The sequence below is a fragment of the Rhineura floridana genome, chromosome 1 (genome assembly GCF_030035675.1).
Source record: "Rhineura floridana isolate rRhiFlo1 chromosome 1, rRhiFlo1.hap2, whole genome shotgun sequence".
Classification (NCBI taxonomy): Eukaryota; Metazoa; Chordata; class Lepidosauria; order Squamata; family Rhineuridae; genus Rhineura; species Rhineura floridana.
Window position 1 is genome coordinate 238,802,517 of NC_084480.1, and position 72,089 is coordinate 238,874,605.

A 72,089-nucleotide genomic window follows, 5' to 3' on the forward strand; every position below is an offset into this window, starting at 1 on the left:
TTTCACCACCAGGGGAGAATAGGTTTTGAGACATTTCCCTTTGAGTCACTGTAAGACAATTCACTATCAAAAAATGTAAACAATTGAGCCTCCCTGCACCTGCATGCAGAAGCCTTGGTAGGGGAGGGCCCCCAATTTATTTATATAAAGAGTTTTTATCACCCTCTTCAGCCAAAAAGGCTTACAGTATCTAAAATTACATGATACAAAAGGCAAATAAGATTGGGAGGAAGCAATAGATAAGTTCAGGCACAAGTTCTCAGTTAAGAATTAAGGAAGCCTCTAGCATGTTTCTAAAAGGTTCAAATTCATTCCTAGCCCTATAGGAAGGGGGGACTAGATACCTCCAAAGTATGTCCATCTCTTTGCTCATGTATGGTTTTTTAGATGGGCCTAGGAGGATTAGTCATGAGTAAGTTGGGGGGATCCCTTTTTAAAACACAAGTCACCTTTCCTCAGGAGGAAGACTATATATATACACCTCTGGGGAAACTTGAAATGGGAACTGCAGGGAGGCCTGACAGTTCCAAAGAACTACTTGTCCATGTGGGCTTCTACTGGGAGGAAGGTTGGGATATAAATGAATAAATGAATGAGAAGGGTCAGAAGTTACTCTGAGGGTCCCTTTTTGCTTATCTTTCATTCTTTTCTGAAAAGTATAGAAGAGGCCTTAAGTGATAGTCTAGGAAAAAATAGCTGTAAAGCAACTTGCTGCTGAAGCAGAGAACAATCAAGAGACTGCAAGAACAGAGTACTCCATGGCAGTGGCTGCTCTTGTGCTGAGCAGTTTGCAGCTGTTTGGATCTAGATCTACAGCAGGGCTGGGGAACCTGTGGTCCTTCAGATGCTGTAGGACTCCAACTTCTATCCACCCCAGTCACCATGGCCAATGTGCAAGGATGATACGAGCAGTAATCCAGCAATATTTGGAGTATCATATGTTCCCTGGCCCTGATCTAGAAAGAGAGTGAATGTAGGCATCACATTTCTACCTCTCAATATGTGATTAACTCATAGGCATTACTGTAAACATGTGGATTTATGGCTGGGGGCCAAAGAAACGAGTAATCTGGTGGTTTTTGCAGTTAAACAAATAAAGCCATTTGCAGGTGGCTGTTGAATTTATTTACTTGATTAACATGGTCTTGACAAAATAGAAGTTAACCGATAGCAAGATATTTGCTTGATAAACATTGATTATATAAAAAGTTTGACAATTTAATAGAAATTAGTGTGAATTTAAACAAAAAAATACTGCCAGAAAATATAAAATGTATGTAACAGGCCAAGGATAATGCTTTATGCACACACAACTGTCATCTGACTAGTCCCCATAAATTCTTTTCTTCAAGATTTAAAAAAATATGCTGTTCTCTGTAACATCTCTCAAAGCATTATTTGTACAAAATCAAATCACAGCCAATGATTCACAACAGTGCAATAGGCAAAGAAAACCACATATAAAATAAATATGCAGACTAGAAACTAAATAAGTGACAAGCACCCTGTGGAATTCTGTTCAACATTATTGAGATGACCAATTCAATTAAACTGTGTTTAAAAATGGGTACCATAGAAAGACAAAAGTTACCCAAACAATTCATTGCTGAATATAGAAAATAATATGGAAAGTAATCAACTGGAACCCTGGTCTCCATTGGGATTTCTTCAGCCAACTCTTTGAGAACACCTGAATAGCACGAACGTCTGTATACAGAGATGTGCATCACCTGATAAGGATAGACATTCTGTCCATAAGCAAGCCACATGGACCACTCTCTTCAATCACCCAGAAGTTCACAAATATGTTCGCCATAGCTAGTGCTCCACTGCCTTCTGGAACGCATGACAAGCCACATTCATCCTCCTGAGCTTGGAGTTTAGGACTTGGCTCAGTAGTTGCACTGTACTTCAGAGAAGCTTAGAGTACCTCTAAAGCACTGAGCAGCTCTGAGGATGGTTGACCATTCCCTTCCTAGCCTCAAGCCCAAGAGGAGAGTGGGTTCCTATACTGTACTTCCTAGGGATTCCAAGTGTGTCAGAAGTGCATTGGCTGGAGCAACTCTGGAGAGCTCTCTGAAACTGCATGGTACAATGCCAGGGATTATTTCCCACCACGCTCCCAGCTCCAGATGGAGGCTAGAGTTCTTTTGTGTTAAGCTGTACTTGGAAGGACTCTTAGCACCTCAAAAGAACAATACAACAAAAATGAGCTCCAGTTCCTTTCCAAGCTTGGACTCTCTGTCTATAGGGGGTGGTCAGACAGGATCTTGGCAATCACAAATTTTGGGCTGGCTATTCAGTCAAAATATGTGGGTCCTTGTTAATTACCAGCACCTTATTCACAAATGTAGTAACAACCTTTTTTAAAAAAATTAACAAAACAAAATGAGTTTGCATTAAGAGGCTATTGGCTATACACTTATATGGTGCTTGTATTCTCACTACTAAGGAACAGACATGCCCTAGTTAATTAATGCTATAATTAAGTGCACTGCCAATATTTAACAGCTCTTAGTGGACAGCTTTCATTTACGGGGATATGCTCATCAATCTTTGCATCTTAATTTTACGTATACTTTCATACACCTTTAACAATGTCAGATGAGAAGGAGAACATGCGGAGTAATACTAACATTTTGCACTTGAAGGCCTTCCTCAGGACAAATCTATTTTGTAAAGCTCCTCTGTTTATAATCTGTACCAAATACACAAGCAAGATTGAATAAAAATACAGAAATTACAATGAAGGAGAGCAAAGGAATTCACAATGTAAGTAAATGTATGGTTATGGGTTGGATCTCCTGATTCTCACCCAAGAGTCACTTCACACATTTTCTTTCATCTACACTGTGGGAAAGCATGAACACCATTACGATGATAGTTGCAGACATATCTATTTTGTTGCTGCCAAATGGGGTTTCCCAGCAAAATATCTGCATGTGACACATACATAAGACATGTGCAGCCTTGTAAATAACCCCACAAAAATTATTAGCAAGCTAGTAAAAAAAAAAAATCCAGGCTAAGACGCTAGTAGCTTGCATTTTCATGCTGGCTGTAGGGAAAAGGAAACCCCATTCTCTATAGACAACCCTAAAATAAATGCCTTCTTTCAAGTGGACTGGAGGAGGGATGCAGCAATCTATTCCTCTTCCATCTGCCTGTACACTCACCTGCATGGAATTCCTGTTGCCAATGGCTACCAGGTGAGTTGTCAAATACAAGGCTGGGTATGTGGTATTTTCTTTTCTACCCCTGTGTAGTGAAATGATACATGTGAAGTAGCCCTTAGGGAAAAATGCACAAGAGAATTTCCAAGACTGCTCCAGACCCAATTGTTTTAAAATAAAACCTCCACTGAGTCATTTATTGTCACCTGATGCCAGTATTAGACATGGCAAAATAACCGCTGTGCTGCAACCTCTTGCCCCATCTCAAATTGCTTTATCCTTCCAAGTAACCTGAGCCACAGGTAGGAAGGAGACAAAATGTCTCCAGGGTGTAAAAGACAAAATATTTACAGGATATACAAGCTTCAGATTTACAGTAAGATGCACAGTCCAGGCATTGCCCAGGTGATATCCGGAATACCATAGGAATCCAATTAAATAGGAGTTTCCTTTCTGTCTTTGCTTGGTGATGGCTTCACTGGCTCCTTGATTGCCTTTGGCTGCTCTTTTGCTGCTTTTGTCTCCAGGACAGTCTCTTTTGGTGGCAGCGGCTGCTGCTGCAATGTGCCTCCCCGCTTCTCAAGCTCTTCTTCTTCCTGCACCTGCTGCTCTGTTTTTGCTCGCTGCATCTGCAAGAGCCGAAGCTGCACTCGCAATTCAATGATGGCCTCTCGCTCCTCATGAATTGCTTGGTTCAGATGGTTGTTCTTAATCTTTATCCAGCAAAAGAGGGGGAGAAAAGGGTCACTTCAGCTACAAACAGCTACTTATGTGACTAATGAATCATTAATAGGGTGTCATTCAATGTAACTTGTCCTTGGATGGGACACAAGTTCATGTGAGAATAAAAGATTAGAAATGAAGCACATGGAAAATACTGCTTAGGAGAAACTGAAAATTGATGACAACAGAAGATTCAACACTGGGTGGTATTCAGCCCTAGTCATACCCAGAGTAGACCTATTGAAGTGAGTAAACATGACTACGGTTCATTAATTTCAATGGGTCTACTCTGAGTAGGACTCAGCTGAATACAGCCCAATGCTAACTCCCGCTCCCCAAAAAGAGGGTCTTGCAACAATTAAACATTGTAGATCTCCTTTTTTAAAAAAAAGCACTGGGAAATTGTTTGGACATTTCTAAAAATTTTATACAGTTTACATTTATTCAGAACCTCTATGCCTCCATAAAATATTACAAAAGCTAAGGTAACTTGGTGGCTATGAGTGTCAGGCACAAATCCATGGTTCAGATCTCACTAGCAGCACAATCTTATATGTGTCTACTCTGAAGTAAGTCCACTAAGTTCAGTGGGGCTTGCTCCCAGGAATGTCACTATAGGATTGACTTAGTCAAGCCACTCTCTCTCAGCCTCACTCTTCCATCACCAATATTGGGGCAATAATGTTGACCTATCTTTGAGATTGTCACAGAGATTACAGAGATAATATTATGAACCACTTCGAGCATTGTAAAGAGCTGTATCAATGTTAAACCTTTTTATTTTCCAACCCCAACTTCAAGGAGTGAAATGCCTCAAATGTTATTTTTGGTCAACTCTTCAAGTGGGCCAGGTTATCTGTGAATGTTAATTACTGCACTGATACACCATAATCAGGTATGGAGATTTCTGCTCAAATGGTTGGAAAGGAGGGTGGAGGCAGATTAGCTCATATTGGTAGAGAAACTGTCTTTCATTCACGTGATTAGGTCTTGTAAATGTACTACACTAAGAGACGGTCTTGTGCCATTTTCTAAATTGGGGGTTTGCTTTTTTCTGTTGAAGGTTAGTAACTTTATTTAAAAGGTTTAGTTATATATTGGTGGAAACGGAAATGGACTGCCTTCAAGTCAAGTCCGACTTATGGCTACCCTATGAATAGGGTTTTCATGGTAAGCAGTATTCAGAGGGGGTTTACCATTGCCTCCCACTGAGGCTAGTCCTCCCCAGCTGGCTAGGGCCTGCTCAGCTTGCCAGAGCTGCACAAGAAAGCCCCTTCCTTGTCCACAACTGCCAGCTGGGGGGCAACTGGGCTCCTTGGGACTATGCAGCTTACCCACGGCTGCACAGGTGGCAGGGCATGTAACCCATGAGCCACTCACTGTTGGGGTGATCTTTAGCTGGCCCTTTACACCCAGGGGACACGAGCGGGGATTTGAACTCGCAGACTCTGGACTCCCAGCCAGGCTCTCCTCCCCACTGTGCTATATTGGTAGCTATCATATTTACAAAATTATCTCATATTACAGCTTCTAGGGAACAAAGCCCATTTAGAAAGTTCTGCTGGTTAAGTTATTTTGGATGATTTACATCAGGTATCTGATTCATATTGGTAATTTTATTGTTCAATTTATTTAATTAAATTGTTTGTATCCATATTTTCCATAAGACAACACATTTTGGAAGAGATACACAGGAGGCCTGAGGGTTATTCTCAGCTACCAACCATGAAAAATTCCTATTTCTAAATTGCTTTTGATGAAGTAATGAAATGAGATATAATCTGGAGGTCTTGTCAACAGCTCTACAATACTCTCATCTAAGGTTCAGCTTCGCAGGCAAAATGTGTATTTTTCTTTTCATTTAGCATTTTTTTGGCTACAGACTCACATGTGTTTTTATGTACCATTTTTGTAATTTATTTCACGTGTTCTGACATATGTTACTATATACTGTAACAAACATACATAAAAACTGTATTGCTATTTCCATAAATAAGATCCACTATTTCTCATATTGTTTATGGGTCCCAATGACTTTGTGGTTTGTGTATATTTGGGGGCCTTCTCCTTTGTGTTTGTGCTATACTAAGAGACAACATAAATGCTCTACTATATGTCCTTTCTCATTCAGGCAGCTGCCTGGGACCCAGATGGATATTTGCAGAGACCAGAGCTAAGCTCCAGATCTGGTGCAATCTTCTCCCCTTATATTCTCCAGGCACTTGGGAGACAAGCAGGAAAGCTGGATTAAGGACTGAAGAAATAATGCATGTTTTCATTGGAACAGGAAATGTCTGCTGGGATTCAAACCTGTATTCTATCCAATCAGCCTCTCCCTACCCCTGACTCCATGAGATCATGTAACTCACGTAACTTCCTTTCCAGCAGTTGGAAAACCAGCAGGGAAAATGTATGCAAGATTGCAAAAGCGACACGGAGTGCTTTCACTGTGGGAAGGGCAAGTGTCTTAATTTGCAATATAAATGTAGCAATAATATTATATAATCTAATCTTATCTTTTAGGCTCCAACCCAGATTTGTTATTTCTCATTTTACTATTTTATTAAGTTATACAAGATATTCCAGTTTATAATGCAGTACCAAGTTTGTTTGTTTTTCTGTTTCCGAAGCAAAATATATGGAAACTATCAAAAAGACAGTTAACCAATTATCTATCCCCCCCAAAAAACTGCCAGTGTTGTAGGGTACCTTTACAATACCACATATATTCAAGGCATTTTCAATTAAAATAAACTTATACCTGCCCAAAGCAGAAGCTGTGATTCAAAACAAGAGGCATATGCTGTGTGAGTGGGCTAGGACATTTCTTCTGCTCCTCTCCCTGTGCACCCCCCCTATATCTGCTCCGGAGTAGATTTTGAGTGTGCTTGGGGAGGGGGGCTGCAGGGGAGAGGGGTCTTGTTGTGTGAGCGGAAGACTGTTCTCTTCACACAACATCAGTGCAGGACCCAGTATCTTCTTTGACAGTTACACTTCTTGTTCTAAAATACCTCCATCCTTAAAACAGAAAGATTTTAACATCTCAAATGGCATTTGAGGAGGGAAGGAGGCCCATCGGAGGCTGTGTTGCCAGACCACGTACACAGACCCACCACACTGTAGATAATCTCATCCTTCTCCTTCTTAAGCCTCTCTGAAAGTGCAATGAATACATTTTTACAAGAATGCGGTCTCACCTCCAGTTCTTCATTCTGCCTCTGCAAATCTTCCAAGATTATCTGTAGCTCTTCCTCATCTTCACTCTCACTCTCACTCTCAGAAGAATATTCTTCCGTTTCACTTCGACCATGCTGGCGACTAATATGGATAAGCAGAGATTTCTTAGCATTCTGTTGGCCTGGACTCAGCCCTGTAGCTAAGATAGGGCAAATGGGTGCACCGACCCCTCTCAAGCTGTGCTTCGTGACCCCCTACAATTTCTGAGGGGGGGGAATTGTATCTTTAATTTATTATATGACAGACAGTGACAACCTCCAGTTAAAGAATGACAGCTCATTTTAAGAACAGGAACAATTTAAGAATAGGTACCTCTGAAAAATTATTATTATTATTATTATTATTATTTAATTAATTTGTATCCCGCCCTTCCTCCCAACAGGAGCCCAGGGCGGCAAACAAGGCACTAAAAACACTTTAAAACATCATAAAAACAAATCTTAAAATACATTAAGACAAAACAGCATTGAAAACATTTTAAAAACTTTTTAAAAAGAGTTAAGAACATTATTAAAAAACATATTAAGCAATTCTGACACAGACACAGACTGGGATAGCTCTCAACTTAAAAGGCTTGTTGAAAAAGAAAAGTCTTCAAAAGGCACCGAAAAGATAGCAGAGATGGCACCTGCCTAATATTTAAGGGGAGGGAGTTCCACAGGGTAGGTGCTGCCACACTAAAGGTCCGTTTCCTATATTGTGCAGAACGATCTTCCTGATAAGATGGTATTTGCAGGAGGCCTTCACCTGCAGAGCACAGTGATCGACTGAGTATATAAGGGAAAAGATGGTCTTCCAGGTATCCTGGTCCCAAGCTGTCTAGGGCTTTGTACACCAAAACTAGAACCTTGAACTTGGCCCGGTAGCAAATGGGCAGCCAGTGCAATTCTTTCAGTAGCGGGGTGACATGTTGGCGAAACCCTGCCCCAGTGAGCAGTCTCGCCACTGCATTTTGCACCAGCTGCAGCTTCCGGACCAACCTCAAGGGCAGCCCCACATAGAGCGCATTACAGTAATCCAGCCTGGAGGTTACCAGTGCATGGACAACAGTGGTCAGGCTATCCCAGTCCGGAAACGGAAGCAGCTGTCTTACCAGCTGAAGCTGGTAAAAGGCACTCCTAGCCATGGAGGTCACCTGGGCCTCTAGCAACAAAGATGGATCCAGGCACACCTCCAGGCTACAGACCTGCTCTTTCAGAGGGAGTATGACCCCATCCAAAGCAGGCAACTGACCAATTATCCGAACTCGGGAACCACCAACCCACAGTGCCTGTCTTGCTAGGATTCAGACTCAGTTTATTGGCCCTCATCCAGCCCACCACCGAGTCCAGGCAGTGGTCCAGGGCTTGCACGGCCTCTCCTGATTCAGATGTTACAGAGAAATAGAACTAGGTATCATCAGCATACTGCTGACACCTCGCCCCAAAGCTCCTGATGACTGCTCCCAAGGGCTTCATATAGATGTTAAACAGCATGGGGGACAAGATGGTACCCTGCAGCACCCAACAGCACAGCTGCCAGGGAGCTGAAAGACAGTCACCCAATGCTATTCTCTGAGAACGACCCTGGAGATAGGATCGGAATCATTTTAAAACAGTGCCTCCAATACCCATCTCACCAAGTTGGCCCAGAAGAATACCATGGTCAATGGTATCAAAAGTCACTGAGAGATCAGGTAAGAATAACAGGGTCGCACTCCCCCTGTCCTTCTCCCGATAAAGGTCATCCATCAGGGCAACCAAGGCCGATTCAGTCCCATAACCAGGCCTGAACCCAGACTGGGATGGGTCAAGATAATCAGTAAAAATTCAGTGAATAAGGCAGGGTGAGTGCACAACAAAAGCCTCATCTGGAAGAGCCCATAGAAGTCTGCTTACTCAAGACTTTCCCTGACTGAGGGTGGATTTTTCATACTCACAATCACCCTATAATTACTTAAGTGATGCTGGGGGACAAAAGTCTGTATAGTAACATAACCCTTGAAGACTTAAATGTTATTAGAACTCTGTATTATGGGCTAGAGTTAGACTCCACCCCTTGGATTTTCCTTTGCTCTGCTTTTCAGTTTCAGTTTCAGTTGTGCTCTACCCAGCCAGCAATAAGGAAATGCTTGTTTGCCTGCTATAAGAAATAAACGTTTGTTCATTCTGCAGTTATTATGATTAGAGCAAATCTGGGTGCTTATTGTTAAAGGGTGAAATAAAGAGGTATAACTTAATGTGCTCTGGAAAAAATGTTTATCCTAAGTTGCCCTCTACTCTTTTAAAACGCTCACTACACTCACAATCATAGTGGCTATTTTTCCTTCTTTTTCTTGAGTACATGATGGCAAAGGATGAAAATGGTCCCAGATGAATAAAAATACTGCTGTGCACATCTAAGCTGTAACTCAGACCTAACTTTTGATTTTCCCAGTGTGCAATTCAGCATGAAACCTTTTCAGGGTTTCTGGGTAGAAAAATCAACCCAGCAACCAGTAAAAAAAAATCCAACTGCTTTCCACAATTAGCTTCCAATCATTTAGTTGGTCCTTTATTTTGTCACCAGTTAAAAAGTTCCCCCTTGATTGTCCAACAGTAAGGAAAACCTGCAGGTCAGGAACAAAAACAGAAGGAGAGACCCTCAACGAGTAGTTAACAAAGGATTTATTTTCTCTCTGCCCTTCCGTAAACTTGTAGTAAGGACATGTTGTTTTTCAGGTAGAATCTAAAACTAAGATACCCAATCCAGCATGAAAGCCAAGCTCAGGAGGTCACTGTCATTACCAAAAGAGTTCAGTTCATGAAGAATCAGAACAGAAACAGACCACAGGTGTAACAGGACTGTAGCTGCAGGCAAAGTCAAACTTTTGAGTCTTGTATTCCTGGGGATCTCTCAAAACAGGGTGAGACAATTCAAGAGATTAAACTTCATTCTTGTAAATTAGCACACATAGAGGGGGAGTGAGGGGGAAGGTCACTGCCTTTCCTTTCACCTAGACTGGTTCTTATGCACCTCCCCCTCAAAAATGCCCCACCAAGAAATGTGGGTGCTCACCTAACAAGAAAGGCTGGCTACAGGGCGTCGTTGTACTGCTAAACAACATTCATAAAGAACCACATGCTGGAGACAGTCTGGAACACATTTATACGCCTTTAACTGTATATTAAGAAGCGTGACTAAACTGTAAACATACACTTTCAAATATTACAGTTAGAATAGAAAGCAGCCTTCTTTTCAAGAAGGTACTTACAGAACTAGTTAAACATAGAATAGCTTCTGTTAATAGGGAAAAAAATCAAATGACAATTAAGACTACTGGGTTTTACCAAAATCCAAGCCAAAGTGTAGCTAGTTAGGATGATGTAGAAAATATCCAAAGGCTGCAATGTAATTATTCTTCCACCATATGTCAGTGGAACTAAAATTTGAACCATTGTTTTAAAAATGTTATTTCAGAATTCAGAAACTTTGATCATAGAGAGGTTGTGTTACCTTTGAGTTTCTGCTATTTCTGCTCGGAGGCGATCTATTTCCTCCTTCTCAGAGGCAATTTGTCGGCGCAAAAACTGCTCCATTGCCAGCAGCTCTTCTTGTTCTGTCAAAATCTCATTCTCCTGCAAAAGATTAGATTTCTTTAAAGCCAATCTTGATTTATGGACAGGGGATATTGCAAAGCAATCATTACTCTTATCTACAGCTTCTTTTTAAAAAATGATTAAACACATAAAATATAGCTTGTAATGCAGTTGAGTAGAAGGGGAAGGGATGGAGAGGGGAAGGGATGGTTAGGATACTGACTGGGGTAAAAAGTATAACACACACACACACACGTGCAAAGACATCTCCCCATGTATTTTTCTAGACCAAGGCATTTCTCTCACCAATCACACATCCTTATAGGAGGAAGCTCATTACACTGACTGTTCTTTAATGTACCAAGCCAAAGTAATGCAGCTACACTGTTTATGCATTTATATTTCCCCTCCTGAGTCCTAACCACTTCAATGCTCTCAGCTCCAATGGAAAACTGAAGCACTACATTCCATAGAACCAGAATAAGCAAATGTGGAACAGACTGGGTAGAGTCTGGAGTGCACTGTATGGTTTAGCTTGACTTATTATGGTTCCAGTATTTGGGTAACCTTGCAGTAGACCTTTTATACATATATATATAAAGAGAACAACAGGGACAAAGGAAGACTACAACAGTGATAATAAATGGGGAGGTGAGTATTGCTGGGGCCCCTAAGGTACTGCATTGGGGTAGGTGACTGCAAATAATAAATGATAATAAACAATGGGCTTGGATTTCCTACATGCAGCTGAGGAACAAGTGGCATTAGTAAAGCTGCATTGTAGCGGCAGAAATAGTAGGGTCTTCTGGAAGGCAGCTGTTCATTCAAGTCATCCAATTAGCCTTGTTATCCTGAATTAACAATATTTCTGTACCAACTTCGAGAACTCACAAGCCAGTGTTTTCCCCCTCCACTCCCAAACATCAGGGATCCTAGAGGCCTGAGTGAAGAAGACTCCATTTGGAATAAGCAAGCAGTTCCACAAGAGCCTTGTCAAGCGCTTAGGCCCACCGGAACCAAAATGATGACAACACCATCTGGGACTAACCATGACATCTTTCTAACCACCCCCCATCCTACCTCAAGAAGCTTAACTAGAATGCAGCCATACATTAAAGGTTTATTAAACTTAAAGTTAGCAAATAAGGATGTCTTTCAAATATGAATGTCAGTTTCTCTCCAAGTCATTTTGGCAACACTCAAAGGCTACCTTAATGAACAGTACCTCTTCATACAGGTCATAGTTAAACTATGGAATTTGCTCCCACAAGAGGCAGTGATGGGCACCAACTTGGTTGGCTTCAAAAGAGAATTAGACAGATTCATGGAGAATGCTATCAATGGCTATTAGCCATAATGGCTGTGCTCTGCTTCCATAGTCGGAGGCAGTACGCTTCGAATACCAGTTGCTGGAGGCTGCAGGAGGGGAGAATGCTTTTGCGCTCAGATTCTGCTTGCGGGCTTCCCACAGGGATCTGGCTGGCCACTGTGAGAACAGGATGCTGGACTAGATGGGTTACTGGCTTGACCCAGCAGTCTCTTCTTATGGGAAAAAGAGAAGCAGAAGAGGAAGAAGCATTTTTAAAAAAATAGTAAATTTAACAACAGGAACTACCTGCGCAAGCAGAATGTTAATAACTTCTTCATTCTCATTCATTTCCTCTTTGGAAACATCTTCCTTTGAAAGACTGGCAATCTCTCGTGCAATCTTTGTTTCACACTCCTGCATTGAGAAAAACTTGATTAATGGCTGCTGCCATACAGAATCATGTGCTAAATGCAACAGTATTGATTTAACAGCTCACAGAGGTTTCTGTGCCCATAGCCATATGGAGAAAAGATTGGAAGTTTTTCAAATGTCCTGAAGCAGCATTAGTGGGTCAGGTTAATCACTTGTTTTCCTTTCTTGGACAGATGATGGCTAAATTTGTGCAACAGTTTTTTAATTTCCATGAACAAGCAGACAGTGGATTCTCACTAGCAGACAGAGCAGTTGATTTATGCACAGCGACAATCTGAGATGTTTTCACATACCTGAAGGCATATTTATTAAGCACACAAAAGTATCTGCCTAATAAAACACAAGGTAATTGTAACAAAAGTCTGAAAGGTAACCAGGACAAAAGGTCAAACATCAAACTGTGAAACTGAAAGCCAGAAACCCAAAGCCTCTATGAGAGAAGATCAGTCATCTAGCACAACATGTCTATGCTACTACCTTTCCAACAAACACTAAACAAGCTTCAGTAGTAAGATACCTATCACTATTTTATCATAGCTGACACAATCCAGGCACGCTAGGCCATTCATTATACAGAGCAGGGTACCTTGGTCCCCAATAATGAGATCCTGGAATTCAAACAATGACAGTGTGCAACAGTGCTCAATGCTGATTCAACTCAATTCGCTCCCTCTGACACAGTGTTCTGTACTGCAAAGGTGAAGGGGAGTCTCTTATTTACGGGTGGAGGGAAAGAAGCAACTATAAAGATCCCCATAATCCTGCACTAGACTCAGGCAAAAGTTTCACAAGCGGAAAGGAGGGAAAAGAAAGGAAGGATGGGGCCCTGCCTGTCCCATTAGAGACAGCATGGTATTTTAATTAAGACAATGTTAGCCACTGTCTGTATCACCTTAGCAAAGGCAAAGCAGGCAGGAGGCAGCTTAGAAATGATAACAGTACTCCTCTCCTCCAATCTGCACAAGTTATATAGATAAAATACAAAGAAACTCACTTGTCTTTTAGCTTCTCTTAGTTTCCTTTTTAGAGCAGTCAAAATTCTTTGCACCTCCCATAATCTCTCCTCTTTGGATAAATCTTTGATCCCCGCCTGTAGGTCTCGATGTAAACAATTCAAATGGAACTCCTAGTAAAACACAAAGACACCATATTCAGCAATTTTATTCACTTTCTAAGTTTAAAAAAAACCTTTCACTTTTCCATCTCCTAGAAATTGAATAGGTCAAATTCAACATGTGATTTTGTTAGATCTCACTGCAGAAATGAAGTATTTCACTCTGCAACAAAATAATCCACTGTGATAATTCAAAAAAGTATGCAACATTAGTCTTTCTCATGCCTTTTGATGCTACAACAGATCTGGCTCTAGGATGGAAAAAGTTTGAATCAAGGAATCTTGGGACCAGTCTTCCCTAAAAAAATGTAGGTGATGGCATTGTACAATTATTAAAAAACTGGGTAAAACAACATAAAAACACAATTCACAGCTGCAAAAAATGTAGAGTTCTTATTCAAGAAAAGATTAATAGGTGTTAAATCTATTTAAGCTGCAATGCTTTAGCCCTGGAAAGGCATTCCAGGTTCAATAGGATACATCAGATCTATTTTTCCGACATTGGTGAAAGGCAGAGATGTCAGATTTTCCCTTCCCACTACAGCAGCCACTTCCACAGCCCTGGCCCTACCAACATGAGAGCTCTGATGCTCTTAGGTCAAAAAAGGGGGCACGGTGGGGATCGACCACAAAAAGGCATGGTTCTGAAGGATCCATAGTTTTCTCAGCCCCCTAACATGCATCAAAAATCAAGGAGAGATTTCCATCAGCTCAGGAGCTGATGGAAATCTGTCGTGTTAATTTTTCTCCCATTATTTTCAATGGGAGGGGGGAAATTAATTGTAAATGGACAATATCGCACGAGAGTGCTCCTCTGACCTCATGTCTGCCCTACTTAGCACAAGCCCAACAGGTTGTTGGATGGGCAGTTAAACTGTTTTTGGTCCCCACCCACCACCAGCCTTAGTTCTGCAACCTTAATCTTCTCCCTCCCTCACCCTGACACATACACATTTTTCATTCATTTTTCAACCCATTTTTAAAAACACTTTATTTTAACTCAAACAAGGCACTTACATTTTGGCTTTATATTCTTGCAATCTTTACTATGAAGTTTTGTTTTTTTTAGCTTACGAATAACTGAACCACAATCCCTTCATTTCTAGTTCTTAGTTTGCTGTCTCCAATAATCAGGAAGACCTCAAATTCCAGGGCCTTCCTTGTCACTTGTTTTATTGCAGAAGTAACAGGGGGAGTTGGTAGTGAGATGTATCACATTTTCTGTTAAAACCAAAACCTATTCCTTAGAAAATCAGAATTTCTCCTATCAGACATTTATTTGTCCAATCAATATGAAATTTGTCCTCAGAAACTAACTTAATGTTTCCATGCATTTTGGAGCATATGAACTAAGAGTCTTAGCCTGACTTTTAAATGCCATTTTTGTCCTAGAATAAATCTATTGCTTCTTTTAATTGTAAGTTGTCACAATTGCCTCAATCAAGATCACTATTGTTGGAAAAAGAATGGATTCATCCCATTTAGAGGAAGACCAACCTGTCTTCTAATTTCTTCTTTGATGCTTTCCTGTGTTTCTGGCAATGCTGGCATCGCTGCCATATTAGACCAGCGAAGAGGCTTCGTCACTGGTTTAAGAATCACATTTCTAAAGAACTCTTGAACATGCGTGAAAAACACATATAAGACACGGTTGCTGATCTGAAAAGACACAACAGGCAAATTATCACTTCAAAGAGGAAGATCATATCACTTTGTTTGTAAATATCTACAGTATGGATGCCAAATCATTCTCACACACCTAGGGTGTACAAAAAATTCCTTCACCTTTTGAAAATAATGCTGTTTTTGAACTTCCTGAATAGGCTAAAAACTCATGAGATCCTGTCTAAAACAATTTGTTGTTCAAATGTAGTCTATTAGCTATCAATTTGTGTACTTTCCCCTTATAAATCACATAGTTTGGGGACAAATGTAATGGTTGACTTTTTGATCCCAAACAAGTAACTTCACATGTTAGCAAACAGGAAATAAGTTCCAAATCAGCTTCATTAACAACTCCAGATTGCTGCTATTGTTTGTTAATTTTGCATTTATTCTATTTTCCCATACCAACAATAAGATCTTTTTTTTAAAAAAAAAATCAGTTTAAAATACATCTCCATAACTATAAAGGCCTAGATCCTCAGGATTCTGCCAAAAGTGATTTATTCAAGTTTTGGGTTTTGCCATCTTCAGGGCTAGAAGAAATTTCCATCCAAGAAAGATTTGAGTAAATGATCTTACAGTTTTCTTTTACTTTCCCCTTTAAGTTTTGCCTTGACCCACATGTGAGAGTAACACAGAATGCTCTGCTCTGCATTCACCTTTCTGCAGTACACTTTCTCCCAGATTGTGGTGGAACATAATCTGAACATTTTGAATTCATCACTACAAGACTGGCATGGGAAGGGTTCTATGAGGAGGCCAAGGGCACACAGTTCTAGAACATAAGTAGAATCAAGAAAGGAAATTTGTGAAAATCTTTCTGACAGTCCTAGCTTTCTTCTTTCCACAGGATTTGGCTTTATATCTTTACTTTAAGACAAAGCTGCACCATTGGACTTCTCTTATTTAGGCTACATCAACTGCCAGTTGCCTGAGGACTGCAGAACCAGACTCTGCCACTGGGAGGATATACCCCCTGCCTCCCAGAAATATCATTATGGCAACGGGGAGACCAATCTGACCCTATTCATAGGCCAGAGAAGAAGCATCTGCTCCAATACTTGCTTACCTTGCTCTTTCCCATTCCTTTCTATATACATAAATATGTAAAAAGTTGTCACACTGCAGTTCACATCGCCACAGAAAGGTAGGGCTGCAAACTACAGCCTGGCTGCCACCTTCTGGCTAATCACACTGAAGAGACAGTCCAGCAGGAGAAGCAGTGGGAGAAGTAGAAAGGTGGCCAGAAGAAGTGCCCGGTTTTGGGATTAGCAGCTGTAGATGACCAGGCCAGTTGCCTTCCCCCTTCCTGCACTGCTCCTCTTAGCCAGGGCGGCAACACAGGGAGGCAACCGTGCAAGTAACTGATCACAGGGCATGTGGCGGGCTGGCGTCAGGTGAGTGAGGTGGCAGCAGCCACGTGTCAACACCTTGGGGCACTGGGGGGGTTAGTGAGGGGGGTGGAGGTACCTGGGGTTACTGTTCCTGGAGTCAGGTAGTGGGGTTGGTGCATGGAGCACACACGGCTGCAGCCCTGAGCTATATCATGTATAAGAGATGTTTAGTCTGCAGGCAGGGACTGTGTTATCTTTAATTTAAGTACAGGGCTTAGAAAAATCTTAGCAGATTTACGTTTAAATAAGAATAATACTATTCAACATTTTTAACAATATGAAGGTAGCATGTCAAATATGCACCTCTGAAGGCCTAACCCTAATACCCCAGTTTGACTTTCTTACATAACAGAAAACCACCTCCACCATCCAGTCAGTTCCCACAAGCTTTATAAGACCGACTGGGCAAGAGCAAAATGTTAACAAAGACCCAGTGCTATTTATTAGCAATCTTTGTTAGTCTGGAGCACTGGGAAACTTATTCCAGACAAAAGAGTTCATTGTATATCTTGCAATCCAAAATGTCAGAAAGCTTAGAAAGCAAAATATTTGCTAAGAATATTAATACTGACAATTCCAGAATTCCCAGCTATGCTAAAGCTTTAAGCCACTGAGATCCTCTCTACAAAGTCTCTGGGCAGCATGTTGCAAATCTGCAATATATTTTTTTTTTAAATGCTTTTTTAACCCCTCTCCTATAATAGTTTTGAAGCATAATATATTTTCCATCACTTGTTAGGTATCTTAAAAACACGGTCACATATATGCTGAAAAGAGATACTTCTGTTCATGGCCTTGAAATGTGATTTGCTCTGATAACTAGCTGTCACATTAGCTTCCAGAAAGATTCTGGAGTCAAGGAAGGCCTGCCTTTAATTGCACTTTTACTTAATCCTACATACATAACAAGATCCAACAGGGTATGACCATGTTGCAATCACTTTATGTTGGCTGTTAAGAAGGAAAATGGCAAAGGAAAAGCATCAAAGAACATTACCTAATCCACATGCCCAGAAGGCCTTACTGCCACTGAATTACATAAAAATGGCAGTGACTTTAAAAGCAAATGTTATCTAGACTCCAGTTCTCAAATTGGAGTAATTTAAATTCTAAGACACACTGGAATATGGGTCAGCCTGACACCGTTTTAAGCTTTTTATTCTTCATTTTTAAATCTTAAGTTCTTTTAGTCTCACTTTTTTATACGTGTATGCACAAATATACATGTACGTTTGTATGCGTATGCATAATTGCATTTTATGTATTTTAATAGTATTTTATGCATTTTAATCTACTGTAATGTTTTGTGTTTTTATTGTGTATTTTATTATGTATGTATATGTTTTTATTGTAGCTGCCCTGAGTGCCCTATTGTAGGGTAGAAGGGCAGGATAGAAATATTTTAAATAAATAAATAATATATTTAACCCAAAATACAGCAGTATAACTTTATGAAATTATTTGATTTTTGTCGTAAGACTTCAGCTGTTGACATATTGCACAAAATAGTTTCACCCAACATATTTCGTATAGTACTTCAGCAACTGGTCTGACAGTGTCATTATGCAATAAAAAAATTAAAAGTAGAGTACTAATACTGTGAGTGCTTATACTGGAAGGAGGTCAACAGCTCTAGCGTTAATTACTGGCAATTATCTAGTAGTTATGTATGCTTAAGCCCAAATGATTTCAGCAGAATTTCAGTGCACATAACCGTGCAGTGGTCTTTGGACAATGGCTATTGTTAGCTTGTTTAAAACATTCTTCTTACAAAAATGTTTTTAATGCTTTGGTCCTAAAACTCCTGCTTTTTCATTAATTTTTAAGTCTTCAGTATTCATAGTTGCAAAAATACATTTGAACAGCATGACAAAAGTTTGCTAAAGAATCAGAAACAAGGTAGCAGTTTTTAAAAATGACCAACTTCCCTGTTTTCAAACTCATAATTTCTTATAAGGAAATTAGCATGTGTAGAGCTTGACAGCATCATCTCTATATGAACAAGTCACAGAAGACCATGCACACAGTCTCACAAAACACATGTTTAGGAGCCTTTGGACCTCCCTACCACCAAGTCCTCAAACCAAGATTCCTGCAATCTTCACCCCAAACTCTGTGTATTTAGATTGCCCCACCTCCCTTTATGCCATTGGTTGATCTCCTTTGATGTCACCGTGAAACTACACAGGTAAATGTTATGGCTGCCACTTCCAGGATAAGTGCTATCCAGAGATGGAGGGACCTGAAAATCTCAATTCAACGAATGGTTAGTTAAATTAAACAATCTAAGAACTGCCTATACATCAGACGTTTTCAGACTCCACCGTGCTAGTACAAATGGTTTTGAACAGTTTTGGAGCCTGTCAATGCATAGACTATGCTGCTTACTACCTACTCCCCCCCCCCATTTTTCACTTTTGAAATATATTGATTAAGGATGCTGGCAGATACCACACATTCACCCACTTGACATTTTATCCCTTTGGCTCAAAATATGTCCATTTCTGTTTTCTGTGCTAAAGACATTTGATCATCATCAATTCAAAATGTTTTAAATTGGAACTTCTGGTGAGATGTGAGGGTAGTGATGGGTAACCTCTCAGTATCTAGACAAACCCAGATTCTAGTACAAGTTAAGCCCGCTTTTATTCTGATTTATCGCAATCCTATGTATGTTTACTCAGGAGTCCACTATATTCTTTGGGACTTACAACCTAGCAAGCATTTGAGATTGCAGTGTATGTTTTCTGCATCCCTTTCTCCTGCCAACATGGCTACAGGCTTTAAAAAATAACCAGTTCTCCAGGCCAAAATGTTAGGGTGCAAAAATATTCCCACCAAATATGTCATCAATATTCCAAAGATGGTGGCTTCTGAGTTCAAAGTCATGCAATATAACAGAAGATGCTACTAAATATATCAAAGAAAGGATGGCTGTTTTAAGCTCTGAGGTCTCAAAAGAGGTCTTTCAAAAGAAAGGTATCCCAATGAAAACCAGCTTTGCAAAGCAGCAATGCTCAAATGTAGAGAACAGCAGGAGCCATTAAAATTATGCAGAAGAAACTGTACATTATGTATAATTTTATGCTAAATCATGTCTCAACCAAAACAATGCATCCATTTTGCTTCAGACCTTTGTCTCTATCAGGGGTGAAGGCTTGATGAGAACCTCTGAAGAACTCAAAACAACTCCATGTACAATTCCAAAGCAGATGCCAACCCTCCCCCCTTACCTTCAACAAGAAAACTGCAACATATGCCTGTAGGTAAGGCAATTTCTAACAATCAGTTTCAAAAAGCACACACATATATACACACACACACAGGCTGGCATGCATACCTGAACAGTTGGGCTGAGCACTATGGAAATGTTCTGGATATTCATTTTTGTTTCTAGCTCCTTTGCAATGACGTGGTCCATGTGCACAATTAGCCAAGAAATCAGTAGATAGTTACACTCTGGCAGCTCTTTCAGGAGACGCTGGCACTCCTGCAACTTCTCAGCCTCCAGGCTCTTCCCACAAGCATCTTCAAAGCGAGGCATTAGCTCTTTGGTAAGCAGGTTTTCAGGAAGTTCTCGCAGATATTGTTTCAACAAGCTGGCAACAGTGTTAGGCTCATACTCCTCCAGGATGGGAGATTCTTCTCGATCATATGCTGCTTTTAGCTCATCCACCTTTGATTTGATTCCTTTTAAAATATTTAGAATGATTTTACCAAACAACTCTGAGAATATAAGTCAACTAACCAAGTACAATAGTTTTGTGGCATTTAATTAAGAGCAGGCTAAGCTTTGGCCCTCTAAATGCTTAGGTTCCAGGGCAGGTTACCACAATTTAAAATACATCCTTAAAAACAATTTAAAGCCACTTAAATTTGCAAAGTACGATCATCCCTGAAATTAGCTGGGGCTGATGAGAGTTGCTAAATCCATCAACATCTGGAAAGCCACAGTTTAGCTATCCTAGATTTAGAGAGCAGCCATCTTATTTTTTTATTAGGTTTATATAATGTACCAGCTCAGGACAGGTAACAGCCATATAAAAACCAAATACTTCTAAGAGAAATGTAAATTATACTAAGACTCCCCTGTGTAGCACAGTCCTATTGACTCAGAAGTAAGTACTACTAAGTTCAGTGAGACTTGTTCCTAGGTAAGTTTCATAGGATTGCATCCTTAGTTGCTAAACAAATGCTCTTATAGCTTCCCTGGAAAACGCTCACACATTGAACTTCGGTGAATCTCAGACAGAGGAGAGTTACCAAGCTTGTGAGCTACCACTGAGATAGCCTCTCTGTATGTCCTTGTTTTTCCAAACAGATATCATGCTTAGAAGGATGTGCTCGGTTGATCAAAAGACTGAGGTACGGTTCAAGAGAAAAGATGCCCTACAAAATGGTTCATACGTAAGCCATTTAGAGGTCTGTAGGTAAAAACAAGCATCTGTGCTCCCATTGCTTTAGGTCAGGGAAGGGGACCTTTTGCCCTCCAGATGCTGCCGAACTACAATTCCCATCGACCCCAGCAAGGATGATCAAAGGTCAGGTGTGATGGGAGTTGTAGTTCAGCAACATCTGGGCGGGCCAAACCACGTATCTGTTCTAGATGCAAGGCTTCAGTCACACCTTGGGGAGATTTTCATTTCCCTCTTGTGAATTACCCCTAGCCACTATTAAGACATAGGCTTGCAGCTGCTATGAGGAGAATGCAGCAGTTCCTCTCACTACTGAAAGGGCAAAACATACTACGGTATGTGTATAAACCCTCACATTTTTTTCTTTCTGTCTTGCACTTCTTGGTTAGACACTTGGTTATAGCTGTTTTTCCTTCCAAACGTAAAAAAAAAAAGAAACTACCTGGGAAAAGGCCCTTGGAGATTAGCAAGTAGCACAATAAAAGATGCACTGTGTACTCAGTAACTCCAAAAACAAACAGAAAAAAAGTAATCATGCACATAAAGCACCATCTTCATTTTGTAAAGTCACAAAATTTTGGGCAGTATTCTACTACCTAATAGCGCTAGCACAAGGTTTAGCACTTGCACAACAGGACTTTTCTCCCCTCTCCTCCCCCCACATCCCCCCTAAATCTATTCTGGGCTTTTCCCCATCTCTCTGGAGATTTGGGGATGGCACAGTGTGCAAAAGGGTGGGAATCCCATTGCATTAGTGCTAAGCCTTGCACTAGCACCATTATGTAGTTGAATACCACTCATTGGGCTCTTAACACTAGAGCACATGAATCAGAGATGACAGAAAGAGGGTGAATAAGTGTGTGCAATGAGAGGAAGGTAGCAGTACTAGGCTGCATTTGCATAGTTTCGCACTATATGGACAAGCCAGAACAAGCCCAAGCAGAACAAATTCATGATTTGATGCTGGCTTGTTATGATACTTACCAGAGCTTATTTTAAATTAGAATCCTTGTTTCAAATGTAACAACAATCCAGGATTCAGTAAAACAAAACTACCACAGTCCTCCACAAAGCCGTGAGGAAGGAGAAGGGAGCGTGCACACCTGACATGACACTCAGGCTCATTTCCACTCCTCCTTGAGTGCTAAACCATAGTTTAGTCTTACATGCAGATACAGCCAGTGTCTCTAATTTACAGGAACATCAGGTGGAGGAGAAACAGCAGTGGCCGAGGGTGGATGGTAACTTCAAGGCTTAGGAATTTTGACTATCCCTTTAGTCTCATAATCAAATACTCTTTTCAGAAGGACATCAGTTTAATTCTTCAGATGTGTTATACACTATTGACTTTATAATCCAGTCTTGCATCTATGAGCTTGCCTAGTTGTCACAGGTGACCAGAAATTCCATGCAGGCAAGTGCACAGAAATTCTATGCAGGTGAGTGAGTGGGCTGGTGGAGGAGGGACAAACTGCTCCACCCAACCTCTGCCAACCTGCTTGGTTTGCATGATAGCCCGAGAGGAAGGAAAGGTTTTTCCTCTATAACTAGCACACAAATGCAGAAGGTCTTCCCTTCCTTCATGGCCAGTGTGTGTCAACTAATAGGTTAGTAAAAAAAAAAGCAAGCTACTAACTTTTATGAGCTCCTTTATGAGGCTGTTAGAGCATTTACATCTCTGTACTGTTCAGACTGTTGTCTGAACGCTTTCTAGTCCTTGCACAAATTCTCCTTAAGCCTAAATACAGAGCAGTACCCATTTCTGTTACGTAGAGAAGCATACATGACGCTGCTTTGGCCATGCTGTAGCAGAGACTGGCATAGTAAAGCATAAAAAACTATGAACCTCAAACATCAGAAAACCCTCGGGGTGGGAATGTATTACTATATTTCTGCATGGGACAACAACATACAGTGCCATAAAAAGTGTGGTTATTGCTTTCATATTTATGTGTCACTAACATGCCTGTTCGCATTAAAGATCTCTTCAAAATATTTACTTCCTGTGCAGTTTTGTCCTTAAACTCTGCCTCTGAATTTGCATTCCAGTTCTTGTCAAAACAGCTCATGCACTGTATTCAGATCACGGGCATGATGTTTCCCACAGGTGGTATTCACAATTCAAAATACAGCTGTATAATTAAATAAATGACTCAAATCATTCTTACTTTTATGTGGATCAAAGGTTACACAACTACTGTGACTGCTAATTATCTTGGCATTACTACCAGGGTGTTTTCTTCAAATCCAAGCTAAATCCTCAACAGCTACTGCAGCATTTCCCCTGTTTTTCAAGATACCAACTAATGGAACTTTGTGTATAAATTCCTTTTGGAAGAAAAGCAAATTCAAAGTGTAAGAGGAAAAAGCAACTGGAGAATATGTCTTCTCCCCACTGTACACCACTTGACAAATCACTGTTTTACTTGTTAGCACTGCATCTTTTTAGACAACATAAATAAAAACATACACCAAACAACTGCAGTGTCCTTAACATCTCTAATTACATGTATCTGCCTAAAGTCCTTAAGCTACTGACACCACTATAGACCTACCATACCAACACCACTACTCCAGAGCAAGTGTTATGAGGAATACAGTTGGAAAGTACCATGTGCCGATTGTCCCTTTCTATCACAAAGACTAAACAATGTTGTTGTTCTTCATCTGCTGTGCTCAGCAAGCAGGTGGCAGATGGCCGAGGAAACTGCTTAGAAATCAAATCTGCCACTCTAGGGAGGCAGGAATTCAATGGCACTGATAAAACACTCTATCCTCAAATGCAGAAGACTGGATTTGCCAACTTACAGCACAATCTTATGTGTCTAGTCAAAACTAAATCCTATCAAGTTCAAAGAGCTTACTCCTAGGAAACTAGGTATAGAATTGCAGCCTCAGGCTATATACATGCTTACCTGGAAGTAAGCACCACTGAACACAAATGGAACTTATTTCCATGTAGACATGAAAAGAATTGTGCCCTTAATCTCTTAAAGTTTAAGACATATAAATTACTAGTAAATAGGATGTCCTTGGAAGTTTTTCCAATTGCACCTACGTCAGTGATGCTTCTACTCTCAAATTTAGAGCTACCTATAAATTCAACAGCAGAGCTAAACACATTTGCTTTTAGAAAACTGCATACATTTACAAAGTTACATGAAGTGCAGGGAGTGATGATGATGGACAGCCCCCTTACGTATACTAGAGACAAAGAACAGGAAAGCTATCTTCAGGTAGGCCACTATACCTGAAACTCTGTAGATGCCTTCGCATTTCATGCCATATTTCTCTACATAATCTATACATTCCCGAAAAACTGCTGGCAGGCGGATGCCATCATACAACATGGTCCTTTCTGCTGCATCTGCCAAAGGGATGCCAAACACAGGTCGAGGCCTGGGAACATCCACTTGTGGTATCTCTAACTCTTGAGATGGCTTTTTCTTTTTCTTCTTTTCTTTCCACTGTTTGACAACATCTGCTGCTGTTAAGTCTTTTGATTTTTTCTCTTTATGCTTTTCCTCCTTGTGCTTTTCCTCTTTATGTTTTTCATCTTTGGGTTTTTCTTTTATTTTAAAATCCTTCTCCTTCTTTTTGGAGAAACTTGGCTTCTTGAAAACATGGATCCCTTTGGAGCGCTTTAACTTGGAGGGACTTTCGGCTTCATCCCCAGAGCTGTCTTCCTGAAAGGCTGCATAGCCTTCAGCTGTTAAGGAGAAAAAAAATGAAAGATGGAAAATATCAAATGTCAATCTAGAAAAAACAAAAGAAAATGGATGCTAAATGAATAATGTGGTACCTACACACTTTTTGCGGAATTAAGCAGGACTTGGGGCCAATTCTGACATATTTTTCCTCCACAGAAGAATGTACATGGATTTTTTTCTTGGTATGAAAGATCCACACACATTTTTCAGGAGGGATATACAAGCAGAATCACTTGATTACCTGCTGACTCTACACAAGGGTCTTGCTTGTGACGTTCAGTTTGAATTTTCATTCCGACTTGCAACGCACACCTAAGCACAGTTACTCTGAATTAATGTCCTCTGAATTAATGTCCCATTGAATTAAAGGGCTTATTCCTTCACAAGTAAACTTAGAATTGCTGTCTTAATGTTTTTAACTTGTTTCCTCATAAAGAATATGTCACAGTAAAATCAATACAAAACTGATGCTGTATAGTGATATGAATGGCACATAATAGCCAGGGACTGCCATAGATTCCTATAAAAAAGTAGAATGCTCAGAGAATCTTGAAGTTTGTATATGTTTTAGGTCAATATAGGCAAAATAGTGGGCAGAAAGCCAGAATACAAGTAGTAGGACTCAGATTCAAATCCCAGATGCCCTTTGGCCAGTTAACATATCTTAGCCTGAAGTACCTCAACAGAATTGTTGCAAGAATAAGGGGGGGGGACATGTACACTGATCTGAGTTCCTTGGGAGAAGGGGTGAATAACAAAAATTTTTTTAAATAACCACTAAAATCAGCAACAATGTTCAAACAGTATACATTTTTTACTAATAAATGTAAATAATTCTTTGAACTTTGGTTTGTTACTTAAGAAGCATAACACAGTTACTCATACTTGCATAGAGTACAGAACATCATTTAGAACCTCTTGCATTTCCACATTTATTTTTCTCATTATTATATTTATTATAATAATTATAATAATCATCATTATGATATTTATTATAATCACTGTTGTTGTTACACAGATCTATGGCAGATCCAGGTCAATAAAGCAATGAATAGCATACTTCTCAGCTCCTAGCTCATTTTGTGGGGAATAAATTAAATGTTGGAATATCTCTGTGCTCCCACAATGAACATAATACATTGTCATGGTATCAATTCAACATCTTTGCAGGCACATCTGAAAATCAACCTGTTGAAAAAAGTCAATTCTGTTGCAGAAAAATCAGCGAGAGTTTTGCTACTGGCTTCAATGAGAAGTGGACTGCATTCAAAAATCATTTACTTAAACCACTAAAAGAAAGAAAGAAAGAAGAAAGAAAGAAAGAAAGAAAGAAAGAAGGGCTAGACCAGATATTCTAGAATATAAATGCATTCACATACTCAGGTACTACCTCTAAAAAACATAAAACTTACTTTTCAACTCCATAGGCAAAGTTGTCCCCACTATCCTGACACATCACAAACTACTGGTGCTCGTTTGGATTATGTAAACTGCATATGAGATTTCAGTTCCACAATCATAAAACAAATATTGCTTTCATTGCAAAATATCAGGTATTGTATTGTCTCTGACATATATGCACAGGAGTCTAATAAGCTACACCTCTCCTAAACAAGCCCTGCCTACCCTGTAGGCCAGAACAGGAAAATAATTTTAAAAACTTAAAACACACACCCATTATTAATTGCAGCATATGTGGTAAGATAGGAGGAACAGGCTCAGAAAACCTTCCTTTCAACAAGCCTTCTAAGTAGAGACCTTATCCCAGTCTGCATCTGTGGTGGAATTGCTTTTAAAGATGTTTTTAATGCTTTTTTAAAAAAATATGTTTTTAAATATGTTTTGTTTTAATATAGTGTTTTTAGTGTTTTCGTTTGACGTCCTGGGCTCCTACGAAGGAAAGGTGGGATATAAATGTAATTAATAAATTTATACATATAACAGCAACAACAACTAAACTAAATTTGATGGAGAATTAGCTGCAGCACTGATGTGATATTCCAGCATGACTGGCATGCTGTCAAAGCGATGCTAAGAGCTCTACATCTACAGATATGGACCAACTTGGAACTAAAAGATGAAGACATGGCTCAGGAATATATACTGCTATGATACAGCATTTGAAAAACATGCCTAACGAAGAGGAAAAACATGACTTTAAAAAAGGATTTACTAGGTCCCCAATTTTGACTTTTAACTTCTACCTAATGTGCCAGGATCCTGCCACTGTCTCAGTGCTCTCTAGATAAAAGATTCAGGAACTACCTCTAATTCTCTCCCACCTCATCCCCTCCCCAGATTAGCAGATTTCCCACACATACACACATTTCACATTAACCCATGACACTTGTTCCTGGCCATCAAGTGTTCCCCTGTATTCCCTCTATTTATTTCAAACTCCTTTAACCCATTCTTTTAGCTCAGGGTTTGTCAACCATCACCCACAAGGACCATGGAGCCCAGAAAGGTCTTTAGTGGTGCCCTTAGCAGGTAGCCAAGAACGTGAGCTTTCATTTTTTTTAAAAAAAAGTAAGTCTCTATCTCTCCTAGAAAGGAAGCTATGGAGCAAAATGTGCATGTACTAAATAATGTACCTAATGTACCTGTAATGTACTTCTAAACAATTTCTGTGAAATGAGACAGCATGGCTACTCCTGCCTGTCACTGTTATTAGTCAATGAGTGAAGTAAGAGCTATGATTGATGAGTTAGTTGTTTGGACATGAAGGCAACAGGAATGCCTGGGGTCCTAAAGAGTTGCTGTTCACCCTTCCTTTTAGTGCACTTTTCCTGCTTCTGCCTTTTTTCATAGTTCTTGGAATCTCTATAGCTTGCCCTTCTTTCCCGCCCCCTAGCAACTAGGATACATCTTTCCTGTGCTGGGTTCACCTAAGATCAGAGAAGACTCAAAATTTTACTGCACAATAAGGACAGGTGAATGTTAAAGAATTCCTCTCCCCTCAAAAGGCTAATGTGAAAACTTTGCAAAAATGCTTAAGCATGTTTTCTGCTTTGGAGCAGCTAAACAACCAGGGACTTATTAGGAATTTGCTGTATAATTGACTTAAAGTACAATGGTATACATATCTACTCAGACGTAAGTCTCTTTCTATTTAATGGGGCTTACTTGCAGGTAACATGGGTACAGGATGGCAGCATAGGCTTTGGTTTAAGGTTGGAATTGGAAGAAAACATGGTTTTTATGCCTTTAACAGCTGCATGGCAAGCAGAAATTCAACAGTCAAGCCTTTTATAGTGTGGAAATACAATTATGAGAAAAGCTTCATCATGACTACTCTCTAATTTTGTGTTATGCCATGCTCCCATGGCAGCCATTTGTCCCCAGCACTCTATCAAAGTTTGAAATGTGCCCTCTGGTCCAAAAAAGGTTGACAACCCCTGCTTTAGCTCAGCCATAGGGTCCAAATCCCTTCCACAACATGTTAGTTTTTGTCATCTCTTGCCTTCTCCTACACTCTAGGACCTAGGGTCACCAAGTCTTGTCCCAACAGCTGTAGTCCTGCACTAAACTCAAATCCAGAATTTGAGGGCTCCACACTTATTTGGAAGTAAGCTCTACTGAACATGGTGGGACTTAATTCCAAGCAAACATGTAAGAAACTCAAATTTTTCATATTACTTCAAAAACCAGAAGGCAAATAAGAAAGCTACCATTTAAAAGGAAAAAAAAACCCTGAGATCTCAAACCCCAGAATCTCATAGTAGTTTAAAATATGGAAGAAAGCTGAGGTCTTCAATAACATGATATTGCAAGACTTAGACCCATAGTTTACAGCTAAGCATCTTTAGTTTCTCTGAAAGCCTGTTAGTATTTCTGTACATATACAATTATAGCAACATCACAATAGAGAACCGAATGATCACCACAGATCAAAGCACAAATTTAAAAGGTAACTTTTTAAAGAATTCAAATTATGATTAACCAATTTATCTTGCAATCAAGGATACCTAACGTGGCACTTAAAATAAAACATAAAAGTACAAACAATGGAGGACTAGCAATTCTTAATATAATGCTATATTATCAAGGTAACAGATGCTATTGGAGATCACTGGTTCATAGGGTTGCCATAAGTCATAACTGACTTGAAGGCACATAACAACATACAACAAATATTATCAAGCAGTTGTTCTGACAGCTCTGGTACGTCTAAAATACATTGGCAAGGAAAACAGATAGAAGTAGAGTTACTATTCCAAGGGTGCGTATGGGGAAAGATTCCAAAAGCCATAACTTCCAATACAATTAGAGGACCAATTAAGGAAATTTTGGACTAGGCTTTAAAACCTCTCTCACTGGAGATTTTACCTATAATGTTATTTTTTGCTGTAAAATTATTTTCAGTTGGCTAGCAAATATCTGTCATGATGGAGACAAAAAGGGGTAATTAACATTAACAATTTTTTGTGAACCGATTTTGTGGCCATGAACTACAAAATTTAGGGATTGATTCCACTTTTAGTTATCTGCGTGTTAAACTTTGTTTAAGAACAACCTCTCTGTCTATACTATATTTGCACTAGATTGTAGTTACACTGTTTCCCAAATCTGCTGCACTGGAACCCACACTGGAGTGTTTGTAGCACCGTGTCACAATCCTGGATTGGCATGAAATCAGGGCAGGGTATGGGAGAGAAATAGAAGGCAGGTTGCCTGGCAGCAGTGTCCACAGTATGGTCTGAGCAGCACAGGGAGAAGGCCTTGCTGCTTTCTCTCCTGCCTGCTATGGCTGGCCCTGCCCGTGGAAAGTGGTCAGCACAGACTGTTGCTGTGGAAGATCATGGCAACCCTCACAAATCTAGGAGCAGCAGGAGACACCGAGGGAAAGCCTAAGAGACCACCGGCAGGATCTTAAGTGAAGGAAGCACCCCCACTGGCGCTTCTAGCCACAGAGAGTCACAGAGAAGAAGGTGTTCCGGTCTGGGGCAAGGGCAAAGCAGCTAGCATGGCCCTCAAGGGAGGAGGAGAGGAGGGAGAGGCTGTCCAGGATTACAGCGGCATCCCTCAGATCGGCACAAGGATGGCTCCTCAGGTGCTGCCTTGGTCGGAGGAAGGAAATGGAGGAAGAGACCGAGGCAGGGGCTCAAAACGGGGAGCTGCACGTGACACTCCAAGCTGCTGGAGGGGAACAGAGGAGGAAATAAGCTGAGACGTGAAGTGACCGGTCCAAAGGAGGGACGTGTTCCCCCTGCTGCTGGCTCTGGAGCCCTTTTGAGAGGGGAATGAGGAGTAGGGAGGAAAGGCAGGGCGAGGCAACCAGTGAGTGTTTGTGTGGGTCTCCACCTTGAAAGAGGCATAGCTGTCTCTTTTCTCTAGCCAGTGTCACCACAATCTCTTTCACAGTCTTTGCTGTGGAGAGAAGGGGGGTCTGGCAACCGCTCATCTTTTGAGGAAGGGTGAAACTCGTGAGAAATCAGCCACTCTTCTTTGCCCTCTTTCTCTCTTTCTGACCTACCCTCTCTTCCTCTTTCCTCGCTTGTACTTGCCAGAGTGCATGCTGTGCCAAACTGGGGGTGGCGGGGTGGCAAGCAGAGCGAACAGGGAAGTGCATAACCCTCCTAGTAGACAAAATAATATCTTAAGGCCACTCACATAGTTTGTAAAGATAATATCAGAAAGTGTTCAACAAAAGGGGTTATTATTCAAAAATTCACACATTCTTATTAGAAGCCTAAGGGGTACTTGGACAGACTAACAAAAATGGGGAAAGATGTTGAAAACAATTATTTCTGAAGACTGGTTTTCCATCTGTCACAACTCAAAACACTTTAGCTATTCAAGTTTTTTTTTTAAAAAAATGCTTCATTTATGGCATTTGACCCCATATATATTACAGCAGATATATATAATTTGTCAGGGGTAATTTGCTGGCAATATGGAGAAGACTTTGCAAAATATAATCACTTAAGACTGCAAATGGACATTTTTTCCTTGGCAGACAACTTTGCCAGTCTACAGAGAAAAATTTCAATTTGCAGGCAATGTTTCATACCAAAACAAACTTGCAAATGGACAACTTTAAAGGGGCTCCCATCAGCTGATCTGCCCCACTCCCCTATTTAAAAAAAGGCCAGCAGAGGGTGGGTCAGTTCTTGATCTGGCCCTGGACTGAAAAATGTTCCCACCCTGTTTTAAAGTGATGACATTGGTGATGCATAAGGCTTGTTCATACTTCAAGCTTATGATGTCACCATTCCAATTTGTAAGCATTTTTATACTCATTTAGATGTCATGAAAGCCTCAACATATTTACAAATAATGTTAAGACCCTGATAGATAGGAAGGCATCACATACCAAAACATCTGAAAAGAACTAGTGCAGACTCTATAGTATTTTACACTTTAAAATCATATTAAAAATAAAACATTTGTAAAATGCATTGAAGCTGGTGGTGTCATGTACAGTGACAGCTAAATAAATAAATTATATAAAGGACTACATTAAAACACATACACATAAGCACTGGATCACGAAAAGCCCACTGGAAATACTAAAAAGCACACTAGTATTGTACAGATTGGGGGGGGGAACCACGTACTTCTTTTCTCCTTCTTCTTAAATTTTCCTTTTTTCTTCCCATGCTCTTTCTCATCATCAGACACAATATCTGGAGGTTCATGCAGGCTATCATGCGGTGGTGAAGGCTCACCAGTTCGATATAAGCCAGGGAACTTTGTTGGGCTGATTTCTTCAGAGCTTGGGGTCCGGGCAAGACTCCCACCATGTTCCACCCTGCGGTGCTCACTGGGGCTGCTGGTGGGAGGCAGGAAGCACTCTGTCATTCTTACTCTCTGGCACCACAACAGAACAATATCCTGTTACCTGTCCATTATGCCTGCAACAACAACACAGGTGTCAGTGCAAAATACTATTATAGTGAAAGTAACTGCTTTCAGTACAGAACTATATGTGCTGAACTCAATTTCATAAGCAAAGAATTCACCACAAGATATAAACAAGATTACTTATGACACCACATAGATTCAGCTCCAAGTTCAGAAATCTGTAATTTAACTGCAACCATGCAGCACAATTTCAGTTTGCAGATTCTGTGAGAGCAGCTTTGAGCAACTTCCTGAGGGGGTCTGCCTTAATTACATCTTTTCCCCCCACTTTCTGGATGCAGCAGGATAGGCGCACCAGCCTTTTCCCATCCAATATCTGAAGGCAAGCACAATCTTCTTTGCAGCACAGTGATGATGATGATAAGGCCAGGACACAAAGTAGGCATGCTTTGTTGTGAAAAATAAGCAGCACTACAATCAGACAAGGTACACTGTTAGGCAACATATTCTACTTTAAACCTGTTAGCAGGCTGCAAAATTGGGGTTCACAGGCCACATCCGGCACATGAATTGTAAGACTTTGGCTAGACCACTAAACTGAATAATGATTCCAACTATTTCTACTACTCCTAATTTCAAGAAGTGGATATCAAGCATATCATATTAAGAAGTGGATACATTTGAGAAAGCATCTTACAGCGAACTGCTCATCAAATTAACTTAATTAAATTGCTTTGTGTTACTCAAATGTTTAAACTATGAAAAATGTCCAGCTTACTCAATAGTTAACAATTTTGCTAAAACTAACCAGGTGCTTTCATGAGAAAAAAAATGTGACGGGTGCTTCTGGATCTGAGGCTCCTTCTGGGAAGAAGGGTAGGATATAAATTAAATAAATAAATAAACTTGCAAAGAGAAATATGATGCAATTGTTTGCATTGTGCAAACAACCCACATTTACACTTCGACCATTTCCCAGACATTTTGCGCTTCTTTCAGGCAGACACATACGCATTCTACATTCATATTAATTTTGGTGGAAAGAGCTGGAGGTAAAAATGTGATTATTAATACTAATGTTTGCTAGAAAGGGTCGATTTAACTTCCCCTAGATACTTAAGTTGACAACTTGGTAGGCCCAAGTCTCCAAATACAGTCTTCTTTCTTTCATTTAGTTTTCCAAGTTGTTTTCCCACCAGGCACCTTAATATTTATTTTATATTTACACATATTTATTTTAAAAAGGATTTCTGTACTGCCATATCTTGAAATATCAGGGTGGTCTACAACACTGATATTATACCACTAAAAAACAATTTAAATAATCATTAAAATGACTGAGCAAACAATTTCAACAGCTGCAAAGCCTGCCAGTATACAAAGTCCTTCAAGAGATGCCTGAAAATCAAAAGCGAGGATATCAGCTGAACCTCTGCTGGAAGACTTGTTCCACAGCATGGGACAGGTGACGCTAAATGCCCGACTTCTAATAGAGACTTGTCAGGCATCTGTAACACAGGGACAGCTAACAGCACTCCACCAGATCATCTCGGTGATCAATCTGGGATATAAGGGCTTAGGTGGTCCTTACTATAGTTTCATTTTAAGAAGTCATCTTCCCCCCCACTCCATTCATTAGATATTTTACTGAGGAGAAACAGAGAACACACACATCAGAGGGGGGCAGGCAGTAATTGAGGTTCCTCAAAAAGCCTCCATCCCCAACACAACAGTGATGTTCAGAGCTCTTAAAAGCACTTCACAGGCAAATGGGTATTACTGCTCAAATTGGTAACAGTAGATGGCAGTGAATTGTGCCTGGTCCAATGTTTTGTTTGGTGAACAACACTGTGAGGGGTGTGAACATATGTAGAAAGTATGTAAAATATGTAGAAGAATGAGGAACTGGGGATGTGCATCCCATAATAAGCTTTGGCTCTCCACAAATTATCCTCGCACATCTAGGTAGCATCCTCTATGAGATGGCACCAACTCAGTCTTGGCCAAGTACTCAGTCGTTTGGGTGCAAGACACTGAGCAGTACAATAATCCACACCAATAATTGCTAGAAATGTACAAATTCACTTCTGGAGGTGTGAATCTATGATTTGGGGTTTCTCAAATGTTATGGGGAGAGGGCACACACATTATACTATTCTATGTATTTTGGCTATGATTGGTATGGGGCACTGTGTTTGATAGTATCTTGTTTCCAAACAAATTATTGGGTAAGATGCCATTGAATGGTATCTTGTAGAGGACATTCTACTGAGGATGTAGATATATCCTTTGTGGTGGCCCAAAGCTTATTTTGGGTGCACACTCCCAAGTTTCTTATATGCTTCTACATATTTTAGGCATTATTGGCATTATATAATATATATTTAAAGCTTACAACTTGACAAATTTATGGTTGTAGGTGTCATGGTTCACGAGATAGGTGCTGCCGGAGGAGAATGGCCAGTGGTCATTTTGAAAAATGACTTCCACGTACACCAACGTGCACATGATGTCTATCCAGGTTTTTTTTCCATTCCAAACTATGGATGCCATTCAACTAAATAAAAGCACTAGCACAAGCAACAGCGCTAGTGCAAGGGGCTTTCCTTCCTCTCCTCCCCCAAATCTGCTCTGGAGGGGTGGGGGGGAAATGAGAACAGATTTAGGGAGCACGTGGGGGGAAGAAAGGGGGAGAACGCTCCGTTGCACAAGGAGAAATCCCTGAGCTGACAGAACCAGAGGCTTAGCGCTATTTTGAAGATAACCCTATGTCTTTTATTTATTATTTATTTATTTATTATTTAATTAAGCTTATATACCGCCCGACTAGCAACAGCTCTCTGGGCAGTGAACATTAAAAATACAATAAAAATAACACAAAACTGTACACAAAACTGTACAGTCTAAAATCAAAATATAATAATTTAGAATTAACAGGAATTAAAATGCCTCAGAGAAGAGAAAGGTTTTAACCTGGCGCCGAAAAGATGATAGTGTCGGCGCCAGGCGCACCTCCTCGGGGACACCATCCCATAGTTCGGGGGCCACCACTGAGAAGGCCCTAGATCTTGTCACCACTCTCTGGGCTTCCCTATGAGTCGGAACCCGGAGGAGGGCCTTCGTAGTAGACCGTAGTGTACGGGCCGGTTCATATCGGGAGAGGCGTTCCGACAGATATCGTGGTCCCGTGCCGTATAAGGCTTTATAGGTAAGTACCAACACTTTGAATCTGGCCCGGAAGCATATTGGAAGCCAGTGCAAACGGGCTAGCACAGGTGTTATATGCTCAGACCGCTTAGTTCTTGTTAGCATTCTGGCCGCCGCATTTTGCACTAGCTGTAGCTTCCGAATCGTCTTCAAAGGTAGCCCTACGTAAAGCGCATTGCAGTAGTCCAGACACAAGGTTACCATAGCATGTACCACTGATGAGAGGTCCTCCTTACTCAGATAGGGACGTAGCTGGGCTACCAACCGAAGTTGGTAGAACGCATTCCGGGCCACCGAGGCTACATGAGCCTCAAGTGTGAGGGAAGAGTCTAAGATGACTCCCAGACTACGCACCTGTTCCTTTAGGGGGAGTGTAACCCCATCCAGGACAGGGTATATATCCACCATCCGATCAGAGAAACCATCCACCAACAGCATCTCAGTCTTGTCAGGATTGAGTCTCAGTTTGTTAGTTCTCATCCAGTCCATTGTCGCAGCCAGGCAACGGTTCAGCACGTCGACTGCCTCACCTGAAGAAGATGTAAAGGAGAAGTAGAGCTGCGTGTCATCAGCATACTGATGACAATGCACTCCAAAACTCCTGATGACCGCCCCCAGTGGCTTCATATAAATGTTAAAAAGCATGGGAGACAGAACCGAACCCTGCGGGACCCCACATTGGAGAACCCACGGTGTCGAGCAATGTTCCCCAAGCACTATCTTCTGGAGACGACCCGCTAAGTAGGAGCGGAACCACTGCCAAGCAGTACCTCCAACTCCCAATTCCGCAAGCCTCTCCAGAAGGATACCATGGTCGATGGTATCAAAAGCCGCTGAGAGAATCAACAGAGTTACACTCCCTCTGTCTCTCTCCCGACATAGGTCATCAAACAGGGCGACCAAGGCAGTCTCAGTGCCAAAACCAGGCCTGAACCCCGATTGAAATGGATCTAGATAATCGGTTTCATCCAATAGCGCCTGGTCAGCAACCACACGTTCCAGGATCTTGCCCAGGAACGGAACATTGGCTACTGGTCTGTAGCTGCTGACATCCTCTGGGTCCAAGGAAGGTTTTTTCAGGAGTGGTCTCACTGCCGCCTCTTTCAGACAGCCAGGGACCACTCCCTCTCGTAAAGAGGCATTAATCACTTCCTTGGCCCAGCCAACTGTTCCTTCCTTGCTAGTTTTAATTAGCCAAGAGGGGCAAGGATCCAGTACCGAAGTGGTCGCACGAACCTGTCCAAGCACCTTGTCCATGTCCTCGAACTGAACCAACGAAACATGTCACCCAAGTGGAAATTGCCAAGAGTAATGGACTTTTGTCTGGAAGTCTATAACAGTGACAGGACTGTAGATCAGTGACATCAAGATGGAAAAAATCATCATCCACTTTCAACACAAAGCAAACCATGCCATTTTTAAAATGGACTATTCTGTTCTGTTGGGCCTTTTAAAACATATTTAAATGTATTTTGTTACTGTGTGCTACCTTCAACAAGCAGGAAAGGCAGAGTGCAAGTGCTTTAAACAAAGGAATACACCCCATGCAATGCTATCACAACACACCATGGGTAATGGGTTGTTGGTATGCACATCAGACAGAAAATTCTACAGCCATCCTCAACCTCACAACTTGCTGGTTTTGCAAGGAGTGAAACATTATCCAAGGAGTTCTAAAGTCATAACTTTAAGCAAAGGGACCTGAAATTTAAAATTCACTGCATATGTTGCAACTGGCAGAATAGAAGAAACTCTCGAATATCCAGAAGTACATTTCAAAGACGTCTGCTAAAGCTTCAGAGATCAGAGTTAATCTTAGCAGTTCAAGATTTTCTTCACTCTGCACACTTTTTCTCCCTGGATCCAAATTCTTGCCCTACACTCCTAATAGCCCATTGTCCCTTCAATTTATGTTAATTCTGAGGGCAGAAATTCATATGTTGGGGTAGGATCCTAAAACAAGCCATATAATAGCACACAATTTTAAAGTATGTCCTGCCAATTTCCTGCATGTAAACTGTTTATTTCCATCACAGAACTTGAAGCCTGCCTTAGGGCAAAGCTATGAAACTTCTTGTTGGAGTCTCTTGCCTTGGCTATCATTGCCTACAGGCTGACTTGCAATCCTGTAAAGTACACTCTGTCCTCTCAGTTCAAAAGTATATCATGTGCACACTATGCACTGGCAGAACAAGTTTTTATTTCCAAATCCAGAATCATGGCATACAAATGATCAGGACAACTCATAATTCCCATGTGAGTCACTCTTTTTCTACAATTATACCTAATGAAAGTATTACAAAGGCCCTCCAATGAAGTTGCACAGCCAAGAGCAAGTGCCAAACCACAAGTGATGCAAGAGATACAAGTAGGTTCCCCCCCCCCTCCACATGGCTAATAACACCTTGGTGGTTTACATCAGGGAAACTGTGTAAAGGAAAGGGGTTAAACTCTCCTTTCTTCAACACCACTGCACCAACCAAACCTAAACCCCCCTGAAACAGGTTTACAATTAAAATTGGAAGATCCAGTCACAGATAGTAGCCCTGTGCTACATGCACTTCTCGCCCTGGACCAAATATTTCAGAGTACCTACATTGCCACTTAATCAGAAGATGAATCATTCTGAAAATGTAGCCCTGTATTTCAGAACTGAAGCTTTCTCCCCTAAGGCTGCAGTCCTATGCATAACTGAGTTTTGACTAGTCCAACCACTGACCCTGCAAGACTACAAGCTAGAAAAGTGTCTGTAAGGTGGCTTTAAGTGTAAGGTGGCCACCAAGAAGGAATACAAAGAATCTACATATCATAAACAAACAATTATTAACTTATAATGTTTATGTTTAAGAGAATACTTTTATTTTTCTGATAATTATGCTGTTTTGAATGTGTTTTTTATATTTGGCTTGAATTTGTAATGTTTTCTTTTAATATTTTGTGATGTTTTGTTCAATGTTTTAATCTAGGTTGTAAACTGTTCTGAGATTTGTTTTCCAAATAATATAAAGTGGTATAGAAATGACATAAATAAATAAATAAAACCTGATTTGACCTATTTCAAGTTCCCATTTCGTTAAAAGCACAGCTGCAACAGAGGCCCACACACAATTTACTCTTCATGCAGATTATCAGCACATTCAGATACATTTTAACCTTTATCATCAGAAGTCTATCTCAAAGTTATGTTGGAACAAATAACAAATATAGAATATTTTCTGTCTTTCTGGTGCTGAACAGTTTTGGAAAACAATTTCTTATTCCAATTTTCTCAGTTGCTCTGCCACAGCTAATATCACATGCCCACACATGCTCAAATTTGACAGCATGTTTGCCTGAACAAAAAAAGAAAAAAAATAGCTTAGCTGGATGAACTATCCCCTTAAATCCAGAAAACCCATTTATGTTGTTGTTATATGCCTTCAAGACTTATGGCGACCCTATGAATCAGTGACCTCCAAGAGCATCTGTTGTGAACCACCCTGTTCAGATCTTGTACGTTCAGGTCTGTGGCTTCCTTTATGGAATCAATCCATCTGTTGTTTGGCCTTCCTCTTTTTCTACTCCCTTCTGTTTTCCCCAGCATTATGGTCTTTTCTAGTGAATCATGTCTTCTCCTGATGTTTCCAAAGTATGATAACCTCAGTTTCATCATTCTAGCTTGTAGTGATAGTTCTGGTTTAATTTGTTCTAACACCCAATTATTTGTCTTTTTCGCAGTCCATAGCATGCGCAAAGCTCTCCTCCAACACCACATTTCAAAAGAGTTGATTTTTCTCTTCTTTTTTCACTGTCCAACTTTCACATCCATACATAGAGATCGGGAATACCATGGTCTGAATGATTCTGACTTTAGTGTTCAGTGATACATCTTTGCATTTGGGAACCTTTTCTAGTTCTCTCATGTCTGCCCTCCCCAGTCCTATAAACACATGAAAAGAAAGGGCACAATCCAGCCAATGTCAGACACTTTTAGGTCCTACTGATTTCTAAGGGAAAGAGAGGTAAGCACATAGTATGTTTCTCATTGAAGTCTGTGGGAACTAAAAGTGGATTGAGGCTAATTCTGGCTGGATTGCACCAAGAACTAAACAGAGGGATATCACTGCTTTTCCCCACTTTAAGGAGGCATTTGACTTTGTGACATCAGCACAGGGGTCCATAATTTTTGGCTGGCCTTGGCAGCCAAGAATTATGGTCACTAACATCCTGTTCTTGCCCCTTTCCTGTCAGGTTCAGCAAAGTTCAGCAGAGGAGCACCATCATGGGGTAGCAGCCAGAGAACACCCCTCCTTCAGGCTTTCCTGAATAAAAGAGATAGTTGTTTTAGCTGGTGCTTGGCAAAGGTGCTCCAATCACGAGAAACATTGGAAAGGCCCCCTTTAACTCTGAAGTCAGAATATGAAATCTGTCTGACAGCAGTGGCCAGTACTCTAGTACAGAGGAAGCAATGCAGAAATGGGATGGAATACTGAACATGGGACTTCCAAATCAGAAATCAGTCTCAGGTTGGAATAAGAAAAACTTTCAGTGGTAACCAAGAACACAAGTCTGAAAATGGAACTTCTTTTACATGCTTTAACAATCTTCAGGCTCGGGTTGCTTACATTATGCAAGCTGTATTCACATACAGCTTAATTTTAACACTACTGCTACAGCACTGGTCTTCCTTCCTTATCCAACTCTGTTATTCAAATGTTACCAGATCTAGGGGAGATCCAGCCATGGGAGAGCAGAAACCACATAGCTCTAGTAAATATATGAACCAGCCTAGTTTGGAAGCATTTGTTTCCTCAACCTATCATGATATGTTTGGATTTTCATTAAATTCTGTAATTACAGTATATTATAAACATATTTGAAGGAGGCGGGTAGTTCAGCCGCTTCCAAAGAAGCCCTCCTAGGATCCTGAGGTACTTGACAACTACCACCCACTCACAAATACCCCTTTTGGGGATATGGCACTTGAGAGGGTGATGACAGTTCACCTGCAGATACAGCTGGAGGAAACTGATTAACTTGACCCATTTCAGTCTGGATTTGGGTCCGGTTTTGGGACATAATCAGCCTCGATTGCTCTGATCACCTTCTTCACGAGAGGGACAGGGGAAGTGTAACCTTGTTGTTCTTGCTTGATCTCTCAGCAGTTTTCAGTATCATTGACCACGGTAACCTCCTGGACCATCTCCGTATATTAGGAGTTAGTTGCTGGCACTGTGTTGCAGTGGTTCCAGTCCCATCTATGGGGCTGGGTTCAGTAAAAGGCATTGGCGAATTATGTTCTGCCCCCTGGTAGTTGTTCTGTGTGGTGTCGCAGGACACTATTTTATTCCCAATGCTGTTTAATATCTATGTGAAGCCACTGCGACTGGTCATTAAAAGATTTGGGGCACATGGTCATCAACATGCTGATGACACCAATTTCCCTGTTATATCTGAATCAGAAGAGGCTGTGACTGTTTTGAACTAGTGCCTGAACAGGTTGGGGGCTGGATGAGGACTAACAATCTGAGACTGAATCCTGCTAAGATAGAGACTATGGGTGAGTGGTTCTCAGGTCCAGCAGTTGGGGAGTTCATCTGTTCTGGACAGGATTGCATTTCCTCTGAAGGAACATGTACATAGTTTGAGGGTGCTCCTAGATGCACCTTTGTCACTGGAAACTCAGATAACCTCTGTGGAAAGGAGCATTTATTATCAATTTAGGTTGATATCCCAACTACAACCTTTCCTAGACAGGAACAGCATGGCCATCATGATTCATGCACTGGTAACCTCATGATTGGACTACTGCTATGTGCTCTATGTAGGGCTTCCCTTGGGATTGGTCCAGAAGCTGTAGCTGGTGCAAAATGCTGTGGTCAGATTGCTGCATGCAGTATCTGGACATGCACATATTAGACCTGTGCTGAAGGAACTGCATTAGCTGCCAATCGGCTACAGTAGGGCCCTACTTTTCGGCACCCCACTTTTCGGCGTTCTGCTGATACAGTGCCAGCCCCGTCCTCTGCCCCCTTCTTCTCCTCCTCCGGCGTGATCAGCTGTAGCTCCACCTGATTGCGCGCTACAGCTGATCATGCCGGAGGAAAAGATACACAAGAGGGTCCAATTTCCTGCTTTTTTGATTTACTGTACTCTTTATTTTGTACAAAATATCATTTTCCCCTGAAGAGTTTCCCTCTTTCCCCTCAGTGGTAACATTGTTTGTTCAATAATTAAAATAAAAATGGAGAAGAGCTTATAAGTGTATTATATGGGGAAAATATGTATTTACAGGTGGTGGTGAAGAAAAGGGTAGTTAACAGCAGAGTGAAGCAGGGGGAAGTCCCTGAGCGGGGGGTGTGCGTGTAGAGGTGGTAGTGGTTGCCGTCCCTGTTTGTGGCTGCGAAGGAGGAGGGGGGCATTTCTATCACCTCCCATCCTTCCGCTAGCACTGGCTCAAGGTGTCAGTTTGTAGCGGGAGCTCCTCCTCTTCCATCCCGGCCCCTCGCTTGCATTTTTGACCCTCCCTGGGTGGGCTAGGCAAGGGTCTCCGCCAGCCGCTGCCGGAGCAACTCGGGGATTTAGCCTTGCTCACCTTCCCCCACCTCCCAACCCCCCTCTGGGGTGACGCCTCCCCTCAATCTCTTCCTTTCCCGTCTATCCCATTCCTTCGACACCAGAACAAGATTAAAAAAAGCTCAGTGGTGCCTTCTTTTTCTTCTTCACCCCTTCTTGCAAGTGTCAAAACTTTGTCTGGGCAGCGGCGCCGGGACGGGGCTGAGTCGGGAGGCTGGGCTGAGGCAGGCAGGGTGCAGGGAGCGCCCCCGCCACTGCACCGGGACCCCGCCACACCATGCCTCAGCTGCAGCTGGCCGGTGGTGTCAGCAGCAGTGATGGCGACAACGACCTGGGCACTCTGGATGAGCTCATCCCTTTCCAGGATAAAGGCGACAAGCAGAACAAGGGTGTGCTACAGCTGATCACACCGGAGGAAGAGAAGATCAGCTGTAGCACACTACAGCTGATCTCCTCCACTGCACCATCAGCGGGTTAGGTCCCGGACCCCCGCGCTACAGCTGATCTGCTTTTCAGCAGTTTTCACTTTTTGGCGGGGGTCTGAATCCTAACCCGCTGTATTATTTCAACGGGCATTTGGGATAGATAACGACCAGGATTAAGTGTCATAGGATTGGTAACTATAGTATATGATTTTATTATTTTAAATTGTCCGCTGTTTTTAACGTATGTTTTATGGTTTTAATTTTTCTCATAGTTTAATTCTATTTTAATTGTATATTTCTGTATGTTTTAATGGTGTTGTTTTTTAGTTGTAAGCCGCTCTGAGTCCTATTGGAAAAAGGGTGGGGTAGAAATAAAGTTTATTATTATTATTATTATTATTATTATTATGAGTGGGGCCCTATTGTACTGGATTGTGCTCAAGATCTTGTTGTTATCATATAGCAAGAGGGTCAATGTAGTGAAGTGGTTGGACTATGACTGGGAGGCCAGGGTTCAAATCTTCCCTGGGCCATGAAGCTTACTGGGTGACCTTGGGCCAGTCACTGCCTCTCAGCCTAACCTACTTCACAAGGTTGATGTGAGGTAAACTGGAGAGTGGGAGAACCATGTACACCCACCCTGAGCTCCTTGGAGGAAAGGCAGGATATAAATGCAATAATAAATAAATAAATAAATATAAAGCACTGGACAACTTGTGGCCAGGTTACCTGACAGACCATCTGTCTCTGTAAGATCACTTAGATTACCTCAGGAAATTCTACTTGTGGTACCACACCCTACAAAGTGTCATAAAGTGGTGACCCAAAACAGGCATTTTTCACTATTCCCCTGTACTATGGAATACCCTTCCCTCTGCCATACATGAAGCAACAACCATCAGTTGCTTCAGATGTCTTGTACAGACATATCTTTTTGCCCTGGCTGCTCCTATTCATACAATGAAAAGTGCTGCTCCAACTCTCAAAGTCCTTCCTGAAATCAGGCATTCATGTTATCACAGGCTCATCTCCAAAACACACAAAAATCAATCTGCATGTGTGCACATGCAAGTGTACAGTTTATAAATAAATAGCCAATTCTCAACATTTTGACCTCCTTGTCCTGTCAAAGTCAATACTGAGCATAGCATACATGGGTTCACAAGTCTTTGACTTGGAAGAAGTTGGGGAATGAAGCAAAGGAAGTGGGAATAAAACAAGAGGTGGGAAAATTACTGGAGCCTTCCCTTCCCATCTCCAAAGCTTCACCTGTATCCCACTAAAGGCCAGCAACATTGTTCCACTCACTCATTTCCTCCCTCACAAACCAAGAAACTAGCAAAAGTCCCTTTAATTACCTATCCAGAATGACAACAGCAGTGACAACTTTAGTAGAATTCACCTCAATGGTACACTCCATGTCAGAAGCAAAGCACTCTTAGAACGCAGTCAAAGTGCACAATAAAGGTGGTGTTCTTTCCTTTGTATGTCGTGAGAAAGGTGGCTGCTGGCATACAGAAGAGCTTCTGTAGATCATTAAAAATCTTATTTGTTTTTGCACATCTAAATAACTATCTTTAGTTAGGGTACATGGAAGATCGCAGCAGTGTTTTCTGCAATAACAATAATGCATCCTGCACTTTTTCTAATCGCAGAAGTTGCCATTAAAGATCATTCAATGTGTTTCCATTTTAGATATTTCTTTGATTGTACAACCAGAATATGGAAGCTAGCTGGATGCAATTAACACCTGAACAGGCTTTAAAATCATGAATTACCTTTTTGCTATCCTGTCATAGTCCACAAAAGGGCACATTTACGGGTTAGAGATTTCACACTACAAGTCACTGTGAGCAGTAAGCAGAGACAGACACCAGGGAAGCTGCCCTATACTGAGTCAGACACTTGTTCCATATAGTTTATGCTTCTCTACACTGACTAGCAGCAGCTCGCCAACATTTCAGACAGGGCTTTCTCCCAGCCCTAACAAGAGGTGCCAGGGATTGAACCTGGGACCTTGTGCGTGCAAAGCAGATTACCAGGGAGCCATGGCCCTTCTGCAAAAGTGGGTGAGGGAATGGTGGCGAGTGGAAAATACTTTGACAACACATGTTTCTTCAGAAACAAAACGCCATTGTACCCAAAGGGTCTTATTCCCAGTTAAGTATGCATAGGATTGCAGCCTGAACCATTTAATGCAGATTATAAAACTTGGATCACGTGCACGTGACATACATCATTCCCCTCCCACCCGCAGCGTCTACCTGGCTGCTACCAATATACCACTAACCCAAAGGAGCAACTTTGAGGAATGGGAAGAAGAGACAGTCTAAGACCCAGTTGGGCTTCCGATTAAATTCACCCCAGTGCGCTAGAGGGCGCTGCGTGAGAGCGAGAGCGAAAGCGCATGCGCACCACAGAGTGCACCTCAGTTAATGCCCATCCCCATAGCGTCTGCTACTGACTGAGCAGCGGCCACGTTCTCACTTTTCTCCACTCGCCGGTAATGGAGCTGCGGTGGGAGAGAACCCGGGGTTGGGAAGCCTTCACGCGCGGGTGCGCGGCCTCAGCACTGACCTGAGGGGGGCTAGATGGGGAGCCGGTCGCTTGCAGGGTGGCTGTGCTGAGCTTGGCTCCTCTTCGGCCTTATTCGGGCCCCGCTTGGCGCCCCATCCCGCCGCCACCGCCTGTTTACAAGGTCGGGTGTAGGGAACAGAATGAGGTAGTTTCGAAGCGCATGCGCGAACGCCGGTCTCGCTCCTCTCCACACACCCCCGTCTGGTCTCGTCTCGTCTGTTTTTCCAGCCCTTTAGCTACCGAGGGCAGAGGCCGGAATTAGGCAGCGCACGCGCATAGCGCAAAGGAAGGGCCGTCATGGAAGCTGGAGGGGCGAGCTTCTCAGGAGGAGCGGAGAAGGGGTTGCGCCTGCGCATATGTTCTACCTTACATAACGGGTAGAAAGTCCGGCTGGAGTCTTCCTTGTCGTTTTCATTTTAATGCATTTTGGGAAATGCAGTCTTACGGAGCAGGGGAAGAAGGAATTTCGAGTCGGGTACGCATGCGCAAGGCGTAATGGCTGGCAGGTGTTGGCGGTGGCACGTGGGGGGGAGGGGCGGCATTCTTTTAAATAGGAGGTACGATGGCACCACAAAGCCACTGATGTATGGGGGGACCCATGGCTTTCTTTTTTTTAAAAAAAAATAGCTGTGTAAAAATCCTTTGAGAACTTCTGTGACCGCCAATGGTGCAGATCGCATGTACGCTTATTTAGCAGAATAAACCATAAGCTGAACTGTCTCATTGGGAACTATATAGCTGAGTAAAGGTGCATAATGACTGGGCTTGAAGTACACAAACCACACAAGGTCCAGGTAGTGTGAGAGCCAAGGTGCAGCTATCTTGAGGGAGGGAGTATAGCGGATGCTTGGTGGTGACTGTTAGGTGCAACTTCACACTTGAGGCTTCCTTAAAGTTTTTGTTTTTAAGCTCTTTTAAAAAAAATAAAACATCAGAATTGCCAGCTGAACCCATTCTGCCCACTGCAACCCATTTTACCTCTGTCACTTACATTTATTTATCACATTTTTATTTATTTTTTATTTTATTTAATTTATATACCGCCCTAAGCCCAAGGGCTTTCTTTTTTATCCTACTGTTCCTCCAGGGAAATTCCCCACCCCATTTTATGCTTGTGAGAGAGGCAGTGACTTGCCCAAAGTCTGCCAGTGAGTTTCATAACCTGTTGGAATTTCAACCATGGCCCTAGTACAACACTTTAACCACTATACCATGTTGACTTATCTTTTTTTTTTCCAAAAGAGCCCACTCACACCAGACCACTTTGCTCCACTTTTATTGGCCAGGGTGTTAGTGATGTACAGTAACAATGGTCCCTGGTGGTAATACCAGAATCCATATAATTGAATGCATTTTGTTTTTCTTGTGATGCAAAGCTTTCTCCTGGAAGAGCTGTGGAAGTTTTAATCCTGCTGTTCCTCATCGGTGTTCAAAGCAGCATTCATGGTAACATCTCCCACTCCATTTCATTCTCATAATATTCCTGTGAAAGTAGGTTAAACAGAAAGATGGTGGCTAACCCAAGGTCACCTAGCGAGCTTCAGCATCGTTGAGCTAGGATTTAAACTCAAGTCTCCCTGGCTGTAGTCCAACAATTTAACGACATTGGCTTTGCATACTCCCATTCCAGGTGGGTTTTGTTTGTTTTCCGTCACCTAACAAAACTTGATTGCTCTTCAGAGGTCTTGTATCTATTTACTATTTTGAGCTCTTTTCTAAGAAAGCATTTTGACTCGGATAGGAATAAAAGTGAGACGCACAATATATTTTGCTCATCTGTTAATCTTTCATGGACTACTTTATCATGTAGTTTGCTCAAAGTATCTGAGGAGATGCCTGTGGCAACCAGGGAGAGAGCCATTTTGGTGGTCGGCTCCTATGTATGGAATTCCCACCCTGAGGAAGTATACCTGGCACCAACATTAGCGACTTTCCATCACCACTGCCAGGCAAAGAAATTTCTGTCCTCCAAGGCATTTTAATGTGCTAGTTTTTTTACACTGTGCTACTGCAGGGTTTGGGGAGGGTGTTGTGTGTCATTTTATAGTATTTTATTTTTGTAAACTTACCATGAAAGCTCAACTGAAGGGCTGCATAGTGTGTAATATAAAATAAATTCAAAAGTTCTAATGAAGATTTGAAAGACGTTTTAAAAAATAGTTAAAGTTTCTAAATCAGTTGCTCTGAATTTTAGCAAAATTATGACTTGTAAATTGATTTAAAAATTACTATTCACTTGAATTGCAAGCTTTACAGAGCAATCATATGCATGTCTACTTGGAAGTAAGTCCAACTGTGTTCAATGGGGCTTACACCCTAATACATGTTTAGAAATGCAGCCTCAATAAACTAAAATAAATAGATTTTTGTTGCAATCCTATTCCATTTACCCGACTGAATTTAGTTGGATTTATTTCTGAGTAGACATGGTTAGGATTACACTGCCAGGGTTGCATCCGACTCAGTTATTTTGTCTCTGGGGTATTAGTTTTACATCACAAAATTAAAAAGAAAAATGGCCTTGCTTTCTAATAAAGAGCAATAGCTTTTATTTATAAATTGTAAATTACCTCACTCATCAATATATTTTTAGAAAGGTATCTATGTTGAGGTTTTCATAAAATTCTAATGTATTTAAGTGTGAATTGGGTAATAATTTGATCGGTTAAAATCCAGATGATCAACCAACTAAAGCTGTACTTCTGGGCACAGTTATTTGGGAATACATACACCCCATTGACACAACTGGAAATTACTTTGAAATAAACTTGAATAGGACTGCACTGCACATAGCTTTATTTGATGGACCACCCTATTGTTTACATTCTTCATGCCAAGAGTGATTCTGGGACGTTAAATCCCCCTGAAATACTAATGAATGCCCAAATGTTGGGTGTAAGCTATATTATTTTTAGACTTTTTTTTCGCTTCCTTTGTTCGTCTCTACTCTTCTTGACCTTGTTCTTTTTCTAAAAGGTGAATTTTTGAATAAGTTCAACTGCTGCTTGATTGGAATCAGTGGTGACTGGTTCCCATTGGCACTGGTAGGGCAGAAGGCAAGGAGACCAACAGTAGATGGACCCAGAACCAATGATAGGCAGAACCAATTAATTCTAATTCTGTCCCCATCATCTTCCTTGCTGAGATATACAAGGGCAATGCTGAGACTAAGGAGGAGGCAGTTGGCAGGCAACACCATCCCTGGACTGGTGGTGAGAAAGAAGGCAGGCAGAGGGGGATGGCTTTAGGCAGAGTAAGGTTGGGATAGTGGTGCCCCATTTGTTACAGTTGTTTTCAACCTTTACAGACCCAGGACCCACCTTTAGCCCAAACATGCATTTGGGGACCCACTTCTTAATTTTTTACCATGTATTTGTATGATGGCAGTGATGCTGTTGTGACCCACCTTAGATCAGGCTGCCACCAAATAGAGGGTCCTAACAGACCCACTTGTTGAAGACCATTGCTGTAATGAACCAGCTTCCATTGGTTTGAATCTTTTTCAGTTTTCCTAATAAGCATGAATATTTGGTTCATGCTTATTTGATTCATGAATATTTGGTTCAGGCACAAGTATAATCCTTCAAATTTGGGGCACTATAGTTATGTGGCACTTTGCCACCTGCTTTGTGTATTCACTTGAGACGCATCATCCTCCAATCCATGCAGAATTAGTTCTTCATGTCATTTCTGTGGTGATGTAGGAAGTCCACCACAGGATTTTGTATGTTTCTGCTCAGTAAAAATGACAAAAGGCATTGTTGTAAACACCCTCATTAGTGTTTATAAGCATCCTGACCTTTACTGCATATTATTATACAGCCACTAGAGTGGCTGTATACTATAGCCAGCGTGGATTTTTCACATTCCGCAATGTTAAATGGAAAATACACCCATTATGATGCTTCCCATAAGCTCATTTCAAAACAAAACCTTACAAAACGTATAGTCCTGAACTCAGAAACGCTTGCTTAACAACCCTCTAAATTTTCATGGCGATACACAAAACAGTCAGAGAGAATTGAGAGTTCAAAGTGTAAAAAGAGAGAAAAAATCCAGACCCCTTTTGGACTTTTTTCTGTCAGAGTTCTCATAATCTGTTGAAATGCATTAAAAATCAGCCATGTTCACAGAGTACTTGCAATCCTATTACAGACCTTGCCCCATATGCTGACCTTCATCTTCTGCAGTTTAAAAGTTAAAAAAAAATTCCTGGCTGATCTTTAATTAATTTAAGAAATTTTGCATTGAACTGAATGATAGTGTTGGGCATGCTCAGTAAGAATCAACTGTCAGTATTCTAAAAGCCAGACTTGTAGCTGCTTGGCTTGGCTAATCAGAGGGCAACACCCATGCCAGACCTTTATTTCACGTAAGACAGTCATGGCTTCCCCCAAAGAATTCTGGGAAGTGTAGTTTGTGAGGGGTGTTGAGATGAGACACATATTCCCGTGACAGAGCTCCAGTGGCCAGAGTGGTTTAACAGTCAGCCGCTCTGATTGAAGCTCTGTGAGAACAGGGCATCTCCTAGCAGCTCTCAGCACCTTTCACTAACTACATTCCCAGGATTCTTTGAGAGAAGCCATGAATGTCCAAAGGCCTAGTGTGGAAGTGTCCAGGGACAGCTATGGTTTAAATTTGGGTGGAAAGCTATGTTTGCCTCCTCTAGAATAAAAAGGTGGGGGAAATGCTGAAAGCAATGATACTGTTCACAATGTGTTCCTTTTGGAAAGGAAAGGGGCTTCCCCTCTGCCCAGTGCCCACCCACTCAATTTCCTCCCTCTCCTCCTACCCTCCTTGCCCCTCCCTCAGGTCAATGTTGAACTATGACCTGGGAGACCAGGGTTCAAATCCCCACACTGCCATGAAGCTTACTGGGTGACCTTGGGCCAGTCACTGCCTCTCAGCCTCAGAGGAAGGCAATGGTAAAACCACCACTGAATACCGTTTACCATGAAAATCCTATTCATAGGGTTGCCATAAGTCGGGATCAACTTGAAGGCAGTCCATTTCCATTTTCAGACATGATTGCACAGAAATAATTCCCACTGAACTCAAAAAGTATGCAAATGATCAAACCCACCCTCCCTTCTCCTCCCTCCTATCCCCTCCCTCTTGCCCCTTCCCTCTCCCTTCTTTCATCGCTTCCCCCTCCCTCCCCGTCCCCTTCCAATCCCCTCCTTCCCTTTCCTCTTCCCCATGGTCAGTTTTATCTATCTTAAGCATGATTGCACAGGATTAAATTCTATTGAACTCTTTAAGCATGCAAATGATCAAACCTGCCCTCCCCTCCCCCTTCCTTTGCTCCCCTCCAATCTGCTCCCTCCTCCTCTCCCATGGTCAGTTTTACCTATCCTAACCATGATTGCATAGGAGGAAATTCCATTGAACTCAATAAGCATGCAAATGATCAGACCTGCTTTTCCCCTCCTTCTGCTCTCCTCTCCCTTCCTCCTCTCCTCTGCCTTCCTCCTCCTCCCCTGCCCACTCCAGCCCTCCCTCAGTCCCCCCCAGTCAGTTTTACCTATCCTAAGCATGATTGCATAGGAGTAAATCCCACTGAACTCAATAAACATGCAAATGATCAAACCTGTCTTTCTCCCCCCTGCCTCCCCTCTGCCCTTCTTCCCCTCCCTCCTCCTCCTCCCTTCCCCATCCCTTGTGATCATTGTCACCTATCCTAAGCATGATTGCAGGGGAGTAAATCCTACTGAACTCAATAAGCATGCAAATGATCAATCCATTCTCAGCAAACATGCACAGGATCCCATTTCTTACCTCCCGGATTTAAAAGCAGAGAAATTCGCTAATAAGTAAAAAAAACCTTGCGGTTTAAGGATGTACCTATAGCCCACAGATATTTCTATAAAACTTTAAACAGCAGGGGCATTGGGCAGCTATACTGAATGCACCAGGGAAGCAGGAGACCTGCCCTCCTCTCTGAGATATTGTACCGCCCTACAAATTTGTCAAAATGCAAACACAATTTGGGTTGGTCTTTCACAGTCCAATCCACTTCCTGTGTAGCTTGGAAGAATTTGGTAATGTGCCTCTGAGCATATGGTGAGTGGTAGCAACACCTTCAATCAGCCCAAATAATAGAAAGCAGACATGTGCTGTGCCGATCTTGTTTTAGCAGGGAGGAAGCAACATTATTAAGACAGTTGATATAGTTCAGATGGTCACTTTAAATATGTCTGATTTACTTTGCAATTTTAGTGAAGTTTTTTTTATAGGAAGTCATTTCTTTTGTTTCTATTTCTGTGAATATGTGAAGTACCGCAACACTTGGCAAAATTTACACTAAAAAAACTCCAAACATAAATGTGGAATAATGGCACTGACTATTCTGCAGAATAGTCTCCAGTGGAAATCAGGAGTGTCTCAGTTTGCACAAGATGAAACAGTGGGAGGTGAAATATATTCTAGCAAAATTCTACGTGTGCTCTATGCTTTTAACTGACTGTGCCCACCTTGCCTTAATTGAAGTGGTTTAAACATAGCAGGCTGAAAACATGCAGGCTGAAAACATGCATCCTCTTTTTTCCAACATCTAGAGTCATTGCGTAAGTAGCAACATATTGTAATCAGTCTGATTTTACATCAAACTGCAATTTCAGATTCAACTGTTAATGCACCCAAAATAGAAATAGAACATAACCTTCTATTTGAAACACAAAAGGCTGTCTTCACCATCATATGACATTGACCAATAAAGAGACTTTGAAATTAATAAAAATAAATTTATCACAGATTTCTAGGATGAATAATGAGGGAAATAAAGTTTTCTAGGTTAGATTCTCTGTAGAAACATTAGTAGCACAGGAACAAAGCAAAGTAAGAAGAACACCAACAAACATACAAAAATATAATTCTCCATCTTTGGAGATGGTAGGTGTTGCCAGCACTCACCATATGCTCAGAGGCACATTACCAAATTCTTTCAAGCTACACAGAAAGTGGATTGGACTGAAAGACCAACCCAAATTGTATTTGCATTTTGCCAAATTTGTAGGGCGGTACAGTATCTCAGAGAGGAGGGCAGGTCTCCTGCTCCCCTGGTGCATTGGTGCCCAATTTCCCTGCTTTTTAAAGTTTAATAGAAATATCTGTGGGCTATATGTACGTTCTTAAACCACAAGGGTTTTTGCCTATTAGTGAATATAATCATTTAAGTCCTATCCCAATGCTGTGTTCCAAACATGTCTGCAATGTGATAATAATGTTAAATGATATCTTTAACATGTTTCTCGGAGATCAGCTATTTAGATCCACTCTTGGGTTGAACTCAAATGAAGCTGTTATTTAGGATCTTTAAAAAGGCAACAGCCTCTTTGGCGAACAAGTACACAATAAGGCATCTCTCATTTCTGATCTTAGCAAACAGGCAAGAGCATTCTAAGCTGCATGGGTTTCTGGTGAAATTTAGTATGCTGAGATCTGTCTCTTTCAGGTCCTCTGTAATCTGGATCTAGTTACTTGAGACATAATCTCCCTCCCTATTTCTGATTATTAGTAAGCTCATTTAACATTCATGTAGCCTCCTATTGCTACACTTGGGCTCCCAGCCAGCGAAAAGAAAGATTGAAAGTAAAAGGCAGGGTCGGCTCCAGGCAAGCCGGGGCCCTTGGGCATCAGCTTGCCCTGGGCCCCGGCGTGTGTGCGCATTTGCGTGCATGTGGCCCCCCCACCTACCTGTCTCCTGTCTTTTACTATTGCCATTAACCAAGATGGCGGCTGCGGTTTCCCTAAGGAATGAAGCCTCCGCCGTCATCTTTGTTGATGGCACACGTGTGCGCATCTCTGCCATCAACTAAGATGGCGGCAGGGGCTTCAGTACTTTAGGGAAACAGCGGCCACCATCTTCATTAAGGGCAATACTAAAAGCAGGAGACAGGTAAGTAGAGGGTGTGGGGGGCGCGGATTGCTGTGGATCGCGGAAGGGGAGCGGAGGGGCCACTGAGGGCCCCCGTTACCCTGTAGCACCAGGGGCCCTCAGGCCAGTGCCCCACCTGGCCACTGTTTAGAACCGGCCCTGAGTAAAAGGCATAATAGTTGGAGAGAATTACAATTTAATGGACCTGTTCACGTTGCACTCATATTTATAAGTATTTCAACCCTTTACCTCTTAGAATAGGGTGTGGTTCCAAAATCACAAAACCCATCAATGGGATTACCCTTGTTCAGGATTTTCCTTTGTTAATCTGATTATATGAAAACAACTTTTTGCCTCAGTATTACTAATAGATCACCAGCCTGGTAATCTTCCTACAAGAATTTTGGAGCTAGTAATGAGTTCTGAAACACTAATTGCGAGCCTAGTTGGGATACTGCATATCAACAAAATATAAACTATATATAGTTGTCAAGACAAGTAGGTAGATTCTCATAGGCATGTGCTGCTTGTTCCCCCAGTTTTTTACACGCATTTTCAGTCAAGATTCCACATAGAAAATATGTTTACAGTCTACACACAAAAGGTACAAACTTTTTATTAACTCCTTCGCATTTTAAAAAAAACAACAACCACCATAGGCTCCACATAGTTATCTTGAGATTAACACGTGAATATGTTTTTTTAATAATGTTTTTAACCCTTTTTAAAAGATGTTTTTAAAGCTTTTTTTAAAATGTTTTTAATGTTTTGTTTTAATGTATTTTAAGATCTGTTTTTATGATGTTTTAAAGTGTTTTTAGTGTTTCTGTTTGCCGCCCTGGGCTCCTGCTGGGAGGAAGGGTGGGATATAAATCAAATAATAAATAAAATAAAAATTATAGGTTGGTAAAAGCCTTTCAGACCTAAAATATCACCTTTCATCTGTCCCATTGTAGTTCCTCAGGTCAACCAATAATATTCTCTTTATTCTATGCTCTAGTGGCTTAAATCCAGATAATTGGGTATAGGATTGCAGCCCTAGGCAGTCATCACAGGTATTGGCATCAGAGGTATTAAGAACATAAGAGCCTGTTGGATCAGGACAACGGCCCATGTAGTCCAGCATCCTGTTTTCACAGTGGCCAACCACTTCCACATAGGAAACCCAAAAGCAGGACCCAAGTGCAAAGAGTACTCACCCCTCCTGTGGTTTCCAGCAACTGGTATTTGGAAGCATACTGCCTCCACCTTTGGAGGCAGAGCATAGACATAATGGCTAGTAGCCATTGATAACCTTTTCCTCCATGAATTTGTCTAATCCTCTTTTAAATTCATCCACGTTTGTGCCCATAAGTGCCTCTTGTGGGAGTGAATTCCATAGTTTAACTATGCACTGTGTGAAGTAGTTTTTTTTGTCTGTCCTGAATCTTCCAACATTCCGCTTCATTGGATATCCATGAGTTCTAGTGTTATGAGGGATAAAAACTTTTCTCTATCCATTTTTTCCATGCCAGGAATAATTTTATACACTTCTATAATGCATAGTCCCAAGGAGCCCAGTTGCCCCCCAGCTGGCAGTTGCAGACAAGGAAGGGGCTGGCTTGTGCAGCTGTGGCAAGCTGAGCAAGCCCTAGCCAGCTGGGGAGGACTAGCCTCAGAGGGAGACAATGGTAAGCCCCCTCTGAATACCACTTACCATGAAAACCCTATTCATAGGGTAGCCATAATAATAATAATAATAATAATAATAAATAATAAATAATAATAATAAATAATTTAATTTCTGTGTCGCCTATCTGGCCAATGGCCACTCTAGGCGACGTACAAAATCGTTAAAACACAATATGATAAAATGCAGTAATGCAGTATAAAAACAATATAAAAGCAATACAGCAGCAACAACAATATTAAAACAGGGCAGGAGGCATTACAATCATAGCAATTAACCCTCCCCGGAGATCCCGAAGGCCTGTTGAAAGAGCCAGGTCTTTAAGGCTTTTCGAAATACATTTAGGGAAGAGGTGTGCCGGAGATCTTGTGGGAGGGAGTTCCAGAGGGAGGGGGCCACCACTGAGAATGCCCTCTCTCTAGTACCCGCCAATCTAGCTGTTTTCGTCGGCGGGATTGAGAGAAGGCCCTGTGTGGCCGATCTTGTTGGGCGGCATAATTGGTGGCATTGAAGGCGCTCCGTAAGATAAACTGGGCTGAAACCGTATAGGGATTTAAAGGTTAATACCAACACCTTGAATTGGGCTCGGAAAACAACTGGAAGCCAGTGTAGATCGAACAACACTGGTGTGATGTGATCCCGGCGGCGACTATTCGTAAGTAGTCAAGCCGCCGCATTTTGTATAAGTTGTAATTTCCGGAACGTTTTCAAGGGTAACCCCACGTAGAGCACATTACAGTAATCCAAACGAGAGGTGACCAGGGTGTGTACCACCAGTGGGAGCTGATGATCAGGAAGGTAGGGTTGCAGCCTTCGTATGAGGTGTAGTTGATACCAAGCTGCCTGGCTCACTGCCGAAATCTGAGCCTCCATGGACAGCCTGGAATCAAGTACAACCCCAAGGCTGCGGACTTGGTCCTTCAGGGGTAGACTCACCCCATTGAACTTCAAGTCAACATCTCCCAGCCTTCCTTTGTCCCCCACGAGCAGCACCTCAGTCTTATCGGGGTTCAGCTTCAGCTTGTTCCTTCCCATCCATCCACTCACAGATTCCAGGCACTTGGACAAGGTCTCCACAGCCAACTCTGGCGAAGATTTAAACGAGAGATAGAGCTGAGTGTCATCTGCATATTGGTGACACTGCAGCCCAAATCTCCTAATGATTGTCCCCAGCGGCTTCATATAAATGTTAAATAGCATGGGAGAGAGGATAGAACCCTGTGGCACACCACAATTGAGAGGCCAAGGGTCTGAAACCTCCTCCCCCAATGCTACCTGTTGATACCTATCGGAGAGAAAGGAATGGAACCACTGTAATACAGTGCCTCCAATTCCCAATCCCTCCAGGCGACGTAAAAGGATACTGTGGTCAACAGTATCAAAAGCCGCTGAGAGATCGAGGAGGACAAGAAAGGTGAATTCTCCCCTATCTAATGCCCTCCTCAAATCATCTACCAGAGCGACCAAGGCTGTTTCAGTTCCGTGACCAGTCCTGAAACCCGATTGGTATGGATCCAAGTAATCCGTTTCATCCAAGTGTGCTGACAACTGGTTGGCCACCGCTCGCTCGATGACCTTGCCCAAAAATGGTAGGTTCGAAATTGGGCGGAAGTTATTGAAAACTTGGGGATCCAAGGAGGGCTTCTTCAGGATGGGCTTTACAATTGCCTCCTTGAAGGCTGATGGCATCACACGCTCTTTCAAGGATGCGTTTACCATCGCTTTGATCCCCTCGCCCAATTTCTCTCTGCAGCTCATAAGGAGCCACGAAGGGCAAGGATCAGTTAGGCAAGTGGTAGGCTTCACAGACAAAAGCATCTTGTCCACATCCTCAGAAGGGAGAAGCTGAAACCGATCCCAATCCACCGGCATGCAACTGGCCAACTCTGGTTCATCCACTGTATCCACGGCGCACGGGATCGAGCTCCGTAAGTGTTCGATTTTATCAGCAAAGTGCTTTGCTAATATGTCACAGGAGGCCTTTGACTGTTCCAAGGGCTCCTGAGCAACTGGACCGACCAGGCTTCGGACCACCTGGAACAGCCTCCTGGGACAGCACTCCGCAGATGCAATAGAGGCAGCAAAGAAAGTCTTCGTGGTAGGCAGCTACTGCTGCTCTAACCTGTGTCCGGACATCTTCGGAGCGGGATTTCCGCCACCAGTGTTCTAGTCGTCTCACCTCCTGTCTCAGACTACGCAACCACAGTGTATACCATGGTGCTAGCTGAGTTCTATTCAGGGGGAGAGGACGTTTCGGAGCCACCCGGTCTAATGCCCTGGTGATCCCCTCATTCCACTCCTTCACCAGGGTTTCGACCGGGCGACCTTCAGCAGGTTCCAATTCCCCTAGCGCAGTCAGGAATCCATCCAGATCCATCAGGCGCCTAGGGCGGACCATTCTAATAGGTCCTTCACCCCTGCGGAGGGGGCACGGCAACGAGAAGTCCACATTTACCAGGTAGTGATCTGACCATGACACGGGTGGAATAAACCACTCCTAACTTCAGACCACTTCCCTCCTCTCCCAGGACAAACACAAGGTCGAGAGCATGACCGGCTACATGGGTTGGCCCAATATTACTTGGGTGCAGTTCCCAGGAAGCCATGGTTTCCAGGAAATCCCGAGAGGCTCCTGTGAGAGTGGTCTCGGCATGCACGTTAAAGTCACCCAGCACTAACAATTCTGGGGACAATGCCCGTACAGCCGAGACCACCTCCAGCACCTCGGCCAGGGAGTCTGCTGTGCAGCAAGATCCCTAGACTGCCCTTCGGGCCTAATCTCCAGTACATACAATCAACAAATTGAGTCCTATGGAGAGGAGGTCTGGCAAAAACCAAGGACTCTCGATAGATGACTGCCACACCCCCTCCCCGCCTTCCCACCCTTGGCTGCTGTGCATAACGGAAACCTGGCGGACACATGGCCTCAAGAATGGGAGCAGAGGCTTCGTCCAGCCAAGTCTCCGTAATACATGCCAGGTCTGCCCGCCCATCCAAGATCATATCATGGATGAGCGAGGTTTTCTGAGCCACAGACCTGGCATTACATAACAGCAGTCGAAGGTCGGTAGGAACCTTGCGTCCCCCAATTTTCGTCTGGTTCTGAGCAGACCCGGAACATGGGATGGATATAATGCATCTGTCCCGCGTTCCCCTATTCCGGCATGGTCTGCCAGCAGCACCCCTCCAGCGCCTGCCGCCCAAACTTCCTATAACTTGGCCCCCCACCTCCCTCCCTGGCTTGCGCATGCAAGTTGGGATCGACCTGAAGGCAGTCATTCCATTTCATAATGTCACTGCTTACATTCTCTAAACTAAAAATCCCCAAATTCTGTAACCTTTTCTCATAGAGGGATTGCTCCATCCCCTTGATCATTTTGTTTGTCCTTTTCTGAACTTCTTCCAGCTCTACAATACCCTTTTTGAGGCAAGGCTACCAGAGTTGTACACATTTCAATGTGGTCACACCATAGATTTGTACAATGGCATTATGATATTGGCAGTTTTATTTTCAGTACCTTTCCTAATGATCCCTAGCATGGAATTTGCCTTTTCACAGCTGCAGTGCACTGGGTCATCATCTTCACTGAGCATAACTTTACACTTGTTTACACTGAATTTCATTTGCCATTTTACTCCCTGTTCACTCATTTTGGAGAGGTTCTTTTGGAGCTCTTGGCAATTCCTTTTGTTTTCACATCCCTGAACAATTTAGTATCGGTCAGTGTGCTAAAGCAATCTCCTTATCCTGCTTCAGCACACCTTTGACTCTCTAGTCATCCAAGGGTCCAACCGCCTCCCTAGACTGTATCCTGCTTTGAATGTATTTAAATAATTTTTTGTTGTTGGTTTTTATGTTTTTAGCAATGTGCTCCTCCAATTCTTTTTTAGCATCCCTTATTGTGTTCTTGCATTTCTTTGTGTTCCTTTTCATTGTCCTCATTCGGACAAGACTTCCATTTTTGGAAGGAATCCTTCTTGCCTCTAATAGCTTCTTTGACCCTGCTCGTTAACCACGCTGGCATCCTCTTGGCCCTGGTGGTACCTTTCCTGATCTGCAGTATACACTGTAGGTGAGCTTCTAATGTTGTGTTTTTAAGCAACTCCCAATCATTTTGGAGTGATTTGACTTTGCCTTTCAACTTTCTTTTTACCAATACCCTCATATTTGGAAAGTTTCCTCTTTTGAAGTCAAATGTGACCATGTTGAATTTTCTTGACAATTGACCATTTACATCTATGTTTAATTTAATAGCACTGTGGTCACTGCTTCCAGGCAGTTCAACAACACTTACATCTCGCACCAGGTCCTGGGTGCCACTTAAGATTAAGTCCAGAGTTGCCGTCCTTCTGGTTGGCTCTGTGACTAACTGTTCTACGGCACCCTCGTTTAGGGTATCAAGAAATTTTACCTCTTTGTCATGACTGGAACACATATGTAACCAATCTATGTCAGGGTAGTTGAAGTCACCCATTACTACAACATTTCCTAGTTTGGATGCTTCCTTGATTTCATTTTTCATCTCAAGATCTCCCTCAGCATTTTGGTCAGGGGGATGATAGAACATTATTATTATTATTATTAAATTTTATTTATATCCCACCTTTCAGCCAAAGGCCCTCAAGGCGGCTTACAAAGAAAAATAAACTCAGGTATAAAAATACAATATAAAATACAATAAAAATACAATAAAAGCAATACAATTTACAAAAATTAAATTAAATAACAAATAACATTATAATAACAAATATAATTAAATGACAAATAACATTATCATTAGCGGCACCGACAAGAAAGAGGAGGTGGTGCTAGCAGGGGTGGCAGCTCCCGAGAGGCGGAAGGGCGACAGGCATTTGTTACAGCGCAACTGTTTGCTGTCTCAACGTTGTCTTCCTCGCCATGTCCTCGGGCTTGCTCAGCTGCTGCTCTCTGGGCTTTTGGTGCTGGTGCTGGTTTATGTTGGGGGACAGCTGCGGGAGCTCGGGCTCGGGGACCAGGGCCTTGCCTGGAGCAGGAGGAAGAGAAGGATGCGGCGGCGGCTGTTGTTGAGCAGGAGGCCCCACGCCAGGCTGTCATTAGGCAGGAGGCACCGGGCTTAAAAACAGCCGCCTCCGCTATTGCAAGTGCACCTCTGCTGCAGCAGGCAGGACACTGAGCCCCGCAGGGGCTGCCACTACAGTCTTAAGAGGCGTGTCAGTGAGGAGCTCTGGCTTAGGGGCAGAGGCCCTGCCATGCATGCTGAGGGCCCAGGGTCAGCACCCAGCAGCTGTGACGGGGTGCCAGCAGAAACCCTGGAGAGCCACTGCCAGTCAGAGTAGGCAGCACTGGGCTGCATGGGCCAACGGGCAGACTCCCATGCCCTTATCCTAAACTGCTCGTAGTGCTTGAAGGCTCCTGCTTAGTTTACTTCTTTGATAAGTTAATGGCTCCTCTTCTGTCAGTTGCTTTGGGGGGGGAGTACTCTCAGATACACACATCTGGCAGGCCGGCTGTCTGGCGGGACACACGCATGCGCGCCCCATCCCTCCCAAACATCTCCAGTACTAAACTACTTTTGGGGCCCAGTATCATAACCCACAATAATTCTGTGGAAAAGTCTGCCTCTTTAGGGTTTAGATTCAGTGCCCTCTTTCATGTACAGGCGGGTCCCGCTTATACAGCAGGTTCCATTCCAGACCCCCGCCGTAAAGTGGAAATCGCCGTAAAGCGGAGCCCCATTGAGTATAATGGGGTGCGTCGCACGAAAATGATGCAAAAGCGCAAAATCGGCTTTAAAACGGGGAATGAAAGCCGCCGTATTAGAGGAACGCTGGGAAGCAAAGCGCCGGGAAGCGGGGCCCTACTGTACTGTGTAAAACAACAATACCTCCAATACATCCTTCCCTGTCCTTCCGATACAGTTTATATCCAAGGGTAACAGGGTCCAACTAGTTTTCTCCATTCCACCAGGTTTCTGTTATGCTCACTATATCAATTCTGTCCTCTTAAGACCAAGCACTCCAGTTCTCCCATCTTGGCTCGGAGGATTCTAGTAGCTGTGTCTAAACATTTATATAAAGCGCCTCTCTTCAATGTCTTTGCACTTTTGATTTGGCCTGTGGTAGTTTGGCCTCTCTGAATTACTATCCTGTGCCCCTCCACTCATAATGCCTGGTTCTTGGTCCACCCCATTTAAACTTTCATATTTTTTTTTGTCTATCCCAGGGATGAGATTTGTTCCAAACCGGATCTTCCTCAGTTCCTGTCAGCTTTCCTCCCTCATTAAGTATGAAAGCTGCTCTGCCTTTTTTTTTTTTTTTAAGCACCAGCAGTGTAGGTCCATCCCTGTTGAAGTACAGCCTGTCCCGTTTGTACAGGCCTGGCTTGTTCCAAAAAGTTCTCCAGTGCCAAACAAATCCAAACCCCTCCTTTTGGCACCATTATCTCATCTGTGCATTGAGACTATAAAGCTGTGCCTGTCTAGCTGGCCCTGCGTATGGAATAGGTAGCATTTCAGAGAAAGCTGCCTTGGAAGTCCTGGCTTTCAGCATCATACCTAGCCACCTAAATTTTGTTTCCAGGACCTCACAACTGTATTTTCCCAATATCATTTGGTGCCAACGTGCATTATGCCCACTGACTCCTCCCCAGCACTATCTACCAAGCTACCTAGCCAACGGGCAACATCTGCAACCTTTGAGCCAGGCAGGTAAGTCTGCATGTCTGTCACACACCCCACTATGTTCTTAATGATTAAATCACCCACTACCAGGCTCCCTCCACACACACCCCAGAAAAGTATCCTTGGCACAAAAGGATATCTGCTTGTCCCCCAAGGAATGAGTCCCTTCTAAGGGATTGTTTCACTCTTCCTCAGACACTCTTCTACCCCCAAGCTCTTCGTCTCCAAGATAGCAGGAGAACTATAATCCTTGGAGTGAGACACAGCTATAATGTTCCCAAAGGCCTCATCCACAAAACGCTCTTCCTCTGTCAGCTTCTCCAGGTCAGCCACTTTGGCCTCAATGACACAGACGTTCCCGGAAAGCCAGGAGCTTATTGCACTGAGGGTACATCCATGACTTCTGTCCAACAGGCAGATAGTCGTATATGTTACAGACAGTGCAAAACACTGGAAAGCTACCACAACCCTGCTGGCTTACTACCTACATATTTGTTTTTGTAGTTTATCAGGTTATTGAAAGCTTGGGTTTGTTTAGCTCAAGGGACAAGTGGGCAGAGTGGAATGCCCTGGTCTCCTTGCCCTGCTGCCAAACTCGCTCTGTTGTTTAACTCACCTTGACACTGTGAGCTGGGCGCTCCCTCATTAGGCTGTTCTAAATTTATATGTGTGGCTTGTTCTTCCCAGTTGCTATTGCCAGTGAATGAGTTTAGGGGGTGTGGCTTAAATTCCTGCTCTCAGTCAGTTTAGCCCCCTGAGAATGCGGAGTGAACAATGGGAAGTGAACAAAGGTAGTTGATTGAGTGGGTGGCTCAACTGTCAATTCAGGATTAACTCAGCTTTTCTTCCTAAGAGAGAGGCCTGTTTTCAAAACCTTTACTATGATACTAAGAAAAGCTAACTAGCTTTTACTTTATTTTTATTTTATTTGCTGACAAAAAAAACATTTCTAACAGTGCAAGTTTCTGTAGTTTTAAGCGGTGCCTTGCACTCTAGCCTCTACAAACTAGAATAGTTTTTAGCTGCTTGTAATCAAATTGGAAGGCTGGAACTTTCAGGCTGGTCTTTTTTTCCCCCACCTAAAACAACCTAACCTTTTTTAGCCTAAGAAAACAGAACTTGTTGGGTGTGCATGTGTTTCAGGAAGGCTAAGACTACCCTTTGAAAAACTAAGCTGACTCTTCCTGTAGAGTTGAACTATTGGAGTTTCATTTTTACCCCTTCTCCAAAGTTGGGCTTTAGTCTGGTTTACTGTGTCCCCTCAAGCTTCCCAAAGTGAACACTGTGAGGCAGCAAAGAAGCACAGCCCAAGCCTCAGGTGAGGAGATGCCAAGGAACAGCTTCAAGGGAATTGTTGGGAGGACAGAAACAAAGCTTGGTGTTGGCTATAGGTACATTCTTAAACCACAAGGGGTTTTTGCCTATTGGTGAATAATAATCTAGAGAAGCATTGCCCATATATTAGATGCAGAATATATATATACATAAACGTAATTGTGATTAACCAAACAGAGGTTTTTATAGTATTAACAAAACGTTTCAGCTTCCGCCTTCATCAGCTGCTAACATAAAATGCTGTTACCAAAGTGGCAGTTATAGAGCTTTGAGGATGGAATGCTCAGAGGGGCTTCATTTGCAGAATATATATATTCACTACCTCCAAATTCCTGTTTAATATTATCAAAACTTAATAAATGTTGAATATGAATTCTGTATTTAGTATTTGCCCAAGGTGAAGAGGAACAAGGCTAAAAGACCAAGGCAAAGTGTGGGTACACAGAGGTTATTATAAGCAAGTGATAGAGATGCCAGCAGATCCAGCAGCACTGACTAAAAGGGAGAACTTTTGGATTTACTCTCTGGACACATTGGCATCACATGGCCTGAACCTGGAGGACAGTACCACCACTACTTAGCTTCTGTTGAAATGTTTTGCAACTGGTTGCTCCACTGTTTTTGTTAAGATTGCCGATTTGTGGTTCCTGAAGCGTGTGCGTAGGTCAGTTGTGGTCTTTCCTACATATTGGATATGACATCCTGGTCTTTTGCACTCGATGATGTAAAGTATATTGCAGGACCTGCAGGTGATGTTCTGTTTGATGTAATATGTCCTGCCTGTCCTAGTGCTTGTAAAAGTGGCTGTCTCCCAGAGGTACACACAGGTGATACAGCATTTGCAGTGACAAGGATGAGACCCTAGATTGGTGATAGGTGGCTTAAGCACAGCTCTCACCGACAGTCTGCGCAAATTAGGAGGAATCTGTACATTTAAAATTTACAAAATAATGTATTTTTACTTATGCTAATGTTTTTAAATATGTTGTAAGTCACCTGGAAACCTTGTGTACAATATATTAAGTCTCACCATCATCATTAATGTTACAATGATTACCACCCTACACTTTTCAATTCTTCATAAATATGAAATTATTCTGCATTTAATATATGGGCAATGCTTCTCTAGATTATTATTCACTAATAGGCAAAAAACCCTTGTGGTTTAAGAATGTACCTATAGCAAACAGATATTTCTGTCAAGCTTTGTTTCTGTCCTCCCAACAATTCCCTTGAGGCTGTTCCTTGGCATCTCCTCACCTGAGGCTTGGGCTGTGCTTCTCTGCTGCCTCACAGTGTTCACTTTGAGATAAAGCAGGCACATGTCTGGGAGCTGCCAAGGAACCGTCCCTTCCACCTGACAGATTTTACTGTTCCAGCAAAAGCCCCCGTCTTGGTACGCTAGCCTCCAGAACCTCTTTAGCCTAGAATAGAGTGGGAAGAGGGTGAGAAATTGAGTTTGCAGCATCTTCCTGTTCTATATGCCTGCACTGGACTTGGGTCACCTCAAACTGACATGAATTTGCTGTCATGAGCATCTTGTGGGAACTAATACAACACCTCATTGGACCATTATTTGCCATTGATGTACTATCTCACGAGAAAAGGTTTCCCTCACTCCTAAGATTCAGAAGGAGAAATAGCAAGCCCACTTTCTAGTCCCATAGCCAAACCTCTAGGCCTGTTATTATCCAGCCTTGAATGCCGCCATGGACAGGGCACCTTCTCTATTGTTTTCCCCTTTGTTGAATCTTTTGGTCCCTGCTTTTCTGTTTCTTCCTGGCTTCTGTCCTTTTTCTTATTGAAGGCAGTGCAATATGTGTACATATGCAGAACTGCCAAGTGTCTAATTCACTTATAGGCAAAAACAAAAAACCCTTGCGGTTTAAGGACACACCTATAGCCATCAGATCTTTCTATCAAACTTTAAAAAGCAGGGAAATTGGGCAGCTATAGTGAATGCGCCAGGGGAGCAGAAGACCTGACCTCCTCTCTGAGAATTTGTACTGTCCTACAAATGTGTCAAAATACAAACACAATTTGGGTTGGTCTTTCATAGTCCAATCCACTTGCCGTGTAGATTGGAAGAATTTGGTAACGTGCCTCTGAGCATATGGTGAATGGTGGCAACACCTTCAAGCAGCCCAGATAACAGAAACAAGACATGTGCTGTGCTGATTTTAGCAGGGAGGAAGCAACAATATTAAGACAGTTAATATAGTTCAGATAGTCACTTTAAATATGTTTGATTTACTTTGCAATTTTAGTGAAGTTTCCTTTAGTGAATCATTTCCTTTTGCTTCTGTTTTCTGTGAATATGTGAAGTACAGCAACACTTTGCAAAATTTACACTAAAAAAATTCCAAAAATAATTGTGGAATAATGGAACTGACTATTCTGCAGAATAGTCTCCAGTGGACATGAGGAGTGTCTCAGTTTGCACAAGGCGCCCTGTTCCCCTCACAGAGCTTCAATCAGAGCGGCTGTTAAATCACTCTGGCCACTGGAGCTCTGTCAGGAGAATAGAAGTCTCCTAACAACTGTCAGCACCCTTCATAAACTACACATCCCAGGATTCTTTGGGGGACGCCCTGACTGTTTAAATTGAACCAAAGGTCTGGTGTGGGTGTGGCCCCCTGATTAGCCAAGCCAAGCAGTTGTGAGTCTGGCTTTTAAAACACTGACAGTTGGTTCCTACTGTGCATGCCCAGCCTTACAATTAATGCCAGTGCCAAATTTCTTAATTAAAAACTGCCTGGCATTTTTTTAACTTTTAAACTACGGAAGATGAAGGTCAGAGTATGGGGCAAGGTCAGTAACAGGATTACAGGTACTCTGTGAACATGGCTGATCTTTAATTCATTTCAACAAATTATGAGACCACTTACAGAAAAAAGTCCAACAGGGGTCTGGATTTTTCTCGTTTTACACTTTGAACTTTCTATTATGGTTACCAGATCGTTTTCAGCCAGAGACTCAGGTTTTGGGGGGTCCCCTCTGGGTCTCCAGGTGATTCAACTTAATCTCCGGACTTTCAGCTTTCATTTTTTTTAAAAATTAAGTTTCTAGGTGGTCTGGTTCCAGAGATATGCACCAAAACGTCAGCCGCCCCCCAACTTCTTAGTTGCTCTAAGTTCTGCTCTAATCCCTGACCTTTCAGGTTTTTAGCCAATAAGATTAGAGAAAATGATGTTGTAAATAGGTGAGGGAGAGAAGCTGAAGAAAGAACATCCCCCCTCCCCATGACCTTCTCCTGGGTTTGGGGGCAGAGGCTTTTTTGACAGCTATGTAGTTGAGAGACAGGCAGAGGAGGCCCAAGAGAGCAAAATGTTGGCAACCAAAGGAGACAGGAGGGACTCCACCCAGATTTCCTTTCTATGTCTCCACAGGCCCTGCCTGCCCCAACTTCTTCTCAGCCACCTACTCCTCCTGGAGCTGTTCCCTCCCCCCTCCCACTGGTAACTGCCTCTTTTCCCTCAGCTGCTAGGTCATTTTGACATCACAGGGAGTCCATAGCCAATAGCAAAAGCTGGGGAAGCATCTGCACAGCCTCCCATTTCCCAACTTGAGGGGTGGGGAAGGTGTAATGAACACTACTCAAAAGGTGGATATATTTAGAAAAACATTTGATTTAGGAATAGAAGCTGGTTTGCTTAAGTCCTGTGGTTCTCCTCATTACTTTCACGGGTGGTCTTGAGAAAAACCTCTCTGGCTTCATACATTCCTGAAAGACAAGGACAGGCACAGTGAGTGGGATGGCTACCATCTGACAGCATCATCCAGGGACCTTCACTGGCTTCTGTCTGGCAACTTCATCCCTAACTTCAGCCTGCCAACTTCCACTGGCTTACACCTATGAATATCCACCGGTTCATCCATTCACCCTGCTCCTGGAGGGTGAATGGATCTGCCACTTCCTGAGCATGTAATTTCCAGACATGCCACATCTGAAGAGTGACCTTCGCCACCCCATTGAATGCACCCAGACACACATCATTTGCCTTGACCACATTTAAAACCTCCCTTGCATGCACAGAAACACGTGGCAGCTGACATCCATGAAGAGTGCCAGTGGACATATTCACTCATCAACCACTCTCCATTATTCACATACACAGCCCAGCTTCAATCCACAAATATCCACAGAGTTTCTGCTAACTAGCTTCTGAAGGTGAACTTCAACCAGCTGACATCCTTAAACATCAGCCTGCTTCAGCCTTGTGGCATCCACCAGCTTCCAAATGCAAACTCCACCAGCTTCTATCCAACATCTGTCAGCTTCCACCAGGTCCATTGCCAGACATCAGCTAGCTTCTGACCATGGATATCAAGCCATATTCAAGCTGCAATCCCACTCAGCAAGTGAACGTGCCTTCTCACTATACAGCATCCCACTGCTAGATGATCGGCCTCCTTTCATCTGTCAGTTCGCCTCCATGTGGAAGGAGACCACCAACTGTTGAATGTCACAGCTATTTCCCCCTCTGTGTTCTGTTAGGGAAGGAAAAAGGCTTTTGCCTTGGCTTTCCTCTTGGCCCACCTTTATATCCACTCAGTTGCCATGTGATTCTGTGAAATCACAGACAGTCCTTAGCCAATAGCAACAGCTGGGGAGGCATCGCCATAACCTCCTGGGACCTGACAGTTGTGGGTGCAGCTCAGCCATGATTTGTTCATTTGATTTTTATTATTAAAAAGATTTATAGCCTACCCCTTATCTGTGCTGATACCAGCTTCCAAATACAAACTCCACAAACTTCCACTCACCAACATCTGCCAGCTTCTGTCAGATCCACTGCCAGACATAAGCCAGCTTCTGACTGTGGATACCAGCTGCATTCAACCTGCAATCCCATTCAGCAAGTGAACTTGCCTTCTCACTGCTCCATAGCAACCCACTGCTGAATGTCACAGCTGTTTCCCCTCTGTGTTCTGTTAGGGAAGCAAAAAGACTTTTGCCTTGGGTTTCCCCTTGGCCCACTTTTATATCCACTCCGTTGCCATGTGCTTTTGTGACATCACAGGCAGTCCTCAACCAGTGGCAACAGCTGGGGAGGCATCGTCATAACCTTCTGTGACCTGACAGTTGTGGGTACAGCTCAGCAGTGATTTATTCATTTGCTTGTTATTATTAGAAAGATTTATAGCCTCCCCCTTATCTGTACTAGGGAAGGGCACACAAGGGGTAAGGGGCATTTTTAGCTCCATTCCAGAGGTTTCTACATCAACACCCCATCTCTCTATCCATTTAAGCAAGAAGCATTACCATCGTTTAAGCAAACATCCCAACCAGGCAGAAACACTGAGGAGGGTGCAGAGCATGGCTAGTGAGGGGCTTAAGCCTAGTAAGAGGTCCTAAGGTCCAGATAGAGTAGCGTGAGAGGCCACATTTGGCCCACAGGCTAGAGGTTCCCCACCCCTGTTATAAAGATTCAAATATTAATTTACAAGGCCATTAGCAACATTAGCAAGTCTAGGATACTTAAGGGGCTGCTTGATCCCTTATACCCCTGCCCAGTTGCTGATGTCTTTGGGGGAGCAACTGTTAGTGAGTGGCATGCAGTGGCGGCACCAGAAAAATAATTCAGGGAGGGCACAGAAGGGGCAAAGTATATTTCTAGGTGGGTGAGCTGTGTCCCACATGTGAAGGTCTATGAAAGCAAAATAACTCTCTAAATATAGTGATATAGTGATTAATTTAGATATATATACAGTATATATATATATATAAGACAGTTTTGAAAGCAACAAACAACTTCACTCATGCTTGCTCTGGATTCCTATAAGGATTCCGTTAATCACCTAAAATATATATATGAACGTAATTGTGATTAACCAAACAGAGGTTTTTATTGTATTAACAATTACCATCTTAGATCAAGGGGGGATGGTGACACCTTTGTCTGTTGTCCATTAACAGAAAAAAAACCCAACTGGCAGCAACATTATCACTTAAGATCTTTTCACTGCCACAGGTAAAAAAACTTAAATGAACAAAATATTATCTTGCACACAGACCCCCGAATATTAAGTAACATTCAGCCTTTATGTCAGCACAGCATTTTAAGCAAAACAATTTAACAAATGGAAAGTAATTTTTTGTTCATAAAGGAAAAAAGGATGTTAGTCATAAATCCTGCAGTTGTGCACAACTGAAATAAGATACTTATTATATAGCCACGACAGTGGCTGTATACTATAGCCAGCATGGATTTTTTGCATTCTGCCATGTTAAATTGAAAATACTCCCATACCATTCTGCTGCTTCCTATAAGCTCATTTCAAAACAAAATGTTACACAACTGATAGTCCTGAACTCAGCAATGCTTGCTTAACAACCCTGTAAGTTTTCATGGCAATTAAAAAAATATCACTCAGAATCATCAGTCTAAAGTCCAAAACGAGTAAAAAAATCCAGACCCCTGTTGGACTTTTTTCTGTCAGTGGTCTCATAATTGGTTGTAATTAATTTAAAATCAGCCATGTTCACAGATTATCTGTGATCCTATTACTGACCTTGCCCCTTACTCTGACCTTCATCTTCCTCAGTTTAAAAGTTACAAAAATGCATGGCTGTTTTTTAATTAATTTAAGAAAATTAACATTGAAGTCAACGATAAGCGCAGGCATACTCAGTAAGAACCAACTGTCAGTGTTCTAAAAGCAGACTAACAGCTGTTTGGCTTGGCTGATCAGGAGACTCCTATTTTCCTGACAGAGCTCCAATGGCCAGAGTGGTTTAACAGTCAGCCCCTCTTCCCAGAGAATTCTGGGAATTGGGCCTCTTTGAGGAGAATAACGGTCCTAAGCAACTCTCAGCACCCTTCACAAACTACACTTCCCAGGCATTTTTGATATATATATCGGACACTGATTCTTGTACAGACAGCAATTTCATGTCTGATGAAGAGAAGGAAGATAAACCTTCAAAGAAATTTAAAATCTGAATACAAATGAAAATGTTACATAGCATCATTTCAAGAACAGTATTGGCGACAATTACTAGACCATTATCAAAAATATAACATTTAGGAATTACGAGGAAGAACAAAGTCAAACAAGTAATTGAGCTGCAACAGGAGAAAATGGGATTTTAGCATTTTGAACTGCCAATGTATCAGCCCTTATCAATGAGAGTGATGTATAAAGAAACGGTCTTCAGGCAACACAGAGTGACTGAAGAAGTTAAAAGGCAAAAGGATAAGCACTTTCCTCGTCGTTGCTGCTGCCCGCTGCAGGAGGCTCCCCTGGCCGAGCTGCTGCTCTCCCGACACCATGCCGCCCTGGTGTGCTGGCTGGAGGCCTGCCTGAGCCGCGGGGAGCATGACATCAGTCTCGAGCAGTTCTGTGAGGCCCTCGAGGCCTACGCCGGGCCCGCCCAAGCCACCACTGCCACCAGTGGGGCAGCAGGCGGCGCAGGAGCGGGGGGGGGGAAAGCCGCAGCCGCCAAGGAGCAAGCCCGGAGTGAAGAGACTGGTGCCATTTGGGTTGGGGCAGTTGGTGGTGGATGGACTAAAATCCACTCTGAGTAGCATGGCATCACTAATTCATCATCTCCGTCGTCATGGAGAAAGGATCTCTCCTCCAGATCTTTCCCCTCAAGATCCATTCCTTTGGACTTCTCCTCTGCCCATCCTTCTTCTCACACACATTTATTTATTTATGTATTGCTTATTGTAAATTGTATTGTTTTTATTGATGGTTTTATTGATGTATTTTATATTTGTATTTTTTGTAAGCCGCCTTGAGGGCCTTTTGGCCAAAAGGCGGGGTAGAAATAATAATAATAATTATTATTATTATTATTATTATTGTTATTATTGTTATTATTATTATTGAGAGGAGCCATGACTTTTTAAAGTGGAATTAATGTCTGGTGTGGATGTGGCCAGGGGTAGCTACATGTGTCTGCTGTAGAATAAAAAGGTGGAGAAAATCCTGAAAAGTAATACTATTTACAATGTTTTCCTTTTGGAAAGGAAAGGGGCTTTCCCTCTGCCCAATGCCCACTTACCCAATCTCCTCCCCTCCCTATCCCTACCCACTCTCCTCGACACCTTCCTCCCTGCTTGTACCCTCCCTCCCTGCCCCTCCCCTGCATCAGTTTCACACATCCTAAGCATGACTGCACAGGACTAAATCCCATTGAACTCAGTAAGAATGCAAATGATCAAACCTGCCCTCCCTTGTCCCTCTCCCCTCCTCTCCCTCCCTCTTTCTTCCCCTTCTCCCCCCTCCTCTCCTCCTTTGCCCTCCCTCTTTCCCCTCCCTTCCTCCTCCGCTGTCCCTGCCTCCCTCCCTCCCTCCCCCTTATCCTCTGCTGCCATGGTCAGTTTCACCTTTCCTAAGCATGAGTGCAGAGCAGTAAATCCCATTGAACTCAAGCATGCAAATTATCAAACATGCTTTTCTCCTCCCTCCTGGCCCCTCCCTCCTGCCTCTCCCCTCTCCCTCCTGTAATAGGCCCATTTAAATAATGTATGTATGATATACATTTATAGAGTTAGAAGTTTTGCACCCCTTCAGAGTTGGAGAAAAAGCATTTTAAAAAAGACAAGCATTTCTGCACCCATTCTTCTCTTCCAGGAAGTCTCAGCATACAGCCAGGATAGTAGTTCTAACATCAGCAAGTCTGAGAAGTCTGAGTTAGAACGTAAACAGTGAAGAGGAAATGAGGATTTTCTGAATAGCCGGCAGTAACCTGGCCAATTCACCTATGAATTGATATGAATCTCTGAGAACATCAATGTTTATTAAACAGAAATATATGAAAATGGAAAGGTGTTTGTTTGTAAGACTGTCCCATGAGAATATTTATGACAAATCTGTGGGAATGAATTAGTGAGAAAAGACTGCAGGAACAGCAGATGATGTAGTTATAGATCAGATGATCTAGACATGGGATACTATAAAGAGATATCACAAATGCAGTTGTTTACCAGTCTCATGGACTGGTCATGCTGCTGTCAGTTTGCCTAATTGCTGAGTTTTATTTTGAGTCTTATCTGAGCCCCCGTGGGTGAGATTTAAACTCTCATTCTTTTATGTATGTATGTATGGAAATGAAGTATCTAAATTGTATAAGAATGTATTTCATTACTTAATAATCTTGGGTTTTGTGTTGTATGATTAATTCTGATTTATTCATTTACTCGTTTAGACCAGACAAAGTATGCTCATATATACTCATATAGAAACGTGTAGTCAATAAAAAGCATAAACTCCTTCCACTGTGGAACTCCATTCTTTTTTTATCCTGATTTCTCCCTAGTCCTGAGAGATTTCTGGTGGGAGTTTCCTCTTAAAAGTCTGTCTATATTAGATTTACTGCTGAGGTGCAGCACGAGGCTAGGTGAATGCAGTTGCTTCATACAAGAACTCTATACAGCCTTAGGCTTAAGGGACAAGTGAAGAGCCGTTGAATCTGTGCGTAGGTGCAAAAGAGATCGTTCAAACTATGTCACTCCCCTCCTCCCTTTCCCCTCCTCCGTCCCCCCCCATCACCTCCCTTCCTCCTCTTAGGTTATCCTCCTATCTCATGGTCACTTTCACGCTTCCTAAACATAATTGCATGAGAATAAATCTCACTGAACTCAATAAGCATACAAATTATCAATCCATTTTCAACCAACTTGCATAGGATCCCATTTCTTACCTCCCAGATTAAAAAGCCGAGAAATTCACTAATTTGCCTATTAGTGAATCTACACTTTGTTGTAATGTGCCTTAAAGTCGATTACGACTTATGGCGACCCTATGAATCAGTGACCTCCAAGAGCATCTGTCATGAACCACCCTTTTCAGATCTTGTAAGTTCAGGTCTCTGGCTTCCTTTATGGAATCAATCCATCTCTTGTTTGGTCTTCCTCTTTTTCTACTCCCTTCTGTTTTCCCCAGCATTATTGTCTTTTCTAGTGAATCTTGTCTTCTCATTATGTGTCCAAAGTATGATAACCTCAATTTCATCGTTTTAGCTTCTAGTAACAATTCTGGTTTAATTTGTTCTAACTCCCAATTATTTGTCTTTTTTGCAGTCCATGGTATGCGCAAAGCTCTCCTCCAACACCACATTTCAAATGAGTTGGTTTTTCTCTTATCCACTTTTTTCACTGTCCAACTTTCACATCTATACATAGAGATCGGGAATACCATGGTCTGAATGATCCTGACTTTAGTGTTCAGTGATACATCTTTGCATTTGAGGACCTTTTCTAGTTCTCTCATAGCAGCCCTCCCCAATCCTAGCC

At 42.3% G+C, this 72,089-nt stretch overlaps 1 protein-coding gene across 2 annotated transcripts; it reads right to left on the reverse strand.

Annotated features, from left to right (window-relative positions):
• Nucleotides 1-1,092: 1,092 nt before the first annotated feature.
• RALBP1 (ralA binding protein 1) lies at nucleotides 1,093-44,707 on the reverse strand. Of its 2 annotated transcripts, XM_061595458.1 has the most exons (10): nucleotides 44,301-44,707; nucleotides 31,290-31,586; nucleotides 24,270-24,728; nucleotides 19,945-20,294; nucleotides 15,043-15,204; nucleotides 13,426-13,557; nucleotides 12,306-12,413; nucleotides 10,608-10,729; nucleotides 7,094-7,214; nucleotides 1,093-3,886 (listed from the first exon to the last, which is right to left on the reverse strand). In XM_061595458.1, the coding sequence occupies exons 2-10, from the start codon at nucleotides 31,531-31,533 to the stop codon at nucleotides 3,608-3,610; spliced, it is 1,977 nt and encodes a 658-aa protein (XP_061451442.1). In that variant the 5' UTR covers nucleotides 31,534-31,586; nucleotides 44,301-44,707; the 3' UTR covers nucleotides 1,093-3,607. The 2 variants fall into 2 exon arrangements, with proteins under 2 accessions (XP_061451442.1, XP_061451451.1); XM_061595467.1 differs by lacking the exons at nucleotides 31,290-31,586; nucleotides 44,301-44,707 and adding an exon at nucleotides 26,142-26,270.
• Nucleotides 44,708-72,089: the final 27,382 nt, after the last annotated feature.

What these genes read in the sequence shown, in the direction of transcription:
- RALBP1 (XM_061595458.1), bottom strand. Translation starts at nt 31,533, where the DNA reads ATGACAGAGTGCTTCCTGCCTCCCACCAGCAGCCCCAGTGAGCACCGC. An exon ending in AGGCATCTACAGAGTTTCAG is followed by an intron (nt 20,295 to 24,269) that starts GTATAGTGGCCT and finishes ATATTTTAAAAG; the next exon opens with GAATCAAATCAAAGGTGGAT. An exon ending in TAAGAGAAGCTAAAAGACAA is followed by an intron (nt 12,414 to 13,425) that starts GTGAGTTTCTTT and finishes TTCTCAATGCAG; the next exon opens with GAGTGTGAAACAAAGATTGC.